Source organism: Triticum urartu, chromosome 6, assembly GCF_003073215.2.
Source record: "Triticum urartu cultivar G1812 chromosome 6, Tu2.1, whole genome shotgun sequence".
Taxonomy (NCBI): Eukaryota; Viridiplantae; Streptophyta; class Magnoliopsida; order Poales; family Poaceae; genus Triticum; species Triticum urartu.
In genome coordinates this window covers 79,272,408-79,344,046 of record NC_053027.1, presented here as the reverse complement: position 1 = coordinate 79,344,046, position 71,639 = coordinate 79,272,408, and the positions used below count along the sequence as shown (strand labels likewise).

Below are 71,639 nucleotides of genomic sequence, written 5' to 3'. Positions count from 1 at the left end.
CCATCATATTAATCTTCCAACACTTAGTTATTTTTATTGCCTTTTATTTTACTTTGCATCTTTATCATAAAAAATACCAAAAATATTATCTTATCAGATCTCACTCTCGTAAGTGACCGTGTAGGGATTAACAACCCCTTATCGCGTTGGTTGCGAGGATTTATTTGTTTGTGTAGGTGCGAGGGACTCGTGCGTGGCCTCCTACTGGATTGATACCTTGGTTCCCAAAAACTGAGGGAAATTGTCGGTGTCAAAACCGGTGGATCTCGGGTAGGGGGTCCCGAACTGTGCGTCTAAGGCGGATGGTAACAGGAGGTAGGGGACACGATGTTTACCCAGGTTTGGGCCCTCTCGATGGAGGTAATACCCTACGTCCTACTTGATTGATCTTGATGATATGAGTATTACAAGAGTTGATCTACCATGAGATCATAGAGGCTAAACCCTAGAAGCTAGCCTATGGTATGATTGTATGTTGTCCTACGGACTAAACCCTCCGGTTTATATAGACATCGGAGGGGGCTAGGGTTACACAAAGTTGGTTACAAGGGAGGAGATCTACATATCCGTTTTGCCAAGCTTGCCTTCCACGCCAAGGAGAGTCCCATCCGGACATGGGACGAAGTCTTCAATCTTGTATCTTCATAGTCCAACAGTCCGGCCAAAGGATATAGTCCGGCTGTCCGGAGACCCCCTAATCCAGGACTCCCTCAGTAGCCCCCGAACCAGGCTTCAATGACGATGAGTCCGGCGCGCAGATTGTCTACAGCATTGCAAGGCGGGTTCTTCTCCAAATTCTGAATATCTGTTGAGTAGTGTCTGGCTCCCCATAAATGTTGCCCTTCTTGGCTTCTGTGCCCAATAAGGGCTATCTTCCACGTGTCGAGCGAATGCGAGGAGCCAGGGCATTTTACATTCGCCACCCTAGCCATGTAAGTTAACTGTCTATTAAAGGGACGTGGATTCTTAGATCCAAACCACACCATCCTCCCACGGCGAGTATCCATCGGAGCGCGCTCGGAAAAAATCCATTCCAACATGGCCGGCCATCGCAGCTCCTCCTCCCGCTCCCGTAGCCCTAAGCCCGGTGATTGGGAGAAGTGTTCCATCCCGCACAGCCAATTAGTAGAGTTACAGACCCAGGGATTTCTCCCTCCAGCATATATGGTCCCCGTCCGAGACGGGCTCGCCACCTATAATGGCGGGGAGCAAGCGGAGAAATTCCCCAATCCTTCCAAGGGGGAGCGGGTATGCCTTGTCCCTTATTTACTAAGGGGACTTGGATTTCCAATCCATCTGTTCCTCCGCGGGCTCCTGGAGTTTTACGGCCTCCACTTGCATAATTTCACCCCCGCTTCCATATTACACATCGCTGGTTATGTTGCCTTTGTGAGCTGTTTCTGGGCTGCGAAGCTCATTTTGAGTTGTGGAAGAGGCCATTCTGCCTTGTGCCCCGTACACAGGAGGGGTCAATATATCAAGTGGGCGGAGCCGAAATATGGCGCATCGCCAGGACCGGATACTTTTCTGGTACCCCGAAGAAGACGTCCGAAGACTGGCCTTCGGAGTGGTTTTACATGGAGGACGTCCCCCTTCCAGATCCTATTCGAAGGGGTCTTCCCGAGTTCGACAATGCCCCTTTGAAGGAACGCCAAAGCTGGCGCCCACAGAGCCCTCAGGAGGAAGATAATGGAGAAGTCCTTTACCTGATGGGCCGGATAAAAGCGCTGGCTCAATCAGGATTGAGAATAATCGAGTTTATGTCAATATGTATAATGCGGGGGGTGCAACCACTTCAATATCGAGGGCACCCAATGTGGCATTTTAACGGGGAAGACGATGCCACCCGCTGCGAGCGTAAGGGACCAGACTCCGCTGCTGCTCTAGCAAAAATTCTGTCCGAGTTGTTCAAGGGAGAAGAAGAGGAGTTCATCCGTATTAAGCCACGGGATGGATTCTCCATGTACAACCCTCCAAGCTGGGTGAGTTGTCACTTTTTACTCCCAACCTTCCCACATTCTTCGTCATAAATACTCACCTTGCCGTTTCATGGCAGGAACTGCGAAAAGCTGTAAGGGAGGTCAACATCCCACCTCCACAACCGGAGGACCCTGACCAGGCCCTCGATCCCGGACTCGAAGAGGATCCGGACATATTTGTGGAGCTGATCGACAGGACATTCTATCAGCTGAGCTGCGATGATGCCATGGTGGCCATCACAGCCGACTATCCTGGGCTACTCCCTGCATCGCATGTAAGAAAAACTGGAGCCCCAACTTCCGAGAAGGATCCCCTTTTATACACTTCACCTACTGTACACATATTGTGTTTTACAGGGAAGGCCCTCGGGACGCCATGCCGAACCCGCAGTGACTCGCCAACAAGGGACACTGAAGCTGGGTAGGCCAAAAAGGAAGGCGGTCAGGACTGAGACGCCGGCGCAGAGGTATGATATAGAACCTCGCTCCGTGGTTGTCGTCTTTCTTAAAATATAATGACGTCCATGTTTCCTAGTAGGAAAAACGCTCGCCAAACTATATCCAGAGAGGTTGCCGATCACGCCTCCACCAGTCGGGCTGCAGGGCCGGACATAGAGGCGGAAGCTAACACGGGGCGAACGCCGGATGCTCCTCCTACAGAGCATGCGGATAGACTATCCGCTACAAATTCCAAAGTGGAGAGCGCCATGAATCACAGGCGTCGCCGGGCCGTACTCCGTGACGCTTGTTTCTCCCAAGAGGCGTTTGATGCCTTCAACTCAGGAGACGCATACATCCGTGCTGCTCAAAATGGTCTTGCCAGAGACACGGACCAATATGTAAAGGATATACGGGTAAAAATCTGACGATTATATATATCAGTAGCCCCTGAGACTTGAAACAGTTGACACAACTAATTTAAGGATCATTATTTGTGCAGGTTCTTACAGAGAAGAATACCCAATTGTTTCAAGAGCTGGAAGAGTGCAAAGCCCAGGTACGGGCCGCGGTTGCCGCGTTGAAGGAGTCTGAGAAGGCCCCCGCTGGTAACACTTGTTTCCATTACAAAGAATGACAGGTACCATATAGTATGCGGCATGCATGCAAATCTAACAATAGGTGTTGCAGATGACTCCGGAGTGAATCCGGAGGCCGTGCCGGAGAATGCGCAACGTGCTAATCGACGGCTAAATGCCGGCAAGCGCGTGCTTACGCGGGTCGGGCAGGAGAAAAATAATCTCCAGGACGCCAATATCCGGCTGGGCGTGGAACTGAAAGATGTTCGAGTCCAGCTTGCGGACTCCGTGAAGGAGAATAAGCGGCTTCGACGCGGCATTTTTAGTAAGTGCTTGAACGAACTTTTCAAAGAGTTCGGCGAAGAAGCCGGCTAACAGAGTTATGTCTGCAGGTATGCTGACGGGTTGTCCCGCGGAGGAGATGCCCGGGTCTGCGGGTGATCTTCTACCAGAGCTCTCACAACTGCACGAACAAGTTCGGCAGGTGATGCAGGGTATTGCCCAAGCCTTGTGTCCATCCATCTCCCCGCCATTAGGCATGGGGGAGCTTATAGAGAAGCTCAAGGGAGCGCAGCAGCGCTTCCGATTATGGAAGATATCAGCCTGCCGACAAGGTGCAAGGGAAGCCTGGGCCATGGTGAAGACGCGATATACCAAAGCTGACCCAAACCACATGGCCGAGGTCGAACCTGTGGGGCTCGATGGGAAAGAGATCCCCGTCAGTTTGGTGTATGACCAAGTAGAATTAGCCGCAAAGTATTCCCAACAGGATTGTAGGCTAGACAGCCTGTTGGATGGTATAGAAGAAGAATTTAGTCAGTCTAAGTGTCTGTGTACTTTAAGTGACATATATAGTGTCCCTAGCCGGATTGTAAATCATTTGTCATGGCGGACCTTTTCGCTTCGACCTCTGGACCCAATAGTCTGGAGTATATCCGAATACCCGCTCGATTATGTAAAAACCGGGGTATGCGTGGAAACCAGGCGTAGGGGTCATAAGTGCTTGAACAGACAAGTACTCAGCTAGCTATGTTATATTACATGGATAGTAAGAAACATCTTCCAGGGAGAATAGTTCCGTTAAGGGTTCCTTTCCCTGGGTACGCATGCCCTAATGTGCATGTCCGAACAGTGAAAAGAGACGTGGGCTATAACATCTGGGGGCATGTATCAAAATAAATAAAAGTCATATTTTGTTCACCGACCGAATATTCCCTTAAGAACGCTAGCTTTCAGCTTCACCCAGTCTAAGGTACACATCCAGCTGACCCGGCAGTAACAATCGTAGAGGTGCTCCCCTTATGCCCTAGCCGAATTAACGGGAACGTAGGGTATAAATACAAGATCTAGGAAACCCAGCTTGGCCAAAACTTAAGTCATATCGATGCATATAATGGCGAAAAAAAAGGTACATGTGGAAGAATAACACATGTGTGGGGCATAAAGCCCAAAAAAATAGTTATATTAAGCTTCTGTATAAGAAGCCCCCAGGTATAATGAGCGCGGTTAGCGCGTCAAGACTGTGTAACCAAGACACAAGTTAGCCTTTTAAGGCCTTGAGGAGAAGAAAAAAGAAGAGAGAAAGAGATAAAAGACAGATAATTGATACGCAAAAAATTGACGGGGGTAAGGAGACGAACATAGAGTCCGGCACTAGGCGTAGAATCTTCGGAGTCTGGCTGCGTTCCATGGGTTTGGCTCGAGGCGATTGTCCGATGCATCCCGCAGACGGTACGCTCCACCAGTCAGAACCTGGTCAATAATGAAGGGACCTTCCCATTTGGGCTTGAGCTTGTTCTTTTTCTTCTCCGGCAGGCGTAGAACTAGTTCGCCAACGTTATAGGTTTTGGCCCGTACTTCTCTGCTTTGATACCTTCGAGCCTGTTGCTGATAGAATGTGAAACGGGCTTTTGCTACGTCGCGCTCCTCCTCCAGGGCGTCCAAACTGTCCTGCCGATCGAGCTCGACCTCTTTTTCTTCTTACATGCACACTCAAGGTGAGTCATGAATTATGTCGCAGGGCAGAACCGCCTCTACGCCGTACACCATGAAGAACGGTGTATATCCGGTAGTGCGATTCGGCGTGGTCCGCAGCCCCCATAGTACGAAGTCGAGCTCCTCTACCCAGTGCGTGTTTGATTCCTTTAAGGACCGCACTAATCTGGGTTTAATGCCGCTCATGATAAGACCATTTGCTCGCTCGACTTGACCGTTAGTTTACGGGTGATAGACAGAAGCATAATCGAGCTTGATGCCCATGTTGCTGCACCAAAGTTTGACCTTGTCGGCTGTAAATTTCGTGCCATTGTCAGTGATGATGCTGTGGGGGATGCCATAATGGTGTACAACCCCCGATATGAAGTCTAACACCGGTCCGGATGCAGTCGTTTTAACGGGTTTGGCTTCTATCCATTTGGTGAATTTATCCACCATGACCAGTAAGTATTTTTTTTCTTATGGGTTCCCCCTTTTAGGGGTCCGGCCATATCAAGCTCCCAGACTACAAAGGGCCAAGTAATGGGGACTGTTTGGAGGGCAGTAGGCGACATATGGCTTTGGTTTGCAAATAGCTGGCAACCGATGCAATGTTGGACCAGATACTGTGCATCTTCTTGGGCCGTCGGCCAATAGAAACCTGTACGGAAGGCCTTGCTTACAAGGGCCCGGGCTACGGCGTGGTGGCCGCCGAGTCCAGCATGGATTTCTGCCAAAAGCTTCCGCCCTTCCTCTTCGGAGATGCACCTTTGAAGGACTCCGGTAGTGCTTTTCTTATAAAGCTCTCCCTTGTGGACCTTGTAGGCTTTAGATCGCTGCACTATGCAGTGTGCCTCATTTTGGTCCTCGGGTAGTTCCTGCCTGGTTAGGTAGGCCAGGAATGGTTCTGTCCACGGGGCGATGACAGCCATTATCACGTGGATTGAAGGTGTTATTTCGATGGCAGAGCCTCCGATTATGTCAGAGTGTTCGGTATTTGGTGTTGTGGCCGGGTCCGGAATATTGTTACCGGTGTCCCCTTCCCATACCATGGATGGCTTAAATAGCCTTTCCAAGAAGATGTTAGGTGGGACATGATCGTGCTTATTGCCGATACGGGCGAGGATATCCGCCACCTGATTGTTTTCCCGAGCCACATGGTGGAATTCAAGCCCCTCGAATCGAGCTGACATTTTGAGGACGGCGTTGCGATATGCCGCCATTTTCGGATCCTTGGCATCGAAGTCTCCATTTATTTGAGATATTGCGAGGTTCGAGTCCCCACGCACCTCCGGGCGTTGAATGCCCATGGAAACTGGCATCCGGAGACCGTGTAATAGGGCCTCGTATTCGGCTGCGTTGTTGGAGTCTGTGTATAGTATTTGGAGTACGTATTGAACTGTATCTCTGGTGGGGGATATCAGGACGACGCCAGCCCCCAGACCAGCCAGCATTTTAGAGCCGTCAAAGTTCATGATCCAATTGGAGTACGCGTCATACTCTTTAGGGAGTTCGGCTACTGTCCACTCGGCGACGAAATCGGCCAGTACTTGTGACTTAATGGCTCACCGTGGTCTATATGTTATGTCGAACGGGAGGAGCCGATAGCCCATTTGGCAATCCGGTCCGTGGCATCGCGGTTGTTTATTATGTCATTGAGTGGTACTTCTGAGGCCACCGTAATTGAACACTCTTGAAAGTAGTGTCGTAATTTCCAGGATGCCATGAATATCGCGTATGCTATCTTTTGATAATGCGGGTACCATGATTTTCATGGAGTGAGGACAGTGGATACATTATATACCGGCTTTTGAAATGGGAATTTATGTCCGTCCGTCTCTCGTTCGACGACGAACACTGCGCTTACAACTTGGTGAGTTGCCGCTATATATAACAGCATTGGTTCGCCGGCATTTGGCGCGGCCAAGATTGGGTTGGTGGCCAGGATGGCTTTTATTTCTTCCAATTCGGCCGTGGCTGTGTCCGTCCACTCGAAGTGTTCGGTGCGCCGAAGAAGGCGATAAAGGGGGGGTGAATTTTCTCCTAATCGGGAGATAAAGCGGCGGAGGTCAGTTGGGATAGCCAACTGCGACAGAGCTTGGATTTTAGCTGGATTTGCTTCAATTCCTCTACTGGAGACGATGAAGCCCAGGAGCTTTCCCGCGGGTACGTCGAAAACGCATTTTTCTGGATTGAGCTTAATGTCGTATGTTTGGAGATTGTCGAACGTGAGCCTCAAGTCGTCTATTAAAGAGTCAACATGTCTGGTTTTAACGACCACATCGTCTACGTATGCCTCCACTGTTTTGCCGATCTACTTTTCTAGACATGTCTGAATCATGCGCTGATATGTTGCGCCGGCGTTTTTGAGCCCGAAGGGCATTGTGTTAAAACAAAAGGGGCCATATGGAGTGATAAATGCCGTTGCGGCTTGATCGGACTCTGCCATCTTAATTTGGTGGTAACCGGAGTATGCGTCGAGGAAGCACAATGAGTCATGTCCTGCGGTGGCGTCGATAATTTGATCGATGCGAGGGAGGGGGAAGGGATCCTTTGGGCAAGCCTTATTAAGGTCCTTGAAGTCGACGCATAGGCGCCGGGATTTGTCCTTCTTTGGTACCATTACCAGGTTTGCTAGCCAGTCCGGATGTTTTATTTCTCTAATGAATGCGGCCTCCAGTAACTTGGCTAGCTCCTCTCCCATGGCTTGTCGCTTAGGTTCGGAGAAACGCCGAAGAGTCTGCTTGACCGGCTTGAATCCCTTTAGAATGTTAAGGCTATGCTCGGCCAGCCTGCGTGGGATTCCTGGCATGTCTGAAGGATGCCAGGCGAATATGTCCCAATTCTCGCACAGGAACTCCCGTAGTGCGGCGTCTACGGCAGGGTTTAACTGTGCCCCGATGGATGCTGTTTTTGTGGGGTCCATTGGATGGACTTGGAATTTGACTATTTCATCCGCTGGTTTAAAAGAGGTGGACTTGGATCTTTTGTCGAGTATCACGTCGTCCCTGTCCACTATGGAGCACAGTGCGGTTAATTCCTCCGCCACAAGGGCTTCGGATAATGCCTCGAGGGCTAGTGCGGCTGTTTTGTTCTCGGCGCAGAGTGCTATGTCCGGATCACTAGCTAGAGTGATGATTCCATTGGGCCCGGGCATTTTGAGCTTCATGTACCCGTAATGGGGTGTGGCTTGGAAGATCGTGAATGCCTCCCGCCCTAGAAGGGTGTCGTATCCGCTGCTGAACGGGGCCACTTGGAATGTAATTTCTTCAGACCTGTAATTCTTCGGAGTGCCGAATACCACATCTAGTGTGATTTTCCCAGCACAACGTGCCTCCCGACTGGGGATGATTCCTCGGAAGGTCGTGCTGCTTTGCTCAATGTGATTTCTGTCTATTTGAATTTTTTGAAGAGTCTCCTCATAAATGAGGTTTAATCCGCTGCCGCCGTCCATGAGCACTTTAGTAAGCCGAAAGCCATCCACAATTGGACTGAGGACCAAGGCGGCTGGTGCTCGGGCTGTTCGGAATTTAGGTTCGTCACTGGCATTGAAGGTGATAGCCGTGTCGCTCCATGGATTTATTGCTGCCATGTGGCAGACTTCGGCAAGGCTACGGAGTGCCCGCTCACGCATATTATTTGAGGCGAAGGTCTCGAAGACTGTCAATACTCTATTGTTATCTATGGGATGATGCTCTGCGGTGTTTTGAATGAGGAGATCCTCACCGCTCTTGGCCACCTGCTGGAGTACCCAACATGCTCTAAGGCTGTGTGTTGGTATGGTATCCTCTGTACTATGAATTTTGCAGGGCCCGTTAAGCCATCCCTCCAATACGGTTCCACGCCCTGTAGTGGGATTTTGCTTATTTGTAATTGAGTGGGGCGACTTATGAGAGTGCACCCTTTTAATTCGTACTGGGGGTTTTGTCAGAGTCGGATTATCCCAAAATTTTGTTTGGGTTTTCCAGGTGCTTTCCATTGCACAGTACTTCCGTACTATGGCCGCCAAGTCAGTGAAGTGTGCAATGTCACGGCAAATTATGGCTTTGAGGATTCCCTTGTCCGTGCAATTGTTGCAAAAGAACGAAATTGCATCTTCCTCACGATAGTCCTTGACCTTGTTCATTACAAGGAGGAATCTGGCCCAATAGTGATGTACTGTCTCTCGGGGCTCTTGCCTAATGTGGGAAAGATCGTTTATATCTGGGTGGGTGGGTGGATTTAAGTCCAGTCCTTGACCCAATCTGAGACCTAGGGGTGGGGGAGTAATTTCTGATCTTGGAAGTTCGGGCTCCGGGATGTTGCCCCACAGGTTCGGCATGCAGCCTGATTCTAGGTTCAGGGTTAGGGCGATGTCCTCCCGTGGACGGGTATCTGGCTCGGAGAGCTCGGGAATCCGGACATAGTTCATCCTCAGGATAGAGGAAGAATTGCCGCATTGTTCCTCCACCACTGCTATCTGATGGGTGACCGGCGGAGAGTTAATCTCCCTTTGGTCGGGTTTAAGCCCAATCCGATTGTAGTCGGTAGCGACTCCCAGAGCGGCGATGTGATCCAAGAGCTCGTTCAAAGAGGAGAGCTCCATTGGATCCATCTGCTTGGTGAATTTCGAGCCGATGTGGAGGCTATTTTCGATGACCTGAGAAGTCATCGTCGGCACAGCAGCCGAGCGGGCGGTCATGACGAAGCCGCCTAGTCGGAGAGTTTGGCCTACAGCCAGGGCTCCCCCAGAGGTGATGTTGTCCTTGACAACAGACGAGCCATCCCTCCTTATGATGACGACACAGTGGAACTCTCAATGAAAGCACCAATGTCGGTGTCAAAACCGGTGGATCTCGGGTAGGGGGTCCCGAACTGTGCGTCTAAGGCGGATGGTAACAGGAGGCAGGGGACACGATGTTTACCCAGATTCGGGCCCTCTCGATGGAGGTAATACCCTACGTCATGCTTGATTGATCTTGATGTTGGGGAACGTTGCAGAAAACAAAAAAATTCCTACGTTTCACCAAGATCAATCTATGGAGTCAACTAGCAACGAGAGGAGAGTGCATCTACATACCCTTGTAGATCGCGAGCGGAAGCGTTCAAGAGAACGGGGATGATGGAGTCGTACTCGCCGTGATCCAAATCACCGATGACCAAGTGCCGAACGGACGGCACCTCCGTGTTCAACACACGTACGGAGCGGATGACGTCTCCTCCTTCTTGATCCAGCAAGGGGAAGGAGAGGTTGATGAAGATCCAGCAGCATGACAGCGTGGTGGTGGATGCAGCAGTGATCGCAGCAGGGCTTCGCCGAGCTTCTGCGAGAGGGAGAGGTGTAGCAGGGGAGAGGGAGGCGCCAAGACTTGAGGTGTTGCTGCCCTCCCTCCCCCCCCTTTATATAGGCCCCCTAGGGGGTGCGCCGGCCTTAGGAGATGGGATCTCCTAGGGGGCGGCGGCCAAGGGGGTGGAGTACCCCCCAAGGCAAGTGGAGGCGCCCCCTCCCCTAGGGTTCCCAACCCTAGGCGCAGGGGGGGCCAAGGGGGGGCGCACCATCCCACCAGGGGCTGGTTCCCCTCCCCACTTCAGCCCATGGGGCCCTCCGGGATGGGTGGCCCCACCCGGTGGACCCCCGGGACCCTTCCGGTGGTCCCGGTACAACACCGCTGACCCCCGAAACTCTCCCGATGGCCGAAACTGCACTTCCTATATATAATTCTTCACCTCCGAACCATTCCGGAACTCCTCATGACGTCTGGGATCTCATCCGGGACTCCGAACAACTTTCGGGTTACTGCATACTCATATCTCTACAACCCTAGCGTCACCGAACCTTAAGTGTGTAGACCCTACGGGTTCCGGGAGACACGTAGACATGACCGAGACGGCTCTCCGGCAATAACCAACAGCGGGATCTGGATACCCATGTTGGCTCCCACATGCTCCTCGATGATCTCATCGGATGAACCACGATGTCGAGGATTCAATCAATCCGTATACAATTCCCTTTGTCAATCGGTACGTTACTTGCCCGAGACTCGATCATCGGTATCCCAATACCTTGTTCAGTCTCGTTACCGGCAAGTCACTTTACTCGTACCGTAATGCATGATCCCGTGATCAACCACTTGATCACATTGAGCTCATTATGATGATGCATTACCGAGTGGGCCCAGAGATACCTCTCCGTCATACGGAGTGACAAATCCCAGTCTCGATTCGTGCCAACCCAACAGACACTTTCGGAGATACCTGTAATGTACATTTATAGTCACCCAGTTACGTTGTGACGTTTGGCACACCCAAGCACTCCTACGGTATCCGGGAGTTGCACAATCTCATGGTCTAAGGAAATGATACTTGACATTCAGAAAAGCTACAGCAAACGAACTACACGATCTTTGAGCTAAGCTTAGGATTGGGTCTTGTCCATCACATCATTCTCCTAATGATGTGATCCCATTATCAATGACATCCAATGTCCATAGTCAGTAAACCATGACTATCTGTTGAACAACGAGCTAGTCAACTAGAGGCTCACTAGGGACGTGTTGTGGTCTATGTTATCACACATGTATTACGATTTCCGGATAACACAATTATAACATGAATAATAGACAATTATCATGAACAAGGAAATATAATAATCATTTTATTATTGCCTCTAGGGCATATTTCCAACAGTCTCCCACTTGCACTAGAGTCAATCATCTAGATACATTGTGATGAATCGAACACCCATAGAGTTCTGGTGTTTATCATGTTGTGCTCTAGGGAGAGGTTTAGTCAACGGATCTGCTACATTCAGGTCCGTATGTACTTTACAAATATCTATGTCTCCATTTTTAACACTTTCACGAATAGAGCTGAAGCGACGCTTGATATGCCTAGTCTTCCTGTGAAACCTAGGCTCCTTAGCAAGGGCAATAGCTCCAGTGTTGTCACAGAAGAGAGTCATCGGGCCCGACGCATTGGGAATGACTCCTAGGTCGGTAATGAACTCCTTCACCCAGACTGCTTCTTGTGCTGCCTCCGAGGCTGCCATGTACTCCGCTTCACATGTAGATCCCGCCACAACGCTTTGCTTGCAACTGCACCAGCTTACTGCCCCACCATTCAAAATATACACGTATCCGGTTTGTGACTTAGAGTCATCCAGATCTGTGTCGAAGCTAGCATCGACGTAACCCTTTACGACGAGCTCTTCGTCACCTCCATAAACGAGAAACATTTCCTTAGTCCTTTTCAGGTACTTCAGGATATTCTTGACCGCTGTCCAGTGTTCCTTGCCGGGATTACTTTGGTACCTTCCTACCAAACTTACGGCAAGGTTTACATCAGGTCTGGTACACAGCATGGCATACATAATAGACCCTATGGCTGAGGCATAGGGGATGACACTCATCTCTTCTATATCTTCTGCGTGGTCGGACATTGAGCTGAGCTCAATTTCACACCTTGCAACACAGGCAAGAACCCCTTCTTAGACTGATCCATATTGAACTTCTTCAATATCTTATCAAGGTATGTGCTTTGTGAAAGACCTATGAGGCGTCTTGATCTATCTCTATAGATCTTGATGCCTAATATATAAGCAGCTTCTCCAAGGTCCTTCATTGAAAAACTCTTATTCAAGTAGGCCTTAATGCTGTCCAAGAAGTTCTATATCATTTCCCATCAAAAGTATGTCATCTACATATAATATGAGAAATGCTACAGAGCTCCCACTCACTTTCTTGTAAACGCAGGCTTCTCCATAAGTCTGCATAAACCCAAACGCTTTGATCATCTCATCAAAGCGAATGTTCCAACTCCGAGATGCTTGCACCAGCCCATAAATCGAGCGTTGGAGCTTGCACACCTTGTCAGCATTCTTAGGATCGACAAAACCTTCCGGCTGCATCATATACAATTCTTCCTTAAGGAAAACCATTAAGGAATGCCGTTTTGACGTCCATTTGCCATATCTCATAATCATAGAATGCGGCAATTGCTAACATGATTCGGACGGACTTCAGCTTCGCTACGGGTGAGAAAGTCTCATCGTAGTCAACCCCTTGAACTTGTCGATAACCCTTAGCGACAAGCCGAGCTTTATAGATGGTCAATTACCATCCGCGTCTGTCTTCTTCTTAAAGATCCATTTTTTTCTATGGCTCGCCGATCAACGGGCAAGTCAGTCAAAGTCCATACTTCGTTTTCATACATGGATCCTATCTTCGGATTTCATGGCTTCCAGCCATTTGTCGAGAATCTGGGCCCGCCATCGCTTCTTCATAGTTCGAAGGTTCACCATTGTCTAACAACATGATTTCCAAACAGGGTTGCCGTACCACTCTGGTGCGGAACGTGTCCTTGTGGACCTACGAAGTTCAGTAGGAGCTTGATCCGAAGTATCTTGATCATCATCATTAACTTCCTCTCTATCGGTGCAGGCACCACAGGAACATTTTCCTAGCTGCGCCTACTGTCTCTTCAAGAGGCCCAGTAACCTCATCAAGCTCTATAGTTTTCTACGCCCACTGCTGTCTCGAGAAGAAACTCCTTCTAACTAGGAAATATCCGGATGACAATTGGCAACGAAGATCTGCGCTATCGATCTGAGTTATAGTATACTCATATGTTTCCCTGTAAGATATCCGCGTTTAGGAAACATTTCTCCCCACATCTGGGTTCGAGAAATCTTTTCAAGTGAACGTTTCTACATGATTAGCATAAAGTAACATCGCATCCCCAAACTTTTGAAAACGACAGCATTGATGATTTCTTTATCTTACTTCCCCAACAAAACCATAAGTTTAAATAAAACAAATATTAACAAAAGGTGGGATCGTCTTCAACGATTTCGACGCGAAGCCCTGATGTAACAGGATGACCATGACGGCAGTCTTAAGAGCATAGCTCCAATGCATCGATAGCAGGTAAATCGTAAGACTATACATCATATGAATCGTCACCGATAGTCTGAATAGCGAGTGCGATCTACAGACTTTCGGACACCCCATGTACGCGTGAGTGAAGCGTGGTGTCGTCGTCGCGTGAGAACCACCACCCTTACACAGTTACTGAAATCTACGTCTAGATTCCAGCATTTTCTTAATGTTCCACCGAACAGTAGCCAAATTCGTAACTCAAGTAATTACTTCCCCACGATACCATGATCTACAATGAACTGTGAGTTCTCACATTCACGATTGATTCTTCACTACCTGCAAACTCGGAAGATTTCGCTGAACTTTCCATAAGGTCCTCTTGCGACTGTCCTACCTTCATTATAATATATATATCAACGACGGATCTACGTCCAAGTCATCACCGTGAGGTGAGAAATTCCAACAATACGATAGCCACCCGAAACAGCTCAAACACTCATTGACCGCACACAATCAGTAGTGTACTGATTTCCAATAAGTTGGTTGCTCGCTCCATTGTTCCTGAGAACGGAGTCTTGGTTTTACCCATGAGGCATGGTTCGCACGTGTCAAATGATTCGAATCAAGAGACTCCAAAAGTCCATCTGCATGGAGCTTCTTCATGCGTTTGACACCTATGTGACCAAGGCGGCAGTGCCACAAGTATGTGGGACTATCATTATCAACCTTACATCTTTTGGTATTCACACTATGAATATGTGTAACATCACGCTCGAGATTCATTAAGAATAAACCATTGACCATCGGGGCATGACCATAAAACATATCTCTCATATAAATAGAACAACCATTATTCTCGGATTTAAATGAGTAGCCATCTCGAATTAAACGAGATCCTGATACAATGTTCATGCTCAAAGCTGGCACTAAATAACAATTATTGAGGTTTAAAACTAATCCGTAGGTAAATGTAGAGGTAGCGTGCCGACGCGATCACATCGACCTTGGAACCATTCCCGACGCGCATCGTCACCTTGTCCTTCGCCAGTCTCCGCTTATTCCGCAGCTCCTGCTTTAGTTACAAATGTGAGCAACCGCACCAGTATCAAATACCCAGGAGCTACTACGAGTACTGGTAAGGTACACATCAATTACATGTATATCACATATACCTTTCGTGATGCCAGCCTTCTTGTCCGCTAAGTATTTGGGGCAGTTCCGCTTCTAGTGACCACTTCCCTTGCAATAAAAACACTCAGTCTCGGGCTTGGGTCCATTCTTTGGCTTCTTCCCGGCAGCTTGCTTACCGGGCGCGGCAACTCCCTTGCCGTCCTTCTTGAAGTTCTTTTTACCCTTGCCTTTCTTGAACTTAGTGGTTTTATTCACCATCAACACTTGATGTTCCTTTTTGATTTCCACCTCCGCTGATTTCAGCATTGAATATACCTCAGGAATGGTCTTTTCCATCCCCTGCATATTGAAGTTCATCACAAAGCTCTTGTAGCTCGGTGGAAGCGACTGAAGGATTCTGTCAATGACCGCGTCATCTGGGAGATTAACTCCCAGCTGAGTCAAGCGGTCATGCAACCCAGACATTCTGAGTATGTGCTCACTAACAGAACTATTTTCCTCCATCTTACAGCTGAAGAACTTGTCGGAGACTTAATATCTCTCGACCCGGGCATGAGATTGGAAAACCATTTTCAGCTCTTCGAACATCTCATATGCTCCGTGTCGCTCAAAACGCTTTTGGAGCCCCGGTTCTAAGCTGTAAAGCATGCCGCACTGAACGAGGGAGTAATCATCAGCACGTGTCTGCCAAGCGTTCATAACGTCTTGTTCTGCAGGGAAAGCAGGTGCTTCACCTAGCAGTGCTCGTAGGACATAATCTTTCTTGGCAGCTATGAGGATGATCCTTAGGTTCTGGACCTAGTCCGTATAGTTGCTACCATCGTCTTTCAGCTTGGTTTTCTCTAGGAACGCGTTGAAGTTGAGGACAATGTTGGCCATTTGATCTACAAGACATATTGTAAAGATTTTAGACTAAGTTCATGATAATTAAGTTCATCTAATCAAATTATTTAATGAACTCCCACTCAGATAGACATCCCTCCAGTCATCTAAGTATAACATGATCCGAGTTAACTAGGCCGTGTCCGATCATCACGTGAGACGGACTAGTCAACATCGGTGAACATCCTCATGTTGATCGTATCTTCTATATGACTCATGCTCGACCTTTCGGTCTTCTGTGTTCCGAGGCCATGTTTGTACATGCTAGGCTCGTCAAGTCAACCTAAGTGTTTGCATGTGTAAATCTGTCTTACACCCGTTGTATGTGAACGTTGGAATCTATCACACCCGATCATCACGTGGTGCTTCGAAACAACGAACTGTCGCAACGGCGCACAGTTAGGGGGAACACTTTCTTGAAATTATTATGAGGGGTCATCTTATTTACTACCGTCGTTCTATGTAAACAAGATGCAAAAACATGATAAACATCACATGCAATCAAATAATAGTGACATGATATGGCCAATATCATATAGCTCCTTTGATCTCCATCTTGGGGCTCCATGATCATCTTGTCACTGGCATGACACCATGATCTCCATCATCATGATCTCCATCATCGTGTCTCCATGAAGTTGCTCGCCAACTATTACTTCTACTACTATGGCTAACACGTTTAGCAATAAAGTAAAGTAATTTACATGGCGTTTCTCAATGACACGCAGGTCATACAAAAATAAAGACAACTCCTATGGCTCTTGCCGGTTGTCATACTCATCGACATGCAAGTTGTGATTCCTATTACAAGAACATGATCTCATACATCACATATATATCATTCATCATTCATCACAACTTTGGCCATATCACATCACATGACACTTGCTGCAAAAAAACAAGTTAGACGTCCTCTAATTGTTGTTGCAAGTTTTACGTGGCTGCAATAGGGTTCTAGCAAGAACGTTTTCTTACCTACGCCAAAACCAAAACGTGAATTGCCAATTTCTATTTACCCTTCATAAGGACCCTGTTCATCGAATCCGATCCGACTAAAGTGGGAGAGACAGACACCCGCCAGCCACCTTATGCAACTAGTGCATGTCAGTCGGTGGAACCGGTCTCACGTAAGCGTACGTGTAAGGTTGGTCCAGGCCGCTTCATCCCACGATGCCGTGAATCAAGATAAGACTAGTAACGGCAAGCAAATTGAAAATATCGACGCCCACAACTACTTTGTGTTCTACTCGTGCATAGTAACTACGCATAGACCTAGCTCATGATGCCATTGTTGGGGAACGTTGCAGAAAACAAAAAAAATTCCTACGTTTCACCAAGATCAATCTATGGAGTCAACTAGCAATGAGAGGAGAGTGCATCTACATACCCTTGTAGATCGCGAGCGGAAGCGTTCAAGAGAACGGGGATGATGGAGTCGTACTCGCCGTGATCCAAATCACCGATGACCAAGTGCCGAACGGACGGCACCTCCGCGCTCAATACACATACGGAGCGGATGACGTCTCCTCCTTCTTGATCCAGCAAGGGGAAGGAGAGGTTGATGAAGATCCAGCAGCATGACGGCGTGGTGGTGGATGCAGCAGTGATCGCAGCAGGGCTTCGCCGAGCTTCTGCGAGAGGGAGAGGTGTAGCAGGGGAGAGGGAGGCGCCAAGACTTGAGGTGTTGCTGCCCTCCCTCCCCCCCCTTTATATAGGCCCCCTAGGGGGTGCGCCGGCCTTAGGAGATGGGATCTCCTAGGGGGCGGCGGCCAAGGGGGTGGAGTACCCCCCAAGGCAAGTGGAGGCGCCCCCTCCCCTAGGGTTCCCAACCCTAGGCGCAGGGGGGCCCAAGTGGGGGCGGGCTGGTTCCCCTCCCCACTTCAGCCCATGGGGCCCTCCGGGATGGGTGGCCCCACCCGGTGGACCCCCGGGACCCTTCCGGTGGTGCCGGTACAATACCGGTGACCCCCAAAACTCTCCTGATGGCCGAAACTGCACTTCCTATATATAATTCTTCACCTCCGGACCATTCGGGAACTCCTCATGACGTCCGCGATCTCATCCGGGACTCCGAACAACTTTCGGGTTACTGCATACTCATATCTCTACAACCCTAGCGTCACCGAACCTTAAGTGTGTAGACCCTACGGGTTCGGGAGACACGTAGACATGACCGAGACGGCTCTCCGGCCAATAACCAACAGCGGGATCTGGATACCCATGTTGGCTCCCACATGCTCCTCGATGATCTCATCGGATGAACCACGATGTCAAGGATTCAAGCAACCCCGTATACAATTCCCTTTGTCAATCGGTACATTACTTGCCCGAGACTCGATCGTCGGTATCCCAATACCTTGTTCAGTCTCGTTACCGGCAAGTCACTTTACTCGTACCGTAATGCATGATCCCGTGATCAACCACTTGATCACTTTGAGATCATTATGATGATGCATTACCGAGTGGGCCCAGAGATACCTCTCCGTCATATGGAGTGACAAATCCCAGTCTCGATTCGTGCCAACCCAACAGACACTTTCGGAGACACCTGTAATGTACCTTTATAGTCACCCAGTTACGTTGTGACGTTTGGTACACCCAAAGCACTCCTACGGTATCCGGGAGTTGCACAATATCATGGTCTAAGGAAATGATGCTTGACATTCAAAAAAGCTACAGCAAACGAACTACACGATCTTTGAGCTAAGCTTAGGATTGGGTCTTGTCCATCACACCATTCTCCTAATGATGTGATCCCGTTATCAATGACATCCCCATGTCCATAGCCAGGAAACCATGACTATCTGTTGATCAATGAGCTAGTCAACTAGAGGCTCACTAGGGACACATTGTGGTCTATGTATCCACACATGTATTACGATTTCCGGATAATACAATTATAGCATGAATAATAGACAATTATCATGAACAAGGAAATATAATAATCATTTTATTATTGCCTCTAGGGCATATTTCCAACACTTGATGATATGAGTATTACAAGAGTTGATGTACCACGAGATCGTAGAGGCTAAACCCTAGAAGCTAGCCTATGGTATGATTGTATGTTGTCCTACGGACTAAACCCTCCGGTTTATATAGACACCGGAGGGGGCTAGGGTTACACAAAGTCGGTTACAAGGGAGGAGATCTACATATCCGTATTGCTAAGCTTGCCTTCCACGCCATGGAGAGTCCCATCCGGACACGGGACGAAGTCTTCAATCTTGTATCTTCATAGTCCAACAGTCCGGTCAAAGGATATAGTCCGGCTGTCCGGAGACCCCCTAATCCAGGACTCCCTCAGAAATACTTATGCTACTTTGCTGCATCACCCTTTCCTCTTCAAGGGAAAACCAACACATTGCTCAACAGGTAGCAGCATGCTCTTTGTTTCTGAACAGACGTTTCAACCGTGGTATAATAGGAGCATGCCACATCACCTTGGCAGGAACCCTCTTCCTGGGGGGCTCGCCGTCAACATCACCAGGGTCATCTGGTCTGATCTTATACCGCAATGCACCGCATACCGGGCATGCGTTCAAATCCTCGTACGCACCATGGTAGAGGATGTAGTCATTAGGGCATGCATGTATCTTCTGCACCTCCAATCTTAGAGGGCATGCGACCTTCTTTGCTGCGTACGTACTGTCGGGCAATTCGTTATCCTTTGGAAGATTCTTCTTCAATATTTTCAGTACCTTCTCAAATCCTTTGTCAGGCACAGCATTCTCTGCCTTCCACTGCAGCAATTCCAGTACGGTACTGAGCTTTGTGTTGCCATCTTCGCAATTGGGGTACAACCGTTTTTTGTGATCCTCTAACATGCGATCGAACTTCAGCTTCTTCTTTTCACTTTCGCACTATCTCCTTGCATCAACAATGACCCGACGAAGATCATCATCGGGCACATCGTCTGGTTCCTATTGATCTTCAGCTTCCCCCGTTGCAGCATCACCGTATTCAGGGGGCACATAGTTGTCATCGTCCTCTTCTTCTTCGTTGTCTTCCATCATAACCCATATTTATCCGTGCTTGGTTCAAACATTATAGTGTGGCATGAAACTCTTATAAAGCAGGTGGGTGTGAAGGATTTTCCGGTCAGAGTAAGACTTCGTATTCCCACATATAGGGTATGGACAGCACATAAAACCATTCTACTTGTTTGCCTCAGCCACTTCGAGAAAATTATGCACGCCCTTAATGTACTCGGAGGTGTGTCTGTCACCGTACATCCATTGTCGGTTCATTTGCGTGCATTATATATAATTAAGTGTGTCAAAAACCATTACAAAACATCATGAATAGATAAGTGACCAAATTAATAGAAGTTCATCATCACATTTGAACAACATATAGCTCTCCGGAGCATCTAGTTAAACCATACATTGAAACTATGTAAAACATTTCAGTGCAACAACAAATGCGATAATAATCGCAACCAAGGTAACAATTGATCCAGCGGCATAATGATACCAAGCCTCGGTATGAATGCCATATTTTCTAATCTTCAAGCGCATTGCATCCATCTTGATCTTGTGATCATCGACGACATCCGCAACATGCAATTCCAATATCATCTTCTCCACCTCAATTTTTTTTATTTTTTCCTTTAAGTAATTGTTTTCTTCTTCAACTAAATTTAACCTCTCGACAATAGGGTCGGTTGGAATTTCCGGTTCACATACCTCCTAGATAAATCAAATCTATGTCACGTTGGTTGGCATAATTGTCATAAACAATAAATGAACCAAATAGTTATAAAAGATAATATATACCACATCCGAATCATAGACAGGACGAGGGCCGACGGGGGCGGATACCAAAACCATCGCACTATATAATAACAAACAATAATAAAAGTAAGAAAATTAGACAAGTATCTATCTAATCATACAAGTAAGAAGTTTTTTCTTTTACAAAGAAGATAAGAACAACAGGCTCACCACGGTGGTGCCGGTGACGAGATCGGCGCGAGCGATCGACGGCGATGAAGACGGGGACGGGACGTGACGGACCGCTAAACCTAGACAAATCTTGAGGAAAATGAAGCTTGGAGGTCGAGTTTGGAGAGGAGAAAGCTTAAGTAGTGTGGCTCGGGCATTTCATCGAACACCTCATGTGCATAGGAGGTGAGCTAGGGCACCACAAAGCCCTCCCCTCGCCGGCCAGAAAAAATAGAGCAATGGAGTGCTCTACTCATGGGCGAGGGATATATATAGCCACCTCATTGGTCCCAATTCGTGGCTGGAACCGGGACTAAAGGCCATCCTTTGGTCCTGGTTCCAGCCACGAACCGGGACCAATTGATGTGGGCCAGGAGCGAGGCCCATTAGTCTCGGTTTGTCCCGGGTCGTGTTAAAACCGGGACAAATGGGTCCAGACAAACCGGGACCAATGTCCCACGAGGCCGGCCAACCCCCTGGGCTCACAAACCAGGACGTATGACCCCATGGGTCCCAGTTCGTGACTGAACCGGGACTAATGGGCTGGTCAGGCCTGAACCAAAGCCCTGTTTTCTACTAGTGCTCTGACCGTTCTATAGAAACTATCTATCTACCCTCCATTGATTCAAGGATGAATCAACAGACTACGACAAACCACAGCTTGTGTTGCTGCATTCTCCAGCCAACAATGCCAACAACAGCTAGCTAGCTATGCTTTCGTTCAAAAGCAGCCTTTTATACGGCCGATGCACACTTGGCTGGCTGGCTAGCTATTTGGCTAACTCCATAAATTTGGTGATAAGCTTTCGTGTTTTTGCCAACACTTCATATGTAATCCTTGCTAGCTTGTGCTATGTACGTACAAGCTAGCTTTTTATCAATTATACTCCAGGTCAAATGGAAATGTGATAGCCTTTTGGATTACCCGGTGAAATACGTTAAGTGTTTGGTGAGATGCCTACAAAAAGGTGATCAAATAGTTGGATGCCATACATGCTTAACATGCTGCTTTGTGTTAGCAGTGAACAGAATTTGTGTTCTTGCAGTTGCGTATGTTGCTCAAAACGTGGGCAAAAGAAATGTTTGGTTCCGTTATTTCTACTTTCCCGGAAAATGGAGTTACTGTGTGCGACCGCCCTGCACGGACCAGTTCAAAACCGTGTGACTATTAGTACTAGTTAAATACTCGGCAATATTACAATATTTTTAGTAAAATGCTAGTATATGGATTTACGGAGTAGTACTAAATGGTTCATAATTGTGTTGATCAGATCAACTGACTGGCCAATCAGAATAAAGATCGTCATGCAGAAAAGTTTGTTTGCTTTCCTTCCAATTTTACTGAAATAAATGAGCAGGCCGTAAATTCAATGGATGTGCCAGTAGTGTTAGAATGAGCAAGCTAGCTACGAGACATTACACATTTTTGGCAGCAACTGTTTGGAGATAGCTAGAGATAGAAAGAGAATTTTAGCACAATATCATGGCAATTAATTTTGTACATCCTGAAAAACACGAAACCCCGTGACATATTTTGAGAAGACGCAAAAGCTTTGCGCATCCTTCCTTGAAGCGAGCAGAAAACGCCTTCTCTCCACATCCAAATTCCACACACCTTGCTTTGTGTTTAAGTTTTGTGCCATGGCGAAAGACAACGCTCCACCGGCGACCAGCTCCGACTCCATGAGCTCCGGCAAGGGCAGCAAGGGATCCAAGGCCAGCAGCCGGATGGTCCTCGGCGGCGCTATTGACAAGGGGAAGGGCGTCCCCAAGGTTGAAGAACAAGAGGAGGGTTGTAGATCTAAGGGTAAGATCATGACAGCGCCGGTGGTAGCTGCTCGCAGGGATGGCAGATCAGGCGGCCGCCGCGGCGACAGAGAACTGCACATCATCACGGAGCGCGAGAGGCGGAGGCGGATGAGCGAGATGTTCACCAAGCTGCACGGCCTCCTCCCCACCCTCCCCGACAAGGTGATGAGATCAGCAGATACCTAGCTAGGGTCGTATATTATAGGGCTAGTCGATCGTCAGATCGTCACTCGCTTAGTGTTTTGGTGTTTCAGGTTGACAAGTCGAGCATAGTGATGGAAGCCATACACTACATCAAGAGCCTGGAGGGGACGGTGAGCGAGCTGGAGAAGCAAAAGCTAGAGAGGGATTTCGCAGCAGGAGGCAAGCTCGCCGCCGCAGCCAATGGCGGGGTCTCCTCCTCAGTGGCAGCGGCCATGCCTATGGGCATGGCGACGCCGGTGACTGGGCTGTCGGGTGGTGGGATCTGGCAGACTGGGGCGGCGCAAGCGCCATCCATGGCTCTGGGCGCGGTGACCGCGGCGCCGGCACCGGTGCCGCTACAGACGTGGTCAGGGCCGAACGTCGTCCTGAGCCTGTCCGGCAACTACGCGTACATCCACATGTCCGTGGCGCGGCGTCCGGGAGTGCTCACCATGGTGACGGCCGTGCTGGAGAAGCACGGCATCGACGTGGTCACGACGGGGATCTCGTCTGACCGTTCCCAGTGCATGTACACCATCCAAGCTCGTGTAAGTAAACCCATGCTCTCGATCTAGCTAGCTTCTGCTGTTTTGGTCAGGGATGACGGTTTGCCAGGCTTATACATAGGTGCAAGATTACTACTAGTAGTCATAATATGATTGAGGCCGAAAACAACTAAATTCACATTATGAACATGAGGGGAAAGGGGAACATGTGCTATCTTGTTGTGGTGGTGCATATCTTTGCAGGGGGGTATATCCTCCCTGCAGGAGGGTCATATTTTTACCACACTATAATTTGTCGGTCTTATTTGATACTACCTCTGTATCAAAATATAAGATGTTTTTGTAGGCTAGTTTGATACGGAGTTAGTAGTGTATATCTGCGGATTAGAAACATACTACAATATTACATTCTCGAAACTGCTCAGTAAGTTAAGTGGCAGGATCAGATCTGCATAGGATACACATGCGTCATATCAGAAACCGTAGTATCCCCTAACGTCGAAACGGTTGTTCGGTAAAGTGGGAGAACCCAAACGCGTGCAATTGCATGTAACTTGTTTTTGCGCTTACATATAACTCATGAGCCACCTCATAGGAACACAATCTCCAAATCACCTTGTCAACCTTAACTGTTACTCCCTCCCTTGGAACGGAGGGAGTACTTCTTCATGCATCCTAGTTCTCATCTGAGTGTTCCTCCTTATCTTGCTTCGTTCTGTCCTTCTACTGCTGCCTTGCTCCATCAAGTTTACAACCTCCAATCAAATAGTAACATGGTGTTTGCCTGTTCAATATACTAGGATGACATCCTCTTCATAGATTTTCTAATTTCTAGTTGGACACACTATAAACTTGAGGCTGCTCTAGTTGCAGCAAAACCTCCCAAGTAGATATAAGTTCATTTCCTAGAAGCACTAAATGTGTCCATTTTACATATACGAAAATCATTGTCTAAATGCACATGACCATTAGATGGAAAAGACTATGAGGGATGTTGGGTGATCATTCTTGCCTTTTGTTTCTATGCGGACATACTATATCTTAAGAATCGATCTGGCAAGTGCAGACATTTAGCGAGTACACACGAATAAAAGGTAGATGTTTAATTATCATGCTACCTTTTTCTTTTCTTTTGAAACATTATTACCATCATTGTGCATGTGGGAGATTGCGAAAACATTGTATCCAACACACACATCCTTTATTTCTATCACTGGTATTGTGTTTCTATATTAACATTAATCCATGATTAATTCTGTAGCAGTTCTTCACATCTCCTGGTTTCCCCCCTCCTTTTTTGGCCTTATTTTTCCCAAAGATCAACCATTGCCATAACCACCCATTTTCATAGAAAGGGTAGCATAATGCCTTTTCCCTTCAACCAACACTATAAATGAACTCATTATAGTCATATGGTTTATGTTCACCTTCTTCGCCCTTGTCTTCTTCTAGCCTTTAAATATTGTGTCCACATGAAACTAGCTAAACCTAACTTGGGTCAATGCCTCCATAAATCCACAATCACTTCCATTTGAAAATGGCCCAACTCACCACACTCGTCGCCAAAACTAGTGCCTGGAACTGGGTTGTGGGAGAGAGCGGTCGTAGCGAACTTTCTTGGGACAACATAGGATAAGGTGCCCTAATACGTTCTGCTTGGGTTTACATGGAAAAACGGAATACACTAAACCTACAATGTAAGATGTAAAGGTGTAAAAAAAATCTAGACTGCGTTCATAATTTATCGAAACACGGACAATAACTTAGGGGTTCAAGAGTGGTAATTTTAATACAATTTTCTTAAGCTTGTGAACGCTTAATATGGTAATTTTTTTACTTCATGTACCTCTTTTTGTAGAATAGTATTTGGATGTTATACTTAAACTAATGTCTTTGAATTCATTCTAAAATTCAGAACAAGAGGTGATTCCTGTCAGATTGAAGCATTGATCTTATGTAAAGTAAAAATACTAAATTTAGAATAGTAACTTGCCAAGATGAATGTGGTAATCATATATTTTGGAATAATATCTATGAAAGCAAATCTAGCTAGATGTTAACTTCTTAGATCTTTTTTTAGGAAAACTTTTTAGAACTTTAGTTGTGTTTCCTTTCATTTTTGAATTACATCGCAGCATGGTTTAGTTATTAGTGATGCACATATGGAAGGGGAACAATTAAGCTTACAATGTAAAAAGGGGGGCTAAGAATAAGGACGTGAATAAGTTGTTTCTAGGCTTTGCCGAGTCCCTCTCGGAAAATTCTGCGATTCCAGTAGTGATAGCCAAGAACGACGGAAGGTATATACACAAGGGTTTATGTGTACAGCATGGATCATTCGCACTCTAGCTATCCACACCCACTACGTAGTTATCCCCTCTGACTCCATCAAGCAGAAACGTAAGCCGTGCCTAACAAATGGGCTAGGAATAAAAGCCCGTTGCTTCTATCACGCTAACAGGATGAAAAGCACAGGTCGTTCCTGCCCTAATTAGCCACTCTAACCGAAATACATCACTTATCCAACCCCAAAAAAATACATCATTGCATTTAGTGTCGGTACTTCCGTGTGCACACGTTCCTATATTTGGTGCAATGTCATTATTTCATATTTTTTGGGGAATGGCAGGATAAATTCTTGACAAAACAAATCAATTAATAAATTGTAGCTATTTCACAGGAGCATCCTTTGACATTAGGTGTTTTTTTTTTGCAAACAGATAAATGGAATGAGCAACCAGTTCGGAGATACTGTGGCATGTGACGACATATACAAGCTGGCGGTGTCAGAGATAATGGTTTGGCTCTCTGACTAAGATGGAATGCTGCAAACCTTTGATGGGCGTAGTAGAAGTTGTCGGTCGATTACATTTGAGGCTTTTATGTCGAGTCGAACTTAACCTCTGAGTCGTGATGATATCATAGACTTAGAAATGTGTGTGCATTGTTGTTTCATAAACTGCTTTAACATTTCAATTCAGGATTGCCTGTTTCGGCTACTCTGCCTTCAAGATTTGGTAGCACTACTTCTCTTAGAATGTCCTATAACTTTATTCAAACTTGACAAACGTCACTATTACAATGCTTCGGATCATACATCCAACAAACTAAAAAGTAACATCTATAATTGAGAACTACATTGAAATTTCTAAGAAACATCTCCATGTTATCAATCTTTGCGTCGTGAAATCCTGCCGAGGCTTCGGTACAGAAACCGCGGTAATATGGGAGTAGTGACACCGCCACTTTTACAAATGCACAAACTTGATTAGCTTCATGAGTTTCAGAAACTCTCTTCAGTCACCCATCCAAAAGGAATGGATGTCGTGATGTTGAAAGTACTTGGGCCGGAAAATATGTTGGAATTGCCCTAGAGGCAATAACAATTTGTGTTATTATTTATTTTTAAATTTGTAATTAATGTTTATATTTTATGTTATAACTATATAGCTCTCAAACATACGAAAATCAAAAGGTTCAGAGAAAAACTCATATGCACATGTAGACTTGAAAACGGTAAAATAAGATTATTAGTCTCTGCGCTGCCCAAGCCGGCCCGGCCCCCATCCAAGGGAGCTCTTACTTGCCGCTTGCTGCACAAATAGTGACCCCAACGCACGGACAACTTCCAACTGGACCGACCCATGTAGCAATCTGCCACGAGCGACTTAATGTAGCGGTGTCATACTGTAGCAGTTTCTTATTGTACCAGCCTGGCACCATAATAGTTCCTTTTTTTAATTTTGTCCTTCATTTTTAGGGGAAAAACCTTCAGAGAAGTGAACTTTTTAAAAATGCCGAAATGTTTCTAAAAATGTGAGATTTTTTAAAAACAACCTATATTTGATTCCGAACATTTTTCCCAAATACGGAGAATAATTTTAAAAATTGTGGACATTTTTATAGTTCCAAAAAAATTCAAATAATTAACATGTTTTCCAAATACTGAACAATTTTTCGAAATCTGTACTTAAAAAAACACAAACAATTTCTAAAATTAGTATTTTTAACACGTTTTAAAAAACAAAATTTTAATACACCAAACTATTTTTGAATTTTTCGTATTTTTGTAAAAAATAAATGAAAAGACAAAAAGAATCAAAAAATAAAAATAAAGAAACCGGGAAAAAACCCGGTTAAGCAACCTCCTAGAAGGTTCCCGTTACACTAAAAACCGGGTTAAGAACACCCTAGAAGGTTCCCATGCATTGTGGTCAGTGGCCTGCTTGTTATTACATCTCAGTCTGAATGAATTTGTAACAGCAAACTGTGCAACTATTTGATGATTTATTCACGTAGTTTGCTGTCTTTCTTTGCGCATGTTGGTACGGATATTTGAGGACCTCGTTCGAAAAATACGCCGTCTCCGAAAGTAATCGGTAATGACTGTGTCCTATTAGGTTTAGTTATGTACATATTTTAGTGGAAATGTCGCGGGGATTGCTCTTCCGGTATCTTAACATACGGCTATGGTTGGCTCAGTGTCAGGGAACATGTTTGATCGAGTCATTCATGATGCTCCTACTTGCAGTTAATTAACACACATTTACCTGCAAACAACCCAATTATTCCACAGTACATTTGATCCAGTCAGTTTACAGCGAGCTGCAAAGCGCATGCATGCCAGAAAGTCGACGCATATGGCTGTCAAAATGGCAGCTGAATAAATCGGCTGCTCTAGTAGACTTGGAAGAGTTACTCGTCAACTGTCGAATTACCGAGCAAATGGTGCGCAACCACATCATGCTCTTCCTCCTCCTCCTCGTTACGCTACTAACTTCCGGCAGAGACCAGTCGGCCGTGTCCGCGTCACCGGAGGGATCAGTGGAACCGTTCCACAAGTGCACGGTCTGCACCGGCGGCCTGTACGAGCCCAACAGCACGTACAGGTCCAACCTGGAGACCCTCGGTGCGGCGCTCGTCGCCGGGGCCGGCGCTAACGGCGGCTTCGCCAAGGCGAGTATCGGCGTGGCACCCGACGCCGTCTACGGCCTGGCGCTGTGCCGAGGCGACTACGCCGGGCCCAACTGCACCGGCAGCCTCGCCGCCGCCTTCAGCGACGCCGCCGAGCTGTACTGTCCGTCCAGAAGGGACGCGACCGTTTACTACGACAACTACACGCTCCGCTTCTCCGGCGAGGATTTCCTCTCCGCCCTCACGGAGCAGCCGAGATGCTCCGGGTGGAGCGACTCCGGCGAGTCTGGCTGGGACGCCGCCCAGCTGCTCGCGGAGAGGGTGGAGGAGCTGATGAGCGAGACTATCAAGCACGCGGCGGCGACGGCTAAGCGGTACGGGACCGGCAAGGTGTGGGTGAGAGGCAGAGCAGAGGCCGCGGACATGGAGTACGTGCTGGCGCAGTGCACGCCCGACCTCACGGAGGCCGAGTGCTGGAGCTGCCTCAACGACACCCGCAGCAAGCTGCAGACGTCGTCCATGCACGACAAGGTCCCAACCAGCCAGTATGGGGGGAGGCTCGTTGGAGTGCGGTGTAGCTTGCGGTACGAGAGGGTGCTCTTCTTCGAGGAAACGAGCAGCACGCTCGAGCTCCATAAGCCTAGAGGTATGTACAATTATACGTACATGGGTGCTATCATTAGGGGCAGTGAAAGGATGCTGCTGATACTGTTTATTATACTAGGGAGGATGAGTACGGTGAACAAGATCATCATAATTGGAGCAGTGCCCTTCGTTGTACTGCTTATCTTGTGTCTTCTTTTAGTTCTCAAACGAATTAGAGGTAAATTAACAAACCCATCCCCGAATCATGACAGGTCTGTTCGTGCATAAGCTTATAATCCTGATTTTCTTTCACTTCTGCGAGAACAGAATCGGAGTTGCAGAGGGAGCTCGCATTATGGGAGAAAGAGATCATGAGCGAAAGTAACTCGGGATTTTCATTATATACATTTGCTGAGGTAAATGATGCTACGGAGAACTTCTCAAAAAGAGTAGGAGAAGGTGGATTTGGTCCAGTCTTTGAGGCAAGTATTTTGAATAGGAAGTTGTCTACTCCCTGTGTTTCTAAATATAAGTCTTTCTACTGATTCTAACAACCAATGTATATAGACATATTTTGGAGTATAGATTCACCGACTCATTTTGATCCGTATGTAGTCCGTTTTAAAATCTCTAGAAAGACTTATATTTTGGAGGATGGAGTATATTATTATTCCATTCAATAAACAAGCTCCAAAAACTAAATGTCAACTATAGCGTCCACATCAGTGCTACTAGTGTAGTAAATTGCATTCTCTTTAGTTGCAGAAGGCAACACACTTGTTGAAATTTTAGTTTAAGGCTACTTCATAGTGGGGAGTATCATACATTGGTATCATGCATATTATACTAATGTATGATACTATCTAGCATAAAAAAAAGTGTATGATACTACCTCCGTAGTGTATAATATTATACTATGTTAGTATTTTAGATGATTGCATTCATTGACATGTATGACACATAGTAGCATAACATTTATTATGATATAGTATCATAATATGATACTCGGCCCTTTTTTAATTTAATTCTATTTCACCTCATCAAAATTGTCTAGCTCACATGCATGATACTTTCTATGGTACTCTCACTATGCAGATTTTTACGATTCATTAGAGCAATAATGCAAATTAATAGATAATTTGGAGTCCGTGATAATACATGCAGTGACGCATATGTTAGGGACTCACATTACTAACATTTTATGGTATTAACACTCCCAAAATAGAGACAAGTAGATATCATTTTCAGAAACATTATGATTTTGTTTTACCAAGCATTGGCAAAAAAAGAGTACAATATTTAACAACAGCCTTATTTCAGGGAAAATTACCTAATGGAGAACAGATAGCTGTCAAAAGACTGAAGCTAAATTCTGTCCAAGGTCTAGTTGAGTTCAAGAATGAAATTAGGCTGATAGCTAAGCTTCAGCATATAAATCTAGTGAGGCTTCTTGGGTGTTGTATTGAAGGCAATGAAAGGATGCTTGTATATGAGTACATGCCCGAGAGAAGCTTGGACTCATTTATTATTGGTATAGATGTTTACTTCACTAGGTACTCATGCATGTTTAATTGTTTAAGTTTCAAGAACTTAACCATGATATTTGTATGGTGTGTCTACTCAGGATCGAGCGGAAAATTCAGTTGGCATGTTCGTGCCCGAATAATAGAAGGGATAGCTCAAGGACTTCTCTACATTCATGAACAATCACATTTATGTGTTGTCCATAGAGACTTGAAACCGAGTAACATTCTTCTGGACAGTGAAATGAACCCAAAGATATCTGATTTTGGCATTGCAAGAGTATGCCCTTCCAACATAGTAGAATCCAATACCACGACTGTGGTTGGCACAATGTAAGTATTCTCAATTATATAATAATTCAAAAGAAAATGATGTTACTTCCACCAAAATGATGCTACAATGGAGACACCACTCTTTCTAAAATTCTTCTCTTTCGCTAGCTTATTAAAGGATGTACTACTGCAGTCCTACATTTGTGCTGCTATATATATGATGTACTATCATGCAGATGCAATCATATTGAAGTGGTTGAATATGTTTTACACTAAACATGCATATTCATGGAATGCTACAATTAATAACCATGTGAAGATATTATAATATCATAAGTAAATATTTAATATCCACAACATCTTTGTTGTTGATTGACTCTAAAGAATGGTTTTTGTTGTTGTATAATTGATCATGGCTGCAAAACTATGTCTATGACAAATAGGTGCTTTCCAATTATCAAACTTGACTGTTGCAGGAACTGTATGAGCCTAATATTTTCTTAATTGTGGCATATTTGTAGTGGTTACATGGCACCAGAATATTTCTCCCAAAAAATTTATTCCACAAAATCAGACATTTTTAGCTTTGGAATATTGCTGTTGGAGATCATAAGCGGAAAGGTAGCTTTTGGGTCCTACAAAATAAATGGAAGATCATATGATCTCAGGAGATATGTGAGTAAACATCTAACATCTTCAACAGTTTTTTTAACTTGGTTGCTTAGAATCGTAATGCTCCCTATCGCCCCTAAATAAAATTTACTTTCAGGCTTGGCTACTATGGAGAGATGAAAAATGCAAAGAGCTCATCGATCCATCATTGAGTGAGGAGTACCAAAAGGTGGAGATGATTAGGTGCACACAAATTGCACTTTTGTGTGTTCAAGAAAGTGCAGATGACCGACCAACAATGCGTGAAATTAACATGATGTTAAATAATGGTAACATAATATTACCTATGCCCAGCCAACCAGGATATTTCGACATAAATCCGAGTATCATCGAGTCATCATCACCAACAGACATGGTGAGTAGTAATTAATGTGTCACGGGCTGAAAATAGCTATAGTTTTGTAAATATAATTTTGAGTGTGTTCCGATGATGTAGGATTTGGACATTCTATACATTCAAATTGCAAAGGGTGAATATATACTTCACCATAGGGTGAATCTTCTTTGCATTCGGTTGTATGACTGCTCATAATATTTGAAGGTGGTGACTAGGGACTATAACATCTATGAAATGGTTTTATTGTGGGATGGAAACATGTCTTTAGAACAATTGCAACAGTGTCAAGTGGATTCTAAAACTATCCCACTATTAGGTTGTTTGCTGAATGCATACCATTGGGGTACTAGGTAAACATGACCTTTGTCAAAGAAAACACCAAGCAAAAGGACGACACTCGGCGAATCACACGTGTTCCGACTCCTGACATGTGGCACTCGACAAACACATGCTTACTGAGCTCTTGCCACGTGTCCCTCGGTAAACACATGATTTGTGGAATTCCTGCCACGTGGCACTGGCAACCACTTTTGTTCCTTTCCTTTTTGTACTCCATTCTTTTGTTTAATTTCTTTCGTACCTTATGAGTTTACTCTTCTACATTTTATGCCATCTTCTTTTTTTGCAGTGTTCTTTTATTTTCTCCCCCCCCCCTCTCAATTCCCTTATGTAGTCATCTAGTGCATTTTTAGGCATTTAGCGAATATAATTCAAATTTGAACTGTAAGTGGATGAAAAAATGGCAAAGTTGAGTTGAAAAATCATATTTGTTTTCTTTAGTCTATGTATGGGCCATATCCAAGAAAATGGAACAAATTTCAAACATTGGGGTGCCAAGACTCGACCGTGAACATGGAGTTTATTAGTTCTTTCATTATGGAAAATGCAAACAAAATCTGAAAACATGAAACTTTGCATGATGCCCTTATATTGCTTCAACATATTGTGGCAAAAAATTAGAAGCTTCCCAGAAGTTGTGATGTATACTACTTAGGAATAGGGCCATCTCCAGGTAAGAATCCAGGTTTCGAGAGACAGGGGCTCAGGTTTGAAGAAAAAGTGGTGGTTGCTTCATCAGTTAACCTTGATTTTTTTTGTACACTCAAGATACACCATTAGAATGTCTATGTCAAGATTTGGAATTTTAAGAAGTTCCTTTGCTATAAGTAAATCACTTATTGTACTTTTCATGCATTTACTACATATAATTCAAATTTGAACCGCAAGTGCATGAAACAAATGGCAAAATTGGGTTGAAAAATAATATTTGTGTTCTTTAGGCCATATTTTGGCCTTATCCAAGAAAAGGGAAGAAACTCCTAACATCTGGTTGCCAAGGCTCAACGCCGAACCTGGAATTTATTGGCCTTTTAATTCCCAAAAATGCAAACAAAGCTTGGAAAACATGAAAATTGTCATGGTGCCCTCATATGGCATTGACATGTTGTGGTGAAAATTCAGAAGGTTTCACAATTCTTGTGACGTACAATGCTTAGAAACTGGGCACTCTCCGATGAAGAATCTAGGTTTCAAGAGGGATCCACTGGTCAGGTTTGAAGACAAAGCGACCACTGCTTCATCGGTTGAGCTTGAAATGTTTTCTACACTGAACATACACCATTACATGCATGTTCCATGTCAAATTTTGTCATTTTTCGCGATTCGTTTGTTATATTTAAGTTGTTTATTGCATTTCTAGGCATTTTATCAATATAAATAAAATTTTGAACTACAAGTGCATGAAAAGGTTAGAAAAATTGAAATTACTGTTTATGTTCTTTAGTTTATGTTTAGGCCTTATCCATGAAAAAAAAGGAATTGCAGACATCTGGGTGCCAAGATTCGACACTAAACATGGAGTTAATTGGTTTTTTAATTCCAATAAATGAAAATAAAGTCTTGAAACACGAAGGCATGATGACTTCATATGACATCAACATGTCGTGGTCAAAATTTAAGAATGTTTCACAAATCTTGTGACGTACACTGCATAGAAACTGGGCCCGGAGGTTGTGACGTGTGTGAGGTTTTGTACCATCGACGACCTCGATATGTCCATGATCTCTTGAGGTTTGCCTGCCATGTAATGGTCGATCTTGAATAAATTGCTATCACTGCGATGGAAAAGCTCCCGAAACTGACTGTTCTTTTTATGTTATTACTTTTGAGGGTTGAACCTAACTGCTCTGAGATGAAAATAGCTAGACACTAGGTGGTGGACTAAAGATATAGCACTACTACTATGTTAGTATCCGGAAGTTGCCTAGTCCATTTTGGTACGTGTAGCTAGTGGAGTAGTGGTGCTCGTTCAAGTTCTTTTTTCCCCCGAAGAATACCTAAACGCGGATAGTGTGCGGGTCCTGTGTGCAGTGAGAGACTCAGAGTGTCCAACAATGTTTAGAACAGACCTTGAACCGAACATGCACGTAATAGCATTCCTCGGAGACTCGGAGGTCTGCCTGCCATATGGTCGGTCTGGTTGCTTCGTTCTCTCGGCATTGCCTGGTTCCAATTGCACATGACGACATGGATCATTCATATTCCTACTGGGTACACCTGCTGAAAGGCCGGTGTACCGCCAAGAAATCCAGTTCAGCTATTCCTTTCGTTTCAAATTACTTGTCGCATGTATGAATGTATCTAGATATATTTTAGTTCTAGATACATCTATTTCTGCGGCGAGTAATTTAGAACGAAGGGAGTAGATGAAACTCACCTCACTTCCTCGGTCATGAGGCCATCCCTTGATAGATCACAGTGCATGCTTAATGGGACATTGTTGTCTGACCGTACCTGTAGGTCTGTTTCAAACTTAACTTGAAAATACTTTATTTTCAAGTTAAGTTTGGAACAGATTTAAATTTCTAAATTTGATCCCTTTGCTACTATGTTGTGGTTCTACATCACATCATATGTCGCCCTAAATGAGCGTGCTTTCCCTCCAATCCATATGATCCGCTTCTATTATCGGTACGAAAGTCGAAGCGCCAAGCGACCCATGATTCGCACTAAGTAAACACGACACTAAAAGACTGGTCATAGTGGGGAGTAACTTAGACTAGTATCATATACATGACATTAGTCTAAGTTACTACATTCATAATGCAAAATAACATAATAATAATATCATAAATGGCTTTATTTATTAACTTGTAGACTCATCTTATCTTGAAAAACGCTATGTTATAATAACATATTATGTTACCATCTCTCATTAACTACTTGTCATATAAGCAAAATTTTATTGGAGTTACTCCCACTGTGACTAGCCTAAGCCTGAGCGGTGACTAATTTCCACACCAAGTAGCAACTACTAGCTTGTACTGGACTCGTGTGTCAAGCTAAGCCACCACCATTTGCTATAAAAGCAGGGGTACGGTTCAGATCCTCGCTCGCCTCTTTCATACACCAGAAGTGCAGTAGTGCAGTACACAATGGCATTCCTCACCGCCAAGTGTTCGTCCGCCCTGCTCCTCCTGTTCGGCCTGTCCGTGCCCCTGGCGGCGTGCCACGGCGCCGCCCACAACATCACCGCCATCCTCGCGGCGCGCCCGGACCTCGGCGAGTTCACCAGCCTGCTGGCGTCCACCGGCCTCGCGCACGACATCAACCGGCGCAACGCCCCCATCACGGTCCTCGCCGTCGACAACGCCGGCATGGCTCCGCTCAGGGCGCGTCGCATGCCACGCGCGGCGATACGGCGCCGCCTCTCGCTCCACGTCCTCACCGACTACGACGGCGCCAGGCTGCGTAGCCTCCCGCCAGGCGGCTCCGCGGTGGCGTCCACCCTGTTCCCGGCCTCCCGCTCCGGGGCCGGGGCCGACGGCATGGTGAAGATCGTCATGCCCGGGCTCGGGCTCGGTGACGAGGGGCGAGCGAGGTTCCTGCCCATGGGCTCCGGCCCCGGCTTCTGGCAAGCCGCCTTCTTCGTCAGGTCCGTGCACGAAGCGCCTGGCGACATGTCGGTGCTGCAGGTCTCCGCCGTGATGTCGGCCGGAGGCCCGCGCAAAGCTGCTGATTAATGCCGTGTTAGACTTTGTAACGTAGCTTAATTGTGTAATATGTATATTGTGTATCATTATAAATATATATGTGATAGGTCATTCTTAAAGGGTTGAGCCAGTTCCCACAAATCTTACGTCTAATATGGTATCAGCATAAACCTAGGACCTACTCCACCTCCGTCTCAGCCGCCGCCGCCGCCGCGCCCCAAACCCTAGGGCCGCCGCTGCAATGACTGCTTCCGCCTCTAACTCTGCCAGCTCCGGGACCATACCCGCAACGCTGGCCGCCCTGCTGAATCTTCCTGCCCGCACTGGTGCCTCGCCGACGCCGCACTTCTTCGGCACCGCGGCGGTGGGTTCGCTGTTTTCCGCCCCGATCCCGCCGTCTCCTGTGCCATCGACCGTGGCGGCCTCCCCCGCCGCGATGTTCGCGCCACCGGCGGCTACCGCTGGCTCGTCCCCGACACTCGCCATCATGCCGGCGGCCTCGGGGGGCTCTGACGATCAGCGTGCGGGTGTGACACCCCCAGCCCCGGCGGTCTCCGCGGTAGCTGCCACCGACACTGCCCTGAACTCCGGGCCGTTCCACTTCGACAACCTCATCACGACTCGTCTCACGCCGGACAACTACCTGTTTTGGCGCGCCAAGGTTCTACCGCTGCTCCGCAGCCGCTCCCTCCTTGGCTATGTCGACAGCTCTCTGCCGTGTCCACCGCAGGTCCTTCACACCGTCCACGGCCCGGCCATCAACCCGGCGCACCGTTTGTGGGTGCAGCAGGACCAAGCGATCCTCTCCGCCATCCAGGGTTCCCTTGGAGACGGGGTCGCTGGCCTTTGTCTCTTTGCTGCCTCCTCCTTGGATGTGTGGACGACTCTGGAACATGCGTTTGCCCAGACCTCCACTGCTCACGCGATGGCTCTTCGCAGCAAGCTTGATGATGTCAAGAAACTGGACTCCTCGGCCACAACATACTTCAACAAACTCAAGGTCCTGGCGGATACATTGACCTCTATCGGTCGACCATTGAGTGATGAGGAGTTCGCCAGCTATGTGATTAAGGGCCTTGATGCTGACTACGACAACCTTGCCGAGGCCGTCCACAACGCCAAGCCGCCACTTCCGCCGCACGAGCTCTTCTCCCGGCTGCTCTTCACCGAGCAACGCATCGAAGCTCGCCGCTCCACCAACTCCATCGCCGACCAGCCCGCGACCTTCTGGGCCTCGCGTGGCCAGCGCTCCCCTGCGTCTTCGCCGCCTGCCTGCGTCACCAACCCGCCAGCGCCACCCTCGGGCGGAGGCCCTGTATGCTGTCAGCTTTGCGGGCGTGAGAGGCATGTCGCCTCCAGGTGCCACAAGAGGTTTCAGCGGAGCTTCCTGGGTATTGGCAACGATGGAAAAGGTAATGAGCGATAGTTTGCCATGGCGGACTCTGGCCCTCCTGCTGCTCATGTTGCCGCCAAGAGCAAGGATACACGCGTCGACCCCGGCTATACACCATCATATCCGATTGATCCTGCGTGGTATATGGACACTGGCGCCACGAATCATATGACGAACGAGCTCACCAAGCTGTCCACCCATCAGCCATATTACGGTCCCGACAAGGTTCACACCGCCAACTATGTAGGTATGCCCATCTCTCACGTTGGTCAAGCATCTCTCTTAACTAGTCATCCATCTAGGCAGCTTCATCTTCGTAATATTTTACGGGTCCCCTCGGTGACTCTTAATCTGTTATCTGTTCCAAAACTCACTCTTGATAACAATGTCCTATGTGAATTTCACCCGTTTGATCTTTTTGTTAAGGATCGAGCCACCCGGGAAATTCTGCTTAGTGGTCGTCTCAGCCATGGCTTATACCGCTTGGAGGATTCATCCGCCCCGCGCGTCTTCAGTGGTGTTCGTGTGTCGCCGTCCCAGTGGCACTCTCGCCTTGGTCACCCTGCCACTCCCATAGTTCGTCATATACTTCACCGTCATGAGCTGCCTATTGAGTCTAGTAATAAGGAGATGTTCGTGTGTGATGCCTGTCAACAAGGCAAAAGTCATCAGTTACTATTTGTTTCTTCTACTCGTCAAGTAACGAGTCCTCTTGAACTTGTGTTGTCCCGCTCAAACTTCTGTGAGTGGTCACAACTATTATGTTAGCTTTATTGATGCCTATAGTCGCTTTACCTGGCTTTATCTTCTTAAGCGCAAATCTGATGTGTTTGATATATTCATTCAGTTTCAAGTGCATGTAGAACGTCTTCTCAAGCATAAGATTATTCATGTTCAGTCTGATTGGGGGGGGCGAATATCGCAACCTCAATGCTTTCTTTAATAAGCTTGGGATCTCTCATCGTTTATCATGTCCTCATACACATCAGCAGAACGGCGCTGTTGAGCGCAAGCATCGACATATAGTTGAGACCGGACTCACACTCCTGGCTCATGTGTCTGTACCTTTTCGTTTTTGGAGTGATGCCTTTGCTACAGCATGTTTTCTCATTAACCGTCTACCTACGCATATCATTAATATGAAAACTCCTATTGAGCTCCTTTTACATGAAATTCCTGATTATACCTTCTTTAAGGTGTTCGGGTGTGCTTGTTGGCCTCATCTTCGTCCCTATAATTCTAGAAAGCTTGAATTTCGGTCTAAGAAATGTGTGTTTCTAGGTTATAGCTCTCTTCATAAAGGCTACAAGTGCCTTTATGTGCCAACAAATCGTGTCTATATATCTCGTGATGTTGTCTTTGATGAGAACATCTTCCCCTTTTCCTTCATGCCGCAGCAACCTTCCACACCACCATCTATGCATTCATCTCCTCTTATGCTTGGCCAATTTGAAGATGTTGCATATTCGCCTGTGTTGTTACCTAACCATGGTGCAGGTGTTGGACGTGGTGCTCGCCTGGAACTTCTTTCGGATACAACTCCTGTCGCGCATGTTGACCGGTCAGTGCACGTGCATGCACCCGTCGCCGACCCCGTCTCTGGCGCCGTGCCCGTCCATGCAACTGGACCGGCGCTGGTCTCCGACACTGGGCTGGTGTCATCCGAGGCACGGTCCACGACAGTTGAGGCACGGCCCACGACCCCGCCGCTCTCCCCTGGGCGGCTCGAGCGGTCTCCGTCCCCGCCTCCACGCCTGGACTCGCCTCCGTCGTCGCCTTCGTCGACCACTCGTATGTCCCTTCCGCCCCTTTCTCATGGGTCGGCTGGGCCTACAGTCGACTTGCCTGAGCCCTCGCCTGGGCTCCCGTCGCCTGCTCTGTCGTCATCCTCTCCCATGTTGGCGCCGCCGGCTCCCGTTCCCGTTGCACCGCAACGCCCGCATACTCGCAGCCGCAGCGGTATTGTCAAACCCAAGCAGCGCATGATGGTACTGTCACATATTTGGCTGCCTGTCTTGCTCATTCTGTTGCAGATCCCACTGATGAACCACGCCACTATGAGGTTGCTATGAGTATTCCTCACTGGCGGGCAGCTATGGAGCAAGAGTACAACGCTCTTCTTCATAATGAGACATGGACATTTGTTCCTCCTCCGCCTCGTGTCAACGTTATTGATTTGAAGTGGGTTTTCAAAGTCAGAGACATGCGGACGGGTCTATTGAGCGCTACAAGGCGCGTCTCGTGGCTAGAGGGTTTAAGCAGCGACAAGGTCTGGACTATGAGGACACATTCAGCCCGGTTGTTAAACCTACTACCATCCGGCTTCTTTTGTCTCTTGCAGTCTCTCGTGGTTGGTCTCTTCGACAGCTTGATGTGCAGAATGCTTTTCTCCATGGGTTGCTTGAAGAGGAGGTTTACATGCGGCAGCCACCAGGGTTTGTTGATCCAGATCAGCCTCATCATCTCTGTCGTCTGACGAAGGCGCTCTACGGACTGAAACAGGCACCTCGTGCCTGGCATGCTCGTCTTGCTTCGGCTCTTCGTACTCATGGATTCGTTCCGTCGACAGCTGACAGTTCGCTGTTCTTATTTCAGCGCCCCAGTCTGACTGTGTATTTGCTTGTGTACGTGGACGATATTATTCTGGTCAGTTCTTCTGTCATGGCTGCTGATGCTCTTGTGACTGCTCTTGCAGAGATTTTGCGGGTTAAAGGACTTGGGACAGCTACACTTCTTTCTGGCATGAGTTGCAACATCAAGTCTCGTGGGCAGCTTGGCTCTCACCAGAAAAAGTACTCCCTTGATCTCTTGCGCCATGCTGGTATGCTCAAGTGTAAGCCGTCACCCTCGCCCATGTCCTCTACGGATAAGCTCTCGGCCACTGCTGGTTCTCCTCTTTCTTCTACGGATACTACGGAGTATCGGAGTATTGTTGGTGGCTTGCAGTATCTGACTATCACCCGTCCTGATCTTTCATTTGCGGTTAACAGGGTATGTCAGTATCTTCATGCTCCTACAGATGTGCACTGGTCTGCTGTGAAGCGCATTCTTTGTTATGTGCGTCTCACTGTCTCCTATGGTCTTCATCTGCGACCTAGTTCTTCTACTGTTCTCTCTGCATTCTCAGATGCTGATTGGGCTGGGTGTCCAGATGACAGGCGATCCACGGGGGGACATGCTGTATTTCTGGGTCCTAATTTGATCGCCTGGAGTGCGCGCAAGCAAGCCACTGTTTCTCGCAGCAGCACAGAGGCTAAGTACAAAGCAGTTGCCAATGCGAGTGCTGAGCTTATCTGGATTGAGTCTTTGCTTCGAGAGCTGGGAATCTCCCAGTCACATCCTCCAGTTCTTTGGTGTGACATCATCGGTGCTACGTTTCTTTCGACAAACCCGGTGTTCCATGCACGAACCAAGCACATTGAGATTGACTATCATTTTGTGAGGGAACGTGTTGCACAGAAGCTACTACAGATCAAGTTTATCTCCTCAAAGGATCAACTTGCTGACGTCTTCACCAAGCCTCTACCTTCTCCCATGTTTGAGGTCTGTAGGCGCAATCTCAACCTCCTAGATGCATCAGGAGTGAGTTGAGATTGAGGAAGGGTGTTAGACTTTATAACATAGCCCAACTGTGTAATATGTATATCGTGTATCATTATAAATATATGTGATAGGCCACCCCTAGAGGGTTGAGCCAGTTCCCACAAATCCTACGTCTAATATGCCGGGTCCTGAGTACACTTGGCTTAGCTTGACAGTTCTGATGGGAATCAAAATAATGATACTGGATGCAGGATGCTCGTATGAAGTTCAACTTATTTTGGCATGCGTATGAATGTCAGTCAATTGATCGGAACCATGTCTGGTGAATTGCTATTTGAGTTTCGGCCTCTATCTTGCTTATTACTCCTTCTTTGTATTAACTTTGGTTGGGTCATCTATTTTGAGAGTATGTGCCAGTTTTGTTGGGTATTTTACAGAGTGCGGCGGTTATGAAGTAACGGTGCCAGTAGCTGTGTTGACTGTTCCAAAGCATTCAGCGTGACGGATTGATGCGGTGCATGCAGTGTACGGGCGGCGGGCGTGGACCGAAACCGCCGGTTCATAGTCACCGGCCGCCGGCCGAAACCATGGCCCATGGGCCGAACGAGAACCGGACTTTAGCACAATGCTACACGCCCTATACACAAGATGCATTTTCGCTAGGGTCTGTCTCGCCTGAAGCTTTCTCGTGTTCTCTTCAGTATTTGGCCAACCTGTTTGGTAGCGCTGCGTTTTGCTCGCGCTTTTCTTTCGGGTTTTTTTTTCTTCATAGTTTTTTGTTTTTTCACCATTTTCTTTGTCTTATTCTGGTATTTTCTTTCCTTTCTTTCTTCTTCGGCCTTTCTTTTGTTCCTTTCTCCATTGTTATTGGTTTTTCTTTTCTATTATTTTTCCTTTATTTTTTATTTCTTTGTTTTCGTCAATTTTCTTTGTTTTACTTCGATTTTTTTTTGTTTTTCTTCATTTCATCATGGATTTTTACGGTTTTCTTCAGGTTCATGTTTTTCTTCGTTTCTAAGGTGTTTCTTTTGTTTCTTTCTTTCGTTTTTTTGTCTTTGTCGTTTTTCTTTATTTATTTTCCTTTTATTCGACATATGTCTACATTTTTATGTATGTTTATACATTTTAGGTATACATCAGGAATATTTTTTATACAAGTTTAACATTTTCTAAAACATAATTAGCATTTTAAAAATAATAATTTTGATGTCCATTCATATTGTACATTTTCGGTATGTATCAGGAACATTTTTTAATACATATTTAACATTTCTAAAATACATTATTAACATTTTTTACATGATCAATATTTTTAAATTTTGATGTTTTTATGTTCAAAAAATTTAATGCATGTTCTAAATATTTCGTATACATCAGGAACAACTTTCGTACACATTTAACACTATTTTTATACAAATTATTAACATTTTTTTCAAATTCCTGGGTTTGATGATTTTTTCGTACATATTGTACCTTTTCAGTATATATCAGGAAAAACATTGTACATGGTTAACATTTTTAAAATATATGATTAATATTTTTCTTATACATGATCAATAGTTTTTCAAAAAAAAGTTTTTATGCATGCTTAAAACGTCCTAAGCCGTTGGTCAGCGCTTTTTGCAAAAGAACAAATAGCTGCAATCAGTGGTTTTGGACACAAACCCGTAGATCCATGTTTCCTGCAAAACTAGCCTCCAAAGTAGTTGTTTTATGCAATTAACTCCACCTCTTGGCGGGCCTGCTTTCTGGCAGCGGGCCTTGTTTGTCAACTCGGTGTGCCGCCGTGAATATTCAAAATCTAAAGGCGAGGAAAGTTCAAGTGTTTAGTCCATCACATAATCTCGTTATGATTTGAGCACTCCATGCAATGGCTGCCACAAAGCTCCCGCAATGCCCAGGCCCAACCAACTCGACACGGAGTCCATCGTTCCTAATCCCTTCCTGACGACGACCCCCACACCGACCACCGTCAACCCTGACACCGCGGACTGACACAGACGTTGATGTGGCCTACGACGCCGATGCACACCCCACCACGCTGACCCCGGTTCACCGACCACCTCTTATAAAGTAGATCAAAGAAAACTCTCTCTCTCTGTCTCCCTCTCTCTCATCCTCGAATTTTCGAAACCAAGTTTCTAGACAATAATTTCCTAGGTAGGTTCTATTTTTTTCATTTTTTTCACCGTAATTCTAGGAGGATGCAACACATTTATTACTCCCTCCGCTCACAAATATAAGATGTTTTGATATTTCAATATGTACTACTTCGGGACTGAAATGAGTGAACAAACACACAAACACATGTCTATATACATCTGGTTCAAAATCTTATATTTGTAATACGAGAACAATACTCTCATAAAAACACATATTATAAACGCATAGAACTCCAATTCAAAATCATTTGAGTTTAATTTCTTTGCCCGCCCAACTCTTCCAGTTCTATAGCATAGCATAAGACATCGAACGCATTGCAAATTTAATGTGGTCATAGACGTTGTCCTTCTACCGAATCCACGATCTTGTGCATTTAAATTACTCATGCCCATTCTCCTATGTTTTAAAATTAAAATGTTATCTCACTGTAAAACTTGCAAAAGGACCTACAATGGTGACTTAAAAATCATCAAGGTACAACATGAAATTTCGTTATTTTACACCCTCTTTTTAATCATAAACTATGCAGTAGTAGTAAGGCACCATCATCTTTTAATGATCTCCGGGCTAGTAGTATCTCATCATCTTTCTATGGTTCCGTAGCAACGCACGAGTATTGTGTCAGTTCAGAATAAAAGACCGTCTTATCAACAATTGCATGGACACCCTGATATTTTCCTCTAAACTATACTATATTATAGGAAAACATATTTTTAAGAATAACTAAATTCAAATGAAAATTCTATGGCTTGATCACCCTTAGTGTATATGGGGTAACTTAGAACTAGGCTGACAAATCCAAGATTAATATAATCTTAGGGACCGACTATCCAGAAGTTGCTTGAGAAAACATTTGGAGCAAGTCAATTTTGAGTCTGGATCTAAATCAAATGGTTGATCTTGTCTTGTATCCGTCAGATCTACCGCCGTCCGAGCCGCCTGCCGCCTCGCCCTCCACTGGCCTCCGCCCGCCGCCGTGCATCCACCCTGGTTGTCCCTTTAAATCTCTTCAGCTCGTGTTCTTCTCTAATGATGGCAACCCCACCCGTACCTGAACCGTCAACCTCTACCTCCTCTCCACACACGACACCATTGTCGTGTTGTCACAGGCTCCGGGTCGCTCATGTTCGAGGCCTCACTGTAGGGCCACTGTCTTCAGTCTCAGTGCATCTCCTACTCTCTCGAATTGAGTGGCCTAAATTTTAAAAACAGGCAACTTATCAATAGCTATTGCGGTAATCAACAGTCCAGTAATTAGCTAAGATATTTTATGATAACATTTCTTCTCACGACTAAAATACCTTTTTATTCATTACCAATCAAATTTACATCCTTAATAAAGAGAGGTACAATGCTAGGGGGTGGGGAATCTAACCAACCAGTTGAGCACATAGTTTTAGCCATATTTGCCGACTCATGTGCAACGGAATTGGCCTCACGGAAGGTATGTTCAAAGTGGACTTCGGCAAACTCTCAACCCATGAAATGACAGTCATGAAATTTTTTTGTGGTGCATATAACGGACCATGTAGAAAAACTTTGGATAAAAAATAACTCAATGATATATTTTGGGAGTGTCTATTTTCCAGACATCTGCTTTTCGATTTGGTTTAGGTTGCCTTTTTTGTCCAGTCCAATTTTGACACGTGTCTTGTAAGTATTTTTCAATCCCGGTTCAGCCTGAGAAAAGATGGTTTTCTTTCATTTTGATTCAGGTCGAATCCCCTCTCCCCTTTTGCAGGGCTCATTCGGTTTGGAGGAAACTAAAACCTAGGAATTATGACTAGTATAGGAATTTAATAGGATGGCACTTGCCATCTTAAGGAATTGATTTGCCTCGTTCCTACGCGTAAAATGAGTTTTGAGTGGATGTCTAGTTTCCTCCAAAAACACAGAAAATGAGTAGTATTCCTACGATATTCCCGTACGCCTTTCCTACAAACCGAATGCATCTATAGAAAAATTTCCTCTAGAATATTTGTTTCTATATTTTTTCTATGAAAATCCTCCAAACCGAATGAAGCCTGAAAGGATTGTTTTTACACCAGCCAAAGCCTGCCCCTAACGCGCGGCTTGCGAACCCGTTAGCACCCAGCACAGTAACAAAAACAACAAGGAAAAACTTCCCATGAAACTCTGCACCAGTTCCTGCTAAAACAAACTGAAGACCACTGTCAAACTGGTAATAAACTGAATATTCTTAAAGTAAAAGGAGGTTCAAGTTGCTACAAGCCACACAAAAGCAGACACATGAGTAATGATGGATACAAGCCTGGTAACTACAGTAGATGATTTTCTTCTAGGAAACTGAAGAAAGAAATAGTGTAATTTCATCTCCCTCTATTGTTTAACACAATTTTTTTAAGTAAAACAAACTTTTCCTTGAGCCCTTCAAAAATGGAAGTATGTCCAAAAATAAGTGAATTAGGTACCTTCTGCTCCCTTGAAAAGTGTGTCAATGAACTGAACACTAACCAGTGAAAGGCGGATTATCTCCTGCACACAAACACTCAAATGAGAGATATTACAAATTGTCTAAAGAACCAACAATATATAGAAGAGAACAAAACCTCCTCAGATTTGTTGTAGAAGAACACTCAAGCTATAGGGGCAACTAATAGCTAGGCACAGCAGCCTAAAACAGAGAACCAAGAAAATAATAAGAAAAAGAACACTAACAACTTCAACACTGATAATCATTACTAAGGTTGACAGAAAATTATAAAATGCTTCCAGCGGCTTCTAGTCATGTGCAAGCATGCACACACATGCAATGTCTTCAGTTACAAAAACCTAAGAAACGATTAGAAAAACCACCAGAGCTCGTCGAACATCATCTTCAACCTCTCAGAGGACATGAAGAGTGACTAGAAAAACTCATCAATGCCCAAAACTTGTCGAACATCATCTTCAACCTCTCAGAAAACATGAAGGACGAGTATCATTGCCAGCTCGTCATGGGGAGTCAATTGCAAGAAATCACCACATTTGCGGCTAAGTTTGCAGGAAACCACCAACTCGCTAATCCGTTGCAAAAAACACTGGAAAATCTGTTAACTCGTTGCAAAAAGCACTGATCGGATGATTTGGCCCATTTAATCACTTTTTGACAGGTAGGGCCAATTTGTAAGGAGCTGAGTTGGCAAAATAATTACATACACACCTCTGGATCCAAAAATAGAAAGCAATCAACCCCCTGCTCTTGATCCCCTTCTCTGGATCCGATCGGGAGGAGGCTACAGCCGCCACCCCTTGCACCCGACCGCGCCGCCCCCACCGGCTCCTGTCGCCGCGGCCGAAAGCCCACCGCCAGCCACGCCTTTTCTCCTCCTCCACGCCATGCGTCGTCCACGATGCCGGCCAGGACCTCCGGTAGAGCTCGCGCCCCTGACCTCCGGCGAGGTGTCGTCCCTCTGCCAGCAGGCTTTTTACCGCAGCAGTTCCTCCTCATGCGCGATGAACCGGACGCCCTGAGCCGCCACGCCCTTCTCCTACCTTACGATTGCGTGCGCCGCCAGGATCCGAGTGGCCTCGGCTGCCCGACCTCTGCGGCCAGTCCATGGAGCGGACGTCGTCGCTCCTGGGCAAGGACGAGAAGCAGCACGCCCCGTGAGCTTGTCGTTGACCTCCAGCGAGGGGCGCCATGGGAGGCTGCAGGCAGGGTCACCGGCGCAGGCGGCCATGGTGGTTGGCAAACCGGGTTGTGGTCGTATAGGACGGCGGACGTCTTGAGGCAAGTGGCGGAGGTGGTCGTCCGATGGGGCTGCAAGGGAGGCAAGGGCGGAGGCGCTGCAGGTCGGGCGGGAGGCGACGAACTGCGGCGAGCAGCAACAAGAAGGGGATGAAGAGAGAGTGCGCGGCATGGAGGAGCTCCCTGGTAGTTGTCCATAGGGGGGTTGATTGCTTTTTGTTTTGGATTCCAGGAGTGTTTGTGTCAATTCTTTGCCAAGTCGGCTTGTTACTATCCTGTCTTACTTGTCAGAAAGTGATCAAATGGGCTAAATCACCCGATCAGTGCTTTTTGCAACGATTTAACAAATTTTTCGGTGTTTTTTGCGATGGATTAACGAGTTGGTGGTTTCCTGCAAACCTAACTGCAAATGTGGTGGTTTCTTGCAATTGACTCCGTTATGGGGATGGTCTTGAATGTAAGTAGTACATCTGTGCTGACTCCAAGCCATGTTCTTGTGAGGAACTTCTTCCATCCTTGCTTGAAGAATATGGGGCCGTCGAGTGAGGTGTCATACTCAGTCCTCTTGAAGCTCTCTTTGCTGGTCCTTTATTGAGCTTGACGACATATGTGTGTCTCTCTGTTGCTTGAAAGCACATACTTTCGGCAGCGCGACATCCATGAAATCCCTCTCATAGCATGGGATGATTTGATAGAAAATAAAAAATAAAAAGGATGAAAAAAGACATGGGTGAGAACTACAAAAAACATGGAACTAAATGGGAAAAATGAGGATGCCCATAGATTGCTACCGATGATGTTCTGAATCCCTGTACTAGAAAAACAGCATATGGTTTGCTGGTTGCATACTTATTTGCCCATGAGGTTTTGCACACTGTGCATGGCATCTGTGCACTTTTTTTAAAGTTATATAGTCCTTAAATGACTAATAATAACAGTTAAAACATACACACACAAAACTGAACATGTTAATGCAAAAAAGGACTGAAGTTAAAGTCAAGTGGTAAAGGACAAAAATATCACAAAAAGAAAAATCCAAGTACAAAAATGAAAATTTGCTGTAATATCAGGGCTTATACAATGGTTTGATTCATTTTGAATCGGAAAATGTATGATAAAAAATGCAAAGAGAAAGGCAGCACTGAGGGTCTGAAGAAATCGAATGAAGAAAACCCGATGGTGTTTCTTCTAGAATAAAAAAATGACACAGTATAAAAGAATATGCTACTCTCTTCAGCAAGTTTGCACCAATTAATTTTGCTCTCCTCTTCCACATCATAGATTGCCATTTAATCAAGGTCTGGAGTTTCCGTAAAAGAGTATTGCAACACTCATTTTCTTTCCTCAATGGCATCCAGGTAAAAATTTAAGGTACTGAAAACTATCGGGAAAGAAAAATAAAGTCAAAGCAAGAGTAAGATACCGAAGGGGAGTATTAAGAAAACCTGAGGAAAAGAAGCTAGTTTAGCTATCTAGCAGTCTCCAGATCTACATTCATACTTTTAAAAGAATGAACACTAAATACTTGGTACTCCCTCCGTCCCATAATGTAGGACGTTTTTTGACACTATATAGTAATAATTACTGAAAAAGGCAGTTGTCATTCTAAAAAAGTTGTGCAAACTGAGAAACAAATGACTGAACATTAAACTAACAAACAGAGAAAACTGGTCTTTTCTTGATGTTCAATGAATAATGAAGAAGAACGATTTGAGAAACTGAAGATAAAAAGATGTCTGCAAAGGGGAACTGAAGAATACAAATAAATAACCATGACTGATTCCTGAGGAAGAAGTACTGATGGATGACAATAACTGAGAAATGAGAAATGACAAGGCTGAGAATTTCAAGAGAGATGAATGAAGAATTATACACTGAATTACTGAAATAGTAAACAAGATGTACTAATTAACGACTGAAAAAACAGAGCCCGTCAGACTTAAGTATTTACTGAATTAATGAAAAAAATGAAAAACGAAACAGAACATCGACGACAACTATGCCAAACAAATGCAGATACTCCCTCTGTTCACTTTTATAAGGCCTTAAAGACATTTCAAACAATGTGCAAAATAGCCTATTTTCAGTTGTCTGAAATGACTTATAAAAGTGAACGGAGGGAGTAGCACGTAAAAACTAATTTAAAATGAATTTAGTTTTAGGGATAATGATGCATATGCGTGTAGTCATCAGATACCCATCTAATCTAAAGTACAGCATGGGAGATCCTCGTTTCACCTAAGCTATATTTGCGCGACCTGTGCTTGATCATTCGGAGCTCCCCGCTGTCGCAGCGCTCCACCTCCACGCTGGTGAGCACGGCGAACCCAATTTCAGGGGGGCAATTGTCATAGTAACAGCGAGCACAGCACGACGCCGGCGGCGGCTTTATCATCTCAAAGAGCTTGGCGACGCAGAACCGGCCACCGTCTCCCAGGTGCATGAGGTACTGCGACCTCACATAACTTCCCCTGGGCAACGTGAAGCCTTCCCACACTCGGCGCGCCTCCATGTTAGATAGATTGGTAGAGATAGAGTCATGTTCAAACTTCTATCCTTTCTTCTGGAACTTCTCCATCTCAATCTCCTGTAACTCTCCTGGAACGAATCCTTGCGATCGTCCCTAACTTGTACGCCATGGCTGGCTGTTGCCTCGTTCAATATATACAATGCGGCCACCTACGGGTGGAGATACGCTTCCCATCGATAGTTTACATGGTCATCAGAGCCTTTTCCTCCTAGATCGAAAATCCATCTAGCCCTAGCGAAAGCCATGACCGGAACTACCTCCTCCGCCGTTGCCAGCACCATGAGTGCCCTTACCACCGATTCATCCGCCTCCATCTTCGCCCCATCATCCAGCACTACCTTCGCCCCGTCCATTGGAGGATCTCCACCACAAGAGAAGCTAACCAGGAGCAACTTTCTCCTATGGAAGGCCATCGTGTTGCCGCAAATCAAGGGCGCACAGATGCAGCACTTCCTTGATCCGGCGAGCCCCGTGCCGCCGCCCACCATCACCGTCACCAAGGACGGGAAAGAAGAGCAATGCGTCAATATGGCGCGTGTTCTCTGGTATGCGCAGCAACAGCAGCTGCAAGGGTACCTCATGGGGTCCCTCTCCCGAGAAATCCTCGCCCAGGTTGTCACCCTCCAGATGCCGGCCGAGGTTTGGGCAGCCATCAACGCCATGTTCGCTGCTCAAACCCAAGCTCAATCGATCAATACTCGAATTGTGCTGCATAACCTGAAGACGGGTAACTCAAGCATGGCGGACTACCTCGCCAACATCAAGTCCCTCATGGATGAGATCGCCTGTGCTGGACCAGCCCTCTCCGATGGCGAGATCACGTCCCACATCCTCGCCGGCCTCAACCTGGACTACAACCCCGTCGTCTCCGCCCTTGCTGCCCGTGTGGAACTAGTAACGGTCCAAGAGCTCTACAGCCAACTCCTCTCCTTCGACGCCCGCATCAATATGCTTCACGGCCTGAACCCGAGACAGTCTTCGGCCTATGCTGCATCTCGCGGGCGCGCAATAGGTGGCCGAGGGCGCGGTCACCAGGGTCGCGGCCGTGCCAACAGCAGCAGTGGCCGCGGGCGCGGCATGCCCCAGTATGCTCGTCCAAATTCAGGTGCAGGGAGCGGTGGCTATGGCCGGCACGCAGGCGGCGGCTATGGTCATAATACAAGTGGAGGCAGCGCTGGCTATGGTCAGCATGCAGGCAGCGGCGCTTCCTCCTCCAACACTCGTCGATCTCATTGCTAGCTTTGTAAGAAGCCCGGGCATGAGGTAATGGACTGCTGGCACAGGTTTGATAAAAACTTCGTCCCTGATGAACGTCATGTAGCCGCGGCGATCCGGGAACAGCAAGAAGATGCAGGCGTGGTCTGGTATGTTGATTCCGGTGCGACAGATCATGTTACTAGCAAGCTTGAGAAACTTGCTGTTCGTGAGAAGTACTACGGTGGCGATCAAATTCACACCGCAAACGGTGGAGGTATGGATATACATCACATTGGTCAAGCCATTATTAATTCCCCTACTTGCAAACGTGATCTTTTCTTAAATGATGTCCTTCATGTTCCCCAAGCCGACAAAAATCTTGCATCTATGTCTCGCCTAACTGCCGATAACAATGTCTTCTTTGAAACTCATCCTAAATATTTTTTCATTAAGGATCGGACAATGAGGGAGCTCATCCATCACGGTAGATGCATTGGAGGCCTCTACCCCATCACGTCGAGAGCCCTTAGTCGTCTTCATCATCGTCAAGTCTACTCCGTCGTCAAGCCCTCCTTGGCAAGATGGCATCAAAGATTAGGACATCCGTCATCGATCATAGTTAAGCAAGTAGTGAATAAAGGCAATCTTATGTTGTCTCATAGTCAAAGTGAAGAGTCTGTTTGTGATGCTTGCCAATGTGCGAAGAGTCATCAACTCCCTTATCCTAAGTCAACTAGTGTGTCTCATGCTCCTTTAGAGCTTATTTTTAGTGATGTATGGGGTCATGCAAGAGATTCTTTTGGAAGAAAGAAATACTATGTTAGTTTTATCGATGATTTTAGTAAATTCACTTGGATATACTTGCTCAAGTTGAAATCTGAAGTTTTCTCTATTTTCCAAGAATTCCAAAAACTTGTTGAGCGACAATTTGATAGAAAAATTCTTGCAGTCCAAAGTGACTGGGGAAGGGAGTATGAGAAACTCAACTCTTTCTTTCGAGATATAGGCATAGAACATCATGTATCATGCCCACATGCTCATCAACAAAACGGCTCGGCCGAACGTAAGTATCGCCATATTGTAGAAGTTGGCCTTTCCCTTCTTGCTCATGCATCAATGCCCCTTAAATATTGGGATGAAGCTTTCATTGCGGCCACCTATCTCATAAATCGTTTACCTAGTAAAGTGATTGGAAATTCCACTCCTTTAGAACGATTGTTTCATCAAACACCCGACTATAACTCTCTCAAAATATTTGGGTGTGCGTGTTATCCCAATCTACGCCCTTACAATCGCCACAAACTTGAGCTTCGCTCAACTCAGTGTGTCTTCATTGGTTATAGCAATCTCCATAAAGGATACAAATGTCTTGACGTTGCATCCGGACGCATCTATATCTCTCGGGATGTTGTTTTTGATGAAACCCTGTTCCCTTTTGCAAAGCTTCACCCAAATGCGGGCGCTCTTCTTCATGCCGAAATAGCACTTCTCCCTGAATATATGCCTAATCCAAATCACGGGGGTGAATTAAATAATATTGATCATGTGATTCAGTCAGAAAAAGAAACGGGACAAGACAATTTTAATTCTGTTGCTAAGTGTGCAGGCCAACATTTTATGTGTGGAAATACAGACAAAGGAGACAACACCAGATCCGAAGCTGATGTGCCTGTACCTGCCAGCGCTCGATCCGAGGAAGATCCTCGCGATTGGCATGCAGCAGCACGCACCGCAACATAGGAGGATGCGGTGGCCGACAGGGCGGGGCCCGGCGGCCCAGCCGACGCGAGTCCGCGCGGCTCGCCTCTCGCCACGACCGAGCGGGCTGGGCTGGCGGGGGACAAAGAGACCGAGGCGGGGCCCGCTATCCACTCCCCGAGCCGCACGCCCACGCCCGTCAGTCCCACATGGCGCGCGCCCAGTGGCGAAGGGATCACGAGGCGGATGCCGCCCTCGGGTCAGGAGACGTCAGAGGCGGGATCTTCTGCGAATGATACTTCAGCTGCTGATCCTGTCACACCCAGATCTCCTGTAGCGGTAACAGCAGCTCCTCACGTTTCAGAAATTCCCAAACGGACTACCAGATCAAAAACTGGTGTCTTCCAACCAAAAAAGTACACAGATGGTACGATAAGGTATGATAAGATTAAACGTGCTTTTCTTACCAGTACGGGTGAACCAACTCATTTGAATGATGCTCTTGCTCATGAGGAATGGAAAAACGCCATGGATAGTGAATATCATGCACTCATGAAAAATAAAACTTGGCATTTAGTCCCACCAGGAAGGAGTAAAAATGTCATTGATTGCAAATAGGTTTACAAGATCAAAAGAAAGTCGGATGGAAGTCTAGACAGGTACAAGGCTAGATTGGTTGCAAAAGGTTTTAAACAAAGGTTTGGGATTGATTACGATGACACTTTTAGTCCAGTTGTCAAATCAGCTACCATTAGACTTGTACTGTCAATTGCAGTTTCTAGAGGTTGGAGTTTGCGACAGCTAGATGTTCAGAACGCGTTTCTTCATGGTGTTCTGGAGGAAGAAGTGTTCATGCGGCAGCCACCAGGTTATGAAAACAGAAGCACACCAGATTATGTTTGTAAATTGGATAAAGCTATTTATGGATTAAAGCAGGCACCAAGGGCATGGTATTCAAAATTGAGCACTCAGTTACAACAACTTGGGTTTACGCCATCTAAGGCAGATATCTCACTGTTTATCTACAATAAAGGCAATGTCACCATATGTAACGCCCGGATAATCTTGCTACAGAAATCCCACGCTAATCATGCCATGTCATCCCGATTACTGTTGCTAAACGCCCGTTAGTTCAAACCGCGTTAACTTCAAATTCAAAATTAAAATTAATGTCGGCAATAAAAGTTTTTAAAATTTGAAACAAAAATGTTCGGTGGTTGCCAAATATTACACCGGTAATTATGGTGAGGTAAACACCTTTTTATAAAATGCCTAAATACTTTTAGATGAATTAAACAGGAAAGAAATAATAAAAGAAACTACAAAAACAGAAAACAAAACCAAAAAAAAAAGAATAAAAGCCCCCCGGCCTACTGGGCCAACGGCCCAGCCGGCCAGCCACTGGCCCAATCGGCCCCTCACCCCTGCCATAACCCCCCCCCCCCACCGTAGCAAACCCTAGACCGATCCCCCATCTCTCCCTCATTCCCCACTCGCCCGCACGTCACTCCTCCGCACGAACCCCCCCCACTCCTCGCTCTCTTCCCTCCCTCGATCTGGATCGAGACCGGGGGGGCTCGCCCTTCGCTCGGTGTCGAAGCCTCTCGCCGGCGCGGCCCGAAGACCACCCCGACGACCGCGCCGCCCGTCGCCTTTGGCCGCCGCCGCCCGGAGCGCTTCCTCGTCGGCCTGCCCCTCTCCGTCGCGCCGTCCCCGACGTCCCCCCCTCGACCCCCGCTGCCCTGGCCCTACAATCCCCTTGTGAGGCCCCCCTCCTCCTCTCTTCCCTGCATGCGCCCGCCGGCGGCGTCCCGCGTCCGTCGGCGCCGTCCCGCGTCCACGCCCGAGGCCCCTAGACCACGCCTCTGCCGCCTCCAGTGCGTGCATGGCCGCCCCCGCGCCACGGCTCGACGGCGCGCGCCCACGCCCCATCGCTGTGTTGCTGCGCTGCCGTTGCCGCGCGCGTCCCCCTGCTGCTGGTGCGCCGCTGCGCCCCGGTTCCCATGTTGCTGCTCCTCTGCCGCCCGCGGGCTCGCTCGTCGCCGGCCCCGCACTCCTCCCCATGCCGGCCGACCACCGCGGTCGCCCTGGCCGCTGGCCTCGCCTCGCTGCACACCGTGCGGGTGAGCGCTCGCCCAGGCGCCCGTCGCCCTCCTGCCCGCTAACCCGCTAGGCTCCCCAGAGCCTATGACATATGGGCCCCACGCCAAAAAAAAAGAGAAGAAAAAAAATATATAAAAAAGGAATTAATTAATTAATTAAATTAGTTAACCTAATTAATTGTAGTTAATAAACCTAATCATTTTAGATAGACTAACTAAACCTGATTAGGTAGTCATAGTCAATGACGAACGGGTCCCACCTGCCAAGTTTGACCCAGTCAACCTTTGGTCCCGCTGACATCATAATTGCAATTTCTAAATTAATTTAATTATGCTAATTTCTAGAAAATGATTTAAAATCTTTAAAAATTAATATAAAATAAACCGTAGCTCGGATGGAAAAACTTTGTACATGAAAGTTGCTCAGAACAACGAGACGAATCCGGATACGCAGCCCGTTTATCCACCACACGTCCCTAGCATAGTGAACCTGCAACATTTCACCTCCGGTTCATCTGTCCGAAAACGCGAAACACCGGGGATACTTTCCCGGATGTTATTCCCCTTCACCGGTATCACCTAATACCGCGTTAGGGCACCTCTAACGTCGTTACTTGTCATGTCATGCATCACTATGCATATGCTTGCTTATATATTTATTGTTTCTCCCCCCCTCTTCTCTCGATAGACACCGAGACCGACGCCGCTACTACCCAGTACGACTACGGAGTTGACGATCCCTCTCTCTTGCCAGAGCAACCAGGCAAGCCCCCCCCTTTGATCACCAGATATCGCCTACTCTTCTCTATACTGCTTGCATTAGAGTAGTGTAGCATGTTACTGCTTCCCGTTAATCCTATACTGATGCATAGCCTGTCCTTGCTACTACTGTTGTTACCTTACCTGCAATCCTAATGCTTAGTATAGGATGCTAGTTTTTCATCAGTGCCCCTACATCCTTGTCCGTCTGCCATGCTATACTATCGGGCCGTGATCACTCGGGAGTTGATCACGGGTATATACTATATACTTTATACATGATACATGTGGTGACTAAAGACGGGTCGGCTTGAGGAGCACCCGCGAGTGGATCTTTGAGGCGGAGCGACAGGGCAGGTTCCGACCACCTAGGAGAGAGGTGGGCCTGGCCCTGGTCGACGTTCGCGAATACTTAACACGCTTAACGAGATCTGGATATTTAATCCGAGTCTGGCCATTTGGTCTATACGCACTAACCATCTACGCGGGAGTAGTTATGGGTATCCCGGCGTCGTGGTATCAGCCGAAGCCTTCGTGACGTCAGCGACTGAGTGGCGCGCGCCGGATTGGAACGTAAGCCTGCTCTTGTATTAAGGGGGGCTAGTTCTGCTTCCGGCCGCGTACGCAACGTGCAGGTGTGCTAAGGGCGATGGGCCCAGACCCCTGTGCGCTTAGGTTTAGACCGGCGTGCTGACCTCTCTGTTGGTCTAGGTGGGGCTGCGACGTGTTGATCTTCCGAGGCCGGGCATGACCCAGGAAAGTGTGTCCGGCCAAATGGGATCGAGCGTGTTGGGGTATGTGGTGCACCCCTGCAGGGAAGTTAATCTATTCGAATAGCCGTGATCTTCGGTAACAGGACGATTTGGAGTTGTACCTTGACCTTATGACAACTAGAACCGGATACTTAATAAAACACACCCTTCCAAGTGCCAGATACAACCGGTGATTGCTCTCTCACAGGGCGACGAGGGGAGGATCATCGGTTAGGATTATGCTATACGATGCTACTTGAAGGACTTCAGTCTACTCTCTTCTACATGCTGCAAGACGGAGGCTGCCAGAAGCGTAGTCTTCGAAAGGACTAGCTATCCCCCCTTATTCCGGCTTTCTGCAGTTCAGTCCACATATGATACCCTTATTCCATTTGATACCAATGCATACATCTGTAGTATAGTTCCTTGCTTGCGAGTACTTTGGATGAGTACTCACTGTTGCTTTCTCCCTCTTTTCCCCCTATCCCTTCTACCTGGTTGTCGCAACCAGATGTTGGAGCCCAGGAGCCAGACGCCACCTTCGACGACGACTCCTACTACACCGGAGGTGCCTACTACTACGTGATGCCCGCTGACGACGACCAGGAGTAGTTTAGGAGGATCCCAGGCAGGAGGCCTGCGCCTCTTTCGATCTGTATCCCAGTTTGTGCTAGCCTTCTTAAGGCAACCTTGTTTAACTTATGTCTGTACTCAGATATTGTTGCTTCCGCTGACTCGTCTATGATCGAGCTCTTGTATTCGAGCCTTCGAGGCCCCTGGCTTGTAATATGATGCTTGTATGACTTATTTTATTTGTAGAGTTGTGTTGTGATATCTTCCCGTGAGTCCCTGATCTTGATCGTACACGTTTGCGTGTATGATTAGTGTACGATTGAATCGGGGGCGTCACACCATATTTGTTCTTGTCTATGTTGATGATATTATTGTGGCCAGCTCTAGTCCAGATGCTACTACCTGTTTGCTTAAGGATTTGAAGCTGGAATTTGCTTTAAAGGACTTGGGAGATTTGCATTACTTCCTTGGCATAGAGGTCAAACAGGTAAATGGTGGTATACTTCTTACACAGGAAAAATATACCACTGATATACTCAGGAGAGTAGGGCTGGAACATTGCAAACCAGTAAGTACATCAATCTCAACTTCAGAAAAACTTACAATTGAGAGTGGTGAAGTACTGGGACCAGAGGATGCAACAAATTATAGAAGTGTTGTAGGTGCACTGCAATATCTTACTCTTACTCGTCCTGATATTTCATATTCTATGAATAAGGTATGTCAATATCTACATGCCCCTAGTTCAGCACACTGGACTACAGATAAAAGAATTTTGAGGTATCTAAAGTTTACAGAAGGGCTTGGACTTCAGATTGTCAAGTCTCCATCTATGCTTGTCAGTGCTTATTCTGACGCAGACTGGGCAGGGTGTGTTGATGATAGGAGATCTACAAGTGGCTTTGCTGTGTTCCTGGGAACAAATCTTGTGTCATGGAGTGCAAGGAAACAAGCTACGGTCTCTAGGTCAAGTACTGAGGCTGGGTATAAAGCTCTGGCAAATGCTACTGCTGAAATAATGTGGATACAAATATTGCTCTATGAACTTGGAATTAAAGCTCCACAAGCTGCAAGGTTGTGGTGTGATAATATTGGTGCTACTTACCTCTCAGCTAATCATGTGTTTCATGCACGTACCAAGCACATTGAAGTGGACTTTCATTTTGTCAAAGAAAGAGTAGCTCGCAAATTGCTTGATATCAAGTTCATTCCAACAGGGGATCAGCTAGCTGATGCATTTACAAAACCTCTCACCATGCGAAGGTTAGATGACTTCAAGTACAATCTTAACCTAGGTAAAGTTTCATAGGATTTAGATTGAGGGGGAGTGTTAGATAGATTGATAGAGATAGAGTCATGTTCAAACTTTTATCCTTTCTTCTGTAACTTCTCCATCTCAATCTCCTGTAACTCTCCTGGAACAGATCCTTGCGATCGTCCCTAACTTGTACGTCACGGCTGGCTGTTGCCTCGTTCAATATATACAACGCGGCCACCTACGGGTGGAGATATGCTTCCCATCGATAGTTTACACTCCATCGGCGCTGCGCCGGCGCCGGCAGATTTCAGGTCCCACGCGCAGAGGAGTCCTCTGTCCCAGCCGAACCAGAGGCCGAGCTCCGGAGCGTACTCGGCGCGTCCCATGAACGGCAGCGGTGAGTCGCTGGCCTTGCTCCACACGCCGGTCGCCGTGTCCATGGAGTAGGTCCCGTGACCACGCGTGGACGCCCAGATGTGCGACCTGTCCACCACCGCGTAGGCTCCCGCGGCGCCTCCCTCGACGGGAGGCGGCGGAAAGGAATGCCAATGCCAGCCACCGTCTCCGGCGGGATCACGAATAAACGCATGGACGTACCTGTCCTTGTCGTTCGGCGCAAACCGTGTGGAGTGTATGAAGTACAGGTCGTCGCCGACCGCGACAGGCGCGACCTCGCCGTGGGGCAATGTGGCTGTGATGTCGGGCAGCGCGCGGAAGGAGTGCGGCGCATCGTCGTAGAGTACGGCGCTGCCCTGAGTCGTGACCCGGTAATATTTTGTGTCATCGAAATGGGCGCGGTGCAGGGCGACGATCTTGACCTTGCTCCGGCCGATGAGCGCGAAGTCCGTCTCCACCACGTTGTCCACGTCGGGAGAGGAGAAGGTCATGGAGGGGGGAGGCAGGCGAGCCTTCACTGCATCGGCCGCAGCCACCTCCGTCTTAGCCCTCGTATTCGCCTCTGCCGCCTCCATCGTCATCGCCCTCGCAGCCGGCGCTGCCGCCGCCGCCGCCCGCTCCGGCGAACCCTTGGGGTAGAACAGGCGCGAGGGGTTGATGCGGTGGAGCGTGTGTGAGACGGGAGAAGCGCACAAGTTCTCGACCGCCATGTACAGAAACCGCCGGCTCATCGTCTCCGGCAAAAACCTCTCCTCGATCCTCGCTGCAGATCAGAAATTTGGTCGCCGACGATTTCTATTTTTTTTTTGAGGTATTCGCCGACGATTTCTATTGAAGTAACCATCTAGGGACGATGGCCCATGGGCCGAACGAGAGCTACCGGGGGTTTTGCAGAATGCATGGCACAAGTGTGTGCGCGTCTTTACTAAAAAAAAGTGTGTGCGCGTCTTTACTCAAAAAAAAGTGTGTGTGCGTCTAAACCTAAAAAAAAGAGCGTGTGAGCATCTTGGCCTAAAAAACAAGTGTTTGGGCATTAGATCATCTTTAAAAAACCTCAAAAAATAAGATCATGTTCAAAATTTCCCCTAAAAAGTGATCATGTTAAAATCGGTAAATACAAGGTCCACGTTCCTATTTGGCAGAAGACAAATTGTGAAAATGAAAAGTAACTATGCAACACTGCAACTTCGACTATAACATAATAATGACCAAACAAAAATGAAATATGAAAATCCCCAAAAACGAAGTACGAAAAGAAACTATTTCCTTTATATTTACACATACAAATTCAAATCCCTATTTATTTTAACGTTTTTGTCTACCCTGAATATTGTTTTTTTTGCGGGGAAACCCTGAATATTGTTGATGTGCAAGGGCAAAAACTTGTAGTCGTGCACCTCTCTTTTCCAAAACAATTTCTATATATAGAAAAAAGTATATTACACACCCTAAATCTCGAGGTGGATGGGAACACATTTCAGGTTTGCGACGTTGACCAAACCCCTACCACACACACCCTCAACGAGTAGTTGCATTGCATCATTGTCGAGTCGGAACGCCGCTATTACTGCCCTGCCTACCAGAGCAAGATGTGACGGCCCACCTCCACATAAGTGTGCAAGACATGAGGAAGATGACTGTATGGTGTAGGATTTTCCCGATGGTGATGGAGGAGGCTATAAGAAGGAGCTCAGTTGGTGGCGGCTACGGTTCGCCACCTGAATCGCCTTCTCTTTTTGTTGTTTGCCCAATTTCACACTTTCCCTATTAATTGTGTAATTATAGATAAAAAAGTTAAGCATGGTACATTCCATGATATCTCCAGAGTGCATATGAAACTCAAAACCCAAGAACTCGCCGAGTTTAAAGTTTGAATTCTGAAAAAAAAACATAAATGATAAAGAAGCGCAATGTCTGTTCTGCACCAAATTCTACAATGATACATGCATGCTATGGCATGACAACATGTGTATTATCTTTTGAAAAAAAACACATTTTTGTACGGCGGGGGGGGGGGGGCGCCGAGGGTTTCCGCCTCGACCTCGTCGGGCGTGGAAGCCTCATCCGAGGAAAAGTCGTGGATAGGGCAAGGCTGCCCCGATCTCATGGGCCTCCAAATGCGACGGCAGATCGCCCGGGGATAAATTGTTCTGAGGTTTCTCGGCCCGGGTAATCGGCAGGGATCCCCCCGGGATCGTGTGAAACCAAATGAGGCCTTATGGAGAAAGAAATCCCGTTGTTCTACCTAGGCAATCTCAATCACGCCATATCTTTTCTTGCCTTTGCCTAAGGATTTCTTTGCACAATAGGTATATCTCAATTTCAGACCAAATTGCCCCCGTTGCAACACACGAATATTGAGATAGTATATCTGTAAGTAAGGCATACCAAGTGCATATCCACCAGGGTAAAAAACCATCTTGGGGCATCGTTAGGACAGTCTCAGAACGAGCTCGGCTTGATAGAGGAACGAGTAAATCAATCGATACTGATTTTCAAATTCGCAAGCCAGTGATAAAGTATAGGACTATTCTCCAACTAGAGTACACACACGGGCACCCTGTCTGTACCCAAGCCGTACCGGAGCGACCTGTGCTTGATCAAGCGATGCCATCTGCCGGCGCCGGGCTCCACCTCGACGCGGGTGATCATCGCGAACGCGCACTCGCTGACGTAGCCATGGCAGCAGCAGCGGCACATGCAGTCATCGTCGCACGCCTCCTGGCGCGTCGTCTCGAAGAACTTGGCGACGCAGAGCCGGCCGTCGCCCAGGTGCACCACGTACAAGTGCGACTCCAGGTCGTGGAATCCCTCGGGCACCGCGAAGCCGTCCCACACCTGGTCCACCGCCGGCGCTCGTCCCTTCTTGGCGGCCGCGTCCAGATCGGACGCGCAGACGTAGCCTGTTAGGGCAAATAAGCCGCGGCGACACACCGGACGCGACCAGCGCGTGTATGGGCGCGAGCTGGCCGGGTCGTGAGCGTCGGGACCGCGGGAGTGTGTGCGTGCGTGCGTGCAGGTGCAGCATGGGGCGTGTCCGTGCGTCATGTGCGTCGTGTGCGTGGGTTTAGGAGTAGCTGTTGGGCGAGTTGCGTGCGTGATCGAGGGCGTGGCCGTTGGAGTTCGCCGTGGGGCGCGGGCGTCGGAGCGCGACGCGGGCACGACCGGAGCGAGTGGAGCGCGGGCAATCAGGAGCGAGTGGAGGCGTTGGATGCGTTCCCGGTGCGCCAGCTCGGGGCTATAAAGCCACGCGAGGGCCGTTGTAACAGCTGTGTAGTGTGTGGATTGAGTTCGTGCTCTGGAAAAGTGTTCATGCACCGGAAAAACCACATCGCCGTGTCCCTGTTCTTCTTCCCTCCTTCCCTTTCTTCCTCGCTGGTTCGAGCCACGGCAACAGAGAGAGAAAGAGAGAGAGAGAGGGGAGGGCAGCTGTGAGGGACTGGCGGTTCCAACAATTGGCATCAGAGCCACGTGGAGATAAGGGCGCATTGGCGATGCCCATCGTCCCGTACGCCGGCGGAGCGGGCGGATCGCTGCCGCAGTCGGTGCCGCAGCTCACTGGCGACAACTACACGGCGTGGGCCATCAAGGTCGAGGCGAACCTCGACGCGGCCGGGCTGTGGGAGGCGGTGGTCGTGTCGGAGGACGCGTCGGCGGATGTGATCGCCAAGAAGGATAAGCCGACGAGGGCGTACTTGCTCGGCGCGCTCGCGGAAAACCTGCTCCTGCAGGTGGCCTCGAAGAAGACGGCGGCGGAGGTCTGGGCCAGCCTCAAGGCGCGTTTCGTCGGGGCCGATCAAGTCAGGGCGGCTCGGCTGGGCACGTTGCGCGGGGAGTTTGAGCTCCTGCGCATGGCGGACGCCGAGACCCTGGATGACTTCGACGGCAGGCTCGGTGGGATGGCGGCGCGTTACGCGGTGTTGGACTCGACCCTGTAGGACGCTGCCCTCGTCAAGAAGCTGCTCGACTCGGTGTCGAATCGCCTGTACTCGGCGGTGGCTGGGATCAAGCAGTTCTGTGACATCGACACAATGGTGTTCGAGGACGCGTTGGGGCGGCTGAAAGCCTTCGACGAGAGGCTGCGTCGGCGCGGGCAGGACGAAGGCAACCACGGCGGCGAGCAGCTGATGTTCACCGCGGCATAGTGGCGGGCGCGCGAGCGGCAGCGAGGCGGAGCTCGTGACGACGACGACGGGCGCGCAGCGAGGCGTCGGGCTTCAGCGCGCAACAGACGAGGCCGGTGCTACAAGTGGTGAGCGGGGTCACTTCAAGCATGACTGCCCGCAGTGGAAGAAGGCCGACGCGGAGCGGGCACTACTGGTGGACGGCGACGTCGAGGACGCTGGGCTGCTCTGAGCCGCGTGCTTAGGACGCGCAATGTTAAGGAAAATTAAGCCGCGGCGACGCACTGGACGGCGACCAGCGCGTGTATGGGCGCGAGCTGGCCGGGTCGGGCGCGTCGGGGCCGCGGGAGTGTGTGCGTGCAGGTGCAGCACGGGGCATGTCCATGCGGGTATGCGTCATGTGCGTGGGTTTAGGAGTAACTGTTGAGCGAGTTGCGTGGGTGATCGAGGGCGTGGCCGTTGGAGTTCGCCGTGAGGCGTGCGCGTCGAAGCGCGACGCGGGCACGTGCGGAGCGAGCGGAGCGCGGGCGATCAGGAGCGAGTGAAGGTGTTGGGTGCGGTGCGTTCCCGGTGCGCCAGCTCGGGGCTATAAAGCCACGCGAGGGCCGTTGTAACAGCTGTGTAGTGTAGTGTGTGGATTGAGTTCGTGCTCTGAAAAGGTGTTCGTGCACGGGAAAAACCACCTTGCCGTGTCCCTATTCTTCTTCCTCTTTCCCTTTCTTCCTCGCTGGTTCAAGCCACGACAACAGAGAAAGAGAGGAGGGCAGCTGCGAGGGACTGATGGTTCCAACATAGCCGGCGTCCGAGGCCGATACGCCGAACCGGAGGCGGCTGACATACTCTGGGACGGGCACGGCGCGTCCAGGGAGCGCCCAGTCGCCGGCCTTGCTTCACCCGTCGCTAGCCGTGTCCAGGCAGTATGTGCCGCGGTCTGCCGTGGAGACCCAGATATGAGCGCCCTCCGCCGCGTGGCATGTGATCTTGCCGGAGCGGCCGCCTTCGTCGTCGCCATAGCCGGGGACCTGCGCGTAGGGCGGCGGCTCGAGCTAGCGGACGCCACACCCAGCCCGCAAACCTCTTTTTACCGGTGGATGGAGGTACCGGTCAAGCATCCTTCGTTGATGTAGTTTTAAGATTTGTGATGTTTGGTTGCCCACATCATTGTATCTTTGTGTATTTCAACTTTTCATGTCTGTATCTGTCATTAGGTCAAATCATGTGTAGGTCTCACTCATGCATGCATGCAAAAGACATCTACTCCGTGCTGCAAATGCATGAAAGCGACCCATCTATCTAATCTCCCATCCTGTAAATTTCATGGCTTTTATTTTCTCTTTGAAATTTCCAATCGTTTATATCTTTTAAACAGTGATTTCATTTTTGAAATATTTTATATATTTGAACTCGTGACACTAAGATCTTTATAACAAGATCAATATTGGACAGATTTCAAACACATTTAAATTTTACGTCTAATTTCACGCATATACCGGGCGAAATCTGTTATTCGAAATGAGTGAAAATATGTGAAACGTGTTCTTTCAAACATGTGAATTTGATTGTTTCAATGCATGAAATTGAATATTTCAAATATATGAAATGGTATTTTTTTAACTTATGAAACATATTTCAAATTTATTTGAATTTCAGGGAAATCATTTTTTGGAACATAGTGAGGATATTTTTTGTGTTATTATAACGTAACTTTTCACTGAAATTAATGAAATATGTTTTTGAAATGAGTGAAATCATTTGAAATAAGTAAATTTGGTTGTTTCGAATGAGTGAAATGTGGTTAAATTTTGAGTGAAATGTGTTCTTTCAAATGAGTGAAATCCGTTTTCTAAAATGAGTGGAACTGAGTGTGAAAATATGTTATTGCGGTGTGTGAAAATATGTCAAATTATTGTTTACAAAATGTGAAACTTACATTTGTCGACATGTGAAAGTTATTTCATTGAACTTATTAAATTTTTAGGGAAATCATTTTTTGGAACTGAGTGAAACTGGATTTTGAATGTAACGAAAATGTGAAATCAGTTTTTTCGAAAATGAGTGAAATATATTATTTCAATTGAGTGAGTGTAATGTGTTTTGAAAAATGTGTGAAACCTATCTTTTATAAATAATATATGTGAAATCGTTTATTGAAATGAGTTAAATATATATATTCAAAATGATTTAAATCAGTTCTCTTGTTCAAGATAGGTGAAATAGTTTTTTTAGTTGAGTGAAATATGTTATTTGAAAGGAAACGTTTTACATCGGTGCGCCGGCCGAACGCTGGGCCGGTCGCACGCCACTCGCGAGGCTACCCCTCCAATCGTTTTCTTCACCTGATGTCTTACGCTATCTTCCCCCTTCTCTTTATTCTCAACTCCATCCAGCAGGCTCTAATGGCACCGCTACAAGCTAGTCCAAACACCACCTCCAGCCATTTGGCTGAGACCATCGTGAAAACACCACCTCCAGCCATTTGGCTGGGACCACCGTGAGCTACTCCATGACCACAAGCTACTTCGTCCACCTCCCGGTTCCGTTTTTGCTACAACCGGCTCTATCTTTTGCTGCAACCGGCTTCTTTTTTGCTACAAACCGAGAATGGCGAGCGTGCGTGGGTCACCACAACAGCTTATTTTTTGCTACAACCGACTTCGTTTCTTGCTACGTCCGGCTTCATTTTTTGCTACAACAGACGCTGGAGAGCGTGGTGACCGCGGGCAATGAGGACGGGCAGCGCTTCTCCAAGCAATATTTGGTGAGGATGGGCGTCACGAATTTGTGCTACATGCTACAACCGGCATTAAAAATTGCTACCACCATCGTCTCGTCTAGCTAAAACCGCCGTCATGATTTGCTGCATCGCACAATGATGTTTTGATTTTTGCTACAAGCAGCATCATGCTTTGCCACAAACATACTGCGAAATGCTACAACCGGCAGCGGTACTAGTACTAGATGGAAGGAGGAGCAATGAAGATGCTACAATGGTGGATGGAAAATGATACAACCAGCTACACAAATTGATACGAGCACTGTAGGATAGGGGCGGATGCTGCAATGGCGGAAATAAGCACTGTACTGGGACGATGGGGCGGCAGATGCTGCGACGACGAGCGGCTGCCCGGGGACAAGGACGGCGATGCCGTGGTAGCTGTGAGATTGCAGACGAGGTTTTTTTTGTGCTGGAACCAGCGAGGATTCGTGGTACAAGCTCCATGGAGCGTTTTTTTTTTCGAACGAGAGGAGGAGGTTGTGCGAAGGCGGCGGCCGGCGGCGACGACCGGCGATGAGGGCGGCGGTCGGCGGCGACGAGGGCGGCGGCTGGCGCCGACGTGGACGGCCGGCGAGCAGGAGGATCACGGGGCTACCTCAGGATGAACAAGCGTCATCGGCCATGGTTTCTTTTTTCTATTTTAACTAGTGAAGCAGTTGGGGAAAGGTATCCTGCGGCTATTAAGAGCAAATCGTACTGGTGCGGTGTGACCGGCCGAAATTTCGGCCGGCGCACCGGCGTCTATCGCTCGTCTATTTGGAATCTGTGAAATGAAATTAGTCGAAATGTATCCAATTTTGATCTTATTTTAAAGGTCTTGCCTCAAGCAATTCAAATATATAAAAATATCAGCAATTAAATTTATTGTTTAAAATATAGCAATCTCCAAAATTTTGGCTATCAAATTTAATACTAGTCTTTCCTTGGGAGAGAGGCTTGTGAATGATTAATCGCCGTACAACTATCTACATGTAGATTCCTGACAAATGTTGTCTGGCATGCATAGGGGTCCATAACAGGTTTGTATTTTCACGTATTGAAGTGTGAAAGAGATTGGCTTATTTATATGGCCGCGAATCTCAAAGTAATCATGTGTGGTGGATTCTTCGCCGGTAGCTCCCTGCTCCGGTAAAAACACTTAGTCGACACACAGCCCTCGTCCTCGTCGTCCTCCGCGGGCTTGTGGTCGTACGCGAGCACCTCGACGGATCGCCGGCCGGGGCAGTCCGCTTGGGGGTTGGCCTCGATGATGTAGGCGCCGTCTTGGCCGTCGACGGCGAGGGACAGCGCGGGGCACCACTTGGGCGATGTCATGGGGGGCAGCGGGTGCACGGCGTGCGAGTAGTCGTCGTAGAGGACGACGCGCCCCGTGTGGTCCACAGCGACGACCCTGTCCCTGCCGCGGCCGCCGAGGAGCGCGAATTCCATGCTCCCGGCGTCGTGCGCCGAGTGGGGAGGGTAGAAGCTCATGGCGGGGTCAGGCAGGAGCTCGTTCTCCAGCGACGGCGGTGACGCGGGGGTCGGCGTGCCCCTGGGGTAGAAGAGGCGGGACGGGTCGATGCGGTGCAGCGTGAACAGGCCCGTGCCCCTGCTGCGTGTATGAGTGTATTGCCCAATGTTCAAGAGCGTGTCCATATCAACCAATGTCTCAATGAACATTGTGGTATGTGAGAATTTGTGTGGCACAACCGAATGGAACTTACGAACAACCTTATTTTCGGAATTTGCTCGGCGAGAAGGTTGAGCTGATTCACCATACCAATGAGCTGCAAGGCAAAATGGCCGATGTTCTCGCCGTCGTTGAAGTGGACGGCAATGTACTGCATGCTGAGGGTCACCGCCTTCGCCTCTCGCACACGTCTTTCCTCGGATCTGCATGGTCTTGAAGAGATCCCACACGTCCTTGGCCGACGCCTTTGCGGGATGGCCTCAAGGGCCGGCCAGTCATCAGCATGAATCATGGTGCCCTTCTCGATGGCCTCCCAGAGATGGCGCCCCTCAAGTATGACTTGCGCGAGCAGACCCAGTCCCCATAATTGGTATAGGTGAGCATCGGCCAACGGTTGCCAGCGTCATCGCACACCACCCATGTCTGCACGATCTGCCCCGGCTCATCGTTGACGTCGGTAATTGGAGCCCGCAATGTGCTATTGGGGACCGTTGAGCCTTCAGCTTGTCGTCATCACTCATGTCTCAACCAAACTCTGATGCCAATTGTCAACACACTCAATTCTCCTCTCTTTTAACTCTCTCACTCTCCCGTACGAAGAAGATCAGTGGCGGAGCTATGTTGGGGCAAGGGGGGCACTGCCCCCAAGCCTTCAACCAATTTCTGAAGAATTTTTTTTAGGAAGACTTAGATTAGAACATTTTTAGCATTTGCCCCCCCCCCCCAACACTGATGATTTGTGTTTCGCTCCCCTAGAGATTTCTGGCTAGCTCCGCCACTAAAGAAGATGAACAGAAGAAAGAGTACAAAGTTTTCGTGTTGCCATCTTACGACCGAGAACAAGCAGCATAAGCCTCAAATGCACATCCGGGTCCTCAAGCGATTTCCAACCTTTTTTTGTTGAGAATCACACGATTTTTCCAACTAAAATGCCAGAAAAAACGCGGACTAAATTGACCCGCTACCATGGCAGCAAAACTGGGCCGAAACGGGCTGCCATGGCAATGTAAGACCCGTGCCTTCACCCTGATTAACGGGAACCGCTAACGAGATTTTTATTTATGGACTGTACATGATGAACGTTCTTCAGACGCACAGTCTTCCCCGAAGTAAACTTCAGATCGACCGCACAAACACCTCGAATGATGGCATGTGACCCGTTCCCCATCAGTACGGGTAAAGCCCCTGTTGCCTGGTAAGAAGAAAACATGGAGGCGCCAGCACAAATATGTACATTGACACCGGTGTCAATTAACCAATCAGGGGATTGAAATACTGAAAGGATGGTAGAAAAAATACCATACCCTGATTCCTTCATATCAATATCACTGATGACAACATTAGCGGACTTGCCGCTCTTCTCATGTTCGCGCTCTTCAAAATGGTTAGGACACTTCGGAGCCCAGTGATTAGGATCACCGCAGACATGGCAAAGTCCCTTCCCCTTCTTATGAGATTTCTTCTTGAAGTTGGTAGAATGTGATGGCTTGTTCTTTGTATCAAACTTGCCTTTGCCCTGAGTTTTGTTCTTGTTGTTTTTGAACTTGTTGGGCTGGGAGTTCTTCTGTACCATGTGGGCACTAGAAGCTCCCTCAGCAACTCGAGCATGTGTGTCCTTTGCTCTCGCCTTCTCTTCAACATCAAGAGTACCAATGAGATCCGCAACGGAAAACTCCTGTCTCTTGTGTTTCAGGGAAGTAGCAAAATTGTTCCACGAAGGTGGAAGTTTGGCAATGATGCCTATGGCAACAAATTTGTCTGGCAACACACACTTGAAGTACTCAAATTCTTTTACGAGTGACTGTATCTCATGAGCCTGTTGTACAACAGAGCGCTCATCAGTTGTCTTGTAGTCATAGAATTGCTCCATGACGTACAACTCACTGCTGGCGTCTGAGGCACCAATTGGCCTTGAGCGCAGCCCACATGTCATTGCCGTTTTCAAAGGACATATACGAATCCACAATGGAATCATCCAGAACACTTAGAAGAGCGCCTTTAAAGAGAGTATCGATCTTCTCAAAAGCTTTCAGTTGTGCTGGATTAAGATAGCCCTCAGGCTTGCCCTTGGTGGCGTCATAGCAGCCCATGGTCTGAAACCAGTAGACTGCTCTCGTGCGCCACCTCTTATATTGCGCCCCCTTAAAGGCGGGCGGCTTCAGATGCGCAGCAAAACCACTCGGAGTAAATTGCCTATAATCAGGTTTTTGGATTGTATATGAGCAAATTACTACAAGATTTAATCCGAATAAATAGAAGATAAATCATGACTACAGTAGCAGAGATTAAACTAATCATGCGAACTAGCAGAGCAGATGAACAGATCACATCTAGGGCACCACGATCTCGAACAGATGAACAGATCACATCTAGGGCACCACGATTGATACGTCCATTTTGCATCATGTTTTTATATCGATATTTTTATGCATTTATGGGCTTGTTATTACAACATTATGTTCACAATACTTAGTGCCTATTCTTCTCTTATTTTATAAGGTTTACCATAAAGAGAGAAGAATGCATGGCAAGTCATTCTGAGGCTGGAAAAGGAGCAAATATTAAGGCCTATTCTGCACCAGCTCCAGAAGTCCTGAAAACCTTCACGGAAGCTTTTTCAGAATATATAAAAAATATTGAGCGCAAGAAGTTCACCAGGGGGGCCACACCCTTCCCACGAGGGAGGGGGGGCGCGCCCTACCCCCTGGGAGCGCCCCCTACCTCGTGGGTCCCCTGGTGGCCCTCCGATGCCCATCTTATCCTATATGGAGTCTTTCGATGAGAAAAAACATAAGCCATCTTTCCGAACGAGACTCCACCGCCACGAGGCGGAACCTTGGCGAAACCAGTCTAGGGCTTTAGCAGAGCTGTTCTGCCAGGGAAACTTCCCTCCGGGAGGGGGAAATCATCGCCATCGTCATCACAAACGCTCCTCTCATCGGGAGAGGGAAATCTCCATCAACATCTTCACCAGCACCATCTCCTCTCAAAACCCTAGTTCATCTGTTGTATCCAATTCTTGTCTCCAAGTCCGGGATTGGTACATCTGGGTTGCTAGTAGTGTTAATTACTCCTTGTAGTTGATGCTAGTTGGTTTAATTGGTGGAAGATCATATGTTCAGATCCTATATGCATATTAATACCCCTCTGATTATGAACATGATTATGCTTTGTGAGTAGTTACGTTTGTTCCTGAGGACATGGGAGAAGTCTTGCTATTAGTAGTCATGTGAATTTGGTATTCGTTCGATATTTTGATGAGATGTATGTTGTCTCTCCTCTAGTGGTGTTATGTGAACGTCGACTACATAACACTTCACCATTATTTGGGCCTAGAGGAAGGCATTGGGAAGTAATAAGTAGATGATGGGTTGCTAGAGTGACAGAAGCTTAAACCCTAGTTTATGCGTTGCTTCGTAAGGGGCTGATTTGGATCCATATGTTTCATGCTATGGTTAGGTTTACCTTAATACTTTTGTTGTAGTTGCGGATGCTTGCAATAGAGGTTAATCATAAGTGGGATGCTTGTCCAAGTAAGGACAGTACCCAAGCACCGGTTCACCCACATACCAAATTATCAAAGTACCGAACACGAATCATATGAACGTGATGAAAACTAGCTTGACGATATTCCCATGTGTCCTTGGGAGCGCTTCTCTCTATATAAGAGTTTGTCCAGGCTTGTCCTTTGCTACAAAAAGGATTGGGCCACCTTGCTGCACTTTATTTACTTTTGTTACTTGTTGCTCGTTACAAATTATCCTATCACAAAACTATCTGTTACCACTTATTTCAGTACTTGCAGAGAATATCTTGCTGGAAACCGCTTATCATTTCCTTCTGCTCCTCGTTGGGTTCGACACTCTTACTTATCGAAAGGACTATGATAGATCCCCTATACTTGTGGGTCATCAAGACTCTTTTCTGGCACCGTTGCCGCGGAGTGAAGCGCCTTTGGTAGGTGGAATTTGGTAAGGAAAATTTATATAGTGTGCTGAAATTTACTATCACTTGTTACTATGGAAAGTAATCCTCTGAGGGCTTGTTCGGGGTATCTTTACCCCGACCAGTAGAGCAAAGAGTTGCTCCTCAACCTACTAAACCTACTGAAAATGAAAATGTCTGCTTTGAAATTCCTTCTGGTATGATAGAAAAATTGCTAGCTAATCCTTTTGCAGGAGACGGAACAATGCATCCTGATGAGCACCTAATATATGTGGATGAAGTTTGTGGATTATTAAGCTTGCAGGTGTACCCGGAGATGTTATTAAGAAGAAGGTCTTCCCTTTATCTTTGAAGGAAGATGCATTGACATGGTATAGGCTATGTGATGATACGGGGTCATGGAACTACAAACGATTGAAATTGGAATTTCATCAGAAGTTTTATCCTATGCATCTTGTTCATCGTGATCGCAATTATATATATAATTTTTGGCCTCGTGAAGGAGAAAGAATCGCTCAAGCTTGGGGGAGACTTAAATCAATGTTGTATTCATGCCCCAATCATGAGCTCTCAAGAGAGATGATTATTCAAAATTTATATGCTCGGCTTTCTGATAACAATCGCACCATGCTCGATACTTCTTGTGCTGGCTCTTTTATGACGAAGACCATTGAATTCAAATGGGATTTATTGGACAGAATTAAACGCAACTCTGAAGATTGGGACCTCGACGAAGGTAAGGAGTCAGGTATGAAACCTAAGTTTGATTGTGTTAAATCTTTTATGGGTACTGATGTTTTTCGTAAATTTAGCACTAAATATGGACTTGACTCTGAGATAGTAGCTTCTTTCTATGAATCTTTTGCTACTTATGTTGATCTCCCCAAGGAGAAGTGGTTTAAATATCATCCTCCCATAGAAGTAAAAGTAGTTGCACCTATTAAAGTTGAAGAAAAGACTATCACTTATAATGATCCTATTGTTCCTACTTCTTATGTTGAGAAACCACCTTTCCCTGTTAGGATAAAGGATCATGCTAAAGCTTCAACTGTGGTTCGTAAAAGCAATATTAGAACATATACACCTCCTGAGCAAGTTAAAGTTGAACCTAATATTGCTATTGTTAAAGATCTTTTGGCTGATAATATTGATGGGCATGTTATTTATTTCTGTGATGAAACTGCTAGAATTGCTAAACCTTGTGCTAAAGATAAACCTAGACCTGTGGTAGGCATGCCTATTATTTCTGTTAAAATAGGAAATCATTGTTATCATGACTTTATGTGATATGGGTGCTAGTGCTAGTGCAATACCTTACGACTTATACAAAGAAATTATGCATGATATTGCACCTGCTGAGATAGAAGATATTGATGTCACAATTAAACTTGGCAATAGAGATACTATTTCACCAATGGGAATTGTTAGAGATGTTGAAGTCTTGAGTGGGAAAACTAAATATCATGCTGATTTTCTTGTTCTTGGTTCCCCCA

General features: G+C 47.0%; 4 protein-coding genes and 1 pseudogene across 5 annotated transcripts; 4 read left to right on the top strand and 1 right to left on the bottom strand.

Annotated features, from left to right (window-relative positions):
* The first annotated feature begins 22,309 nt into the window (after positions 1-22,309).
* Positions 22,310-29,344, top strand: LOC125515497 (annotated as a pseudogene).
* A 760-nt stretch (positions 29,345-30,104) lies between these two features.
* Positions 30,105-31,757, top strand: LOC125515496 (cysteine-rich receptor-like protein kinase 10). Its single transcript, XM_048680981.1, has 4 exons — positions 30,105-30,311; positions 30,405-30,636; positions 31,098-31,251; positions 31,346-31,757. The coding sequence occupies exons 1-4, from the start codon at positions 30,260-30,262 to the stop codon at positions 31,616-31,618; spliced, it is 711 nt and encodes a 236-aa protein (XP_048536938.1). The 5' UTR covers positions 30,105-30,259; the 3' UTR covers positions 31,619-31,757.
* Positions 31,758-34,995: 3,238 nt separating this feature from the next.
* Positions 34,996-35,681, top strand: LOC125517394 (fasciclin-like arabinogalactan protein 1). Its single transcript, XM_048682587.1, has one exon. The coding sequence runs from the start codon at positions 35,020-35,022 to the stop codon at positions 35,605-35,607; it is 588 nt and encodes a 195-aa protein (XP_048538544.1). The 5' UTR covers positions 34,996-35,019; the 3' UTR covers positions 35,608-35,681.
* A 7,565-nt stretch (positions 35,682-43,246) lies between these two features.
* Positions 43,247-46,767, bottom strand: LOC125517296. 2 transcript variants are annotated; one of them, XR_007287538.1, is made up of 3 exons: positions 45,247-46,767; positions 45,109-45,172; positions 43,247-43,871 (listed from the first exon to the last, which is right to left on the bottom strand). XR_007287538.1 is itself a non-coding variant. In XM_048682487.1 (3 exons), exons 1-3 carry the CDS (start codon positions 46,125-46,127, stop codon positions 43,798-43,800), a joined length of 426 nt encoding a protein of 141 aa, XP_048538444.1. In that variant the 5' UTR covers positions 46,128-46,765; the 3' UTR covers positions 43,258-43,797. The 2 variants fall into 2 exon arrangements, 1 of the variants encoding a protein (XP_048538444.1); XM_048682487.1 differs by having other exon boundaries at positions 43,258-43,871; positions 45,840-46,765.
* A 9,554-nt stretch (positions 46,768-56,321) lies between these two features.
* On the top strand, positions 56,322-57,287 carry LOC125516581 (uncharacterized mitochondrial protein AtMg00810-like; the record flags this gene model as incomplete). Its single annotated transcript, XM_048681968.1, has 1 exon — positions 56,322-57,287. A coding segment is annotated over one exon (966 nt), but the record flags the coding sequence as incomplete, so codon positions are not given.
* Between the last annotated feature and the right edge of the window lie 14,352 nt (positions 57,288-71,639).

What these genes read in the sequence shown, in the direction of transcription:
- LOC125515496 (XM_048680981.1), top strand. Translation starts at nt 30,260, where the DNA reads ATGCTTGTATATGAGTACATGCCCGAGAGAAGCTTGGACTCATTTATT. An exon ending in ACGACTGTGGTTGGCACAAT is followed by an intron (nt 30,637 to 31,097) that starts GTAAGTATTCTC and finishes GCATATTTGTAG; the next exon opens with TGGTTACATGGCACCAGAAT. An exon ending in CATATGATCTCAGGAGATAT is followed by an intron (nt 31,252 to 31,345) that starts GTGAGTAAACAT and finishes ATTTACTTTCAG; the next exon opens with GCTTGGCTACTATGGAGAGA.
- LOC125517394 (XM_048682587.1), top strand. Translation starts at nt 35,020, where the DNA reads ATGGCATTCCTCACCGCCAAGTGTTCGTCCGCCCTGCTCCTCCTGTTC.
- LOC125517296 (XM_048682487.1), bottom strand. Translation starts at nt 46,127, where the DNA reads ATGAGGAGGAACTGCTGCGGTAAAAAGCCTGCTGGCAGAGGGACGACA. An exon ending in TTCTATTTTTGGATCCAGAG is followed by an intron (nt 45,173 to 45,839) that starts GTGTGTATGTAA and finishes GTTTGTGTGCAG; the next exon opens with GAGATAATCCGCCTTTCACT. An exon ending in ACTTTTCAAGGGAGCAGAAG is followed by an intron (nt 43,872 to 45,108) that starts GTACCTAATTCA and finishes TTTAAAATTTAG; the next exon opens with GCCACTCAATTCGAGAGAGT.